General features: G+C 38.1%; 4 protein-coding genes across 7 annotated transcripts in view; 1 reads left to right on the plus strand and 3 right to left on the minus strand.

The window, feature by feature from the left end:
- Window positions 1–588, minus strand: part of MAT2B (methionine adenosyltransferase 2B) — a 19,217-nt gene extending 18,629 nt beyond the window's left edge. The window contains exon 1 of the mRNA XM_018050077.1: window positions 221–588. Within this exon, the coding sequence (XP_017905566.1) occupies window positions 221–250 (30 nt within the window). The 5' untranslated portion in view covers window positions 251–588. The remainder of the gene's footprint in view (window positions 1–220) is intronic.
- On the minus strand, window positions 14,839–46,562 carry HMMR (hyaluronan mediated motility receptor). Of its 2 annotated transcripts, none has more exons than XM_005683372.3 (18): window positions 46,309–46,562; window positions 43,191–43,289; window positions 42,624–42,703; window positions 40,204–40,251; window positions 34,476–34,664; window positions 33,348–33,434; window positions 32,750–32,850; window positions 30,435–30,509; window positions 30,126–30,304; window positions 29,343–29,491; window positions 28,484–28,698; window positions 26,157–26,273; window positions 20,989–21,135; window positions 20,582–20,734; window positions 20,395–20,494; window positions 19,398–19,574; window positions 17,122–17,284; window positions 14,839–16,154 (listed from the first exon to the last, which is right to left on the minus strand). In XM_005683372.3, exons 1-18 carry the CDS (start codon window positions 46,352–46,354, stop codon window positions 16,135–16,137), a joined length of 2,145 nt encoding a protein of 714 aa, XP_005683429.1. In that variant the 5' UTR covers window positions 46,355–46,562; the 3' UTR covers window positions 14,839–16,134. The 2 variants fall into 2 exon arrangements, with proteins under 2 accessions (XP_005683429.1, XP_005683428.1); XM_005683371.3 differs by having other exon boundaries at window positions 42,624–42,706.
- NUDCD2 (NudC domain containing 2) lies at window positions 46,660–53,467 on the plus strand. 2 transcript variants are annotated; one of them, XM_013965744.2, is made up of 4 exons: window positions 46,660–46,857; window positions 49,043–49,091; window positions 49,310–49,461; window positions 52,514–53,467. In XM_013965744.2, exons 1-4 carry the CDS (start codon window positions 46,759–46,761, stop codon window positions 52,595–52,597), a joined length of 384 nt encoding a protein of 127 aa, XP_013821198.2. In that variant the 5' UTR covers window positions 46,660–46,758; the 3' UTR covers window positions 52,598–53,467. The 2 variants fall into 2 exon arrangements, with proteins under 2 accessions (XP_013821198.2, XP_005683427.1); XM_005683370.3 differs by having other exon boundaries at window positions 46,682–47,167.
- CCNG1 (cyclin G1) lies at window positions 62,508–69,804 on the minus strand. Of its 2 annotated transcripts, none has more exons than XM_018050079.1 (7): window positions 69,571–69,804; window positions 68,105–68,368; window positions 65,940–66,193; window positions 65,305–65,380; window positions 65,126–65,224; window positions 64,714–64,908; window positions 62,508–63,741 (listed from the first exon to the last, which is right to left on the minus strand). In XM_018050079.1, exons 2-6 carry the CDS (start codon window positions 68,366–68,368, stop codon window positions 64,717–64,719), a joined length of 885 nt encoding a protein of 294 aa, XP_017905568.1. In that variant the 5' UTR covers window positions 69,571–69,804; the 3' UTR covers window positions 62,508–63,741; window positions 64,714–64,716. The 2 variants fall into 2 exon arrangements, with proteins under 2 accessions (XP_017905568.1, XP_017905569.1); XM_018050080.1 differs by having other exon boundaries at window positions 64,705–64,908; window positions 69,571–69,802.

The following is a 71,844-nucleotide window of genomic DNA, read 5'->3' on the forward strand; positions in this document are numbered from 1 at the left end:
CTGCTGTTTTGGGTTATTTTTGTCGATCGAGACTTAGCTGAGCTCTCCATACAGGGTCAATAATTAAAGCTGTTTAATTATTCCAAGTCCCAAAGTTATAAGTCTTAAAGAAATGAATGACTTTTTTTTTTAAACACACCCTTTTCGGCTTTTACGTTCCCAGACGTTCACTGGGATTCTTGTACAGAAACTCTATACAACTCCAGACTGCTTTTCTTACCTGTTCCATGTTCTCCGGCATTTCAGGCATGATTCCAAAATTATCTGAGGAAAAAGATTTGAGATGGGTTTCAGCTTCTGCCTCCTCGGACCGGGTCTTTGTTCTGCCTGCAGAGAGCGTAGGCACGCGAAAACGTGAGCCACAGCTTCACTCGACCTTTGAAATTAGCATTTTGAGTCGGATCCCAGAATCTCGTGCAGCATTCCACATCGCAATAAACTGGCAGCTGATTCCCCGTGGCAGTCTTGAAAATACCCAATGAGAAGTTTCATGTTGTACTGCCAGCCAAATAAGGTCCATTATCAAAACCATTAGGAGAACCAACTTAGAAAGAAATATAGATACAACCGCAAAAAGCTTCCTGTGAAGACTTGCAATTTTCTCTTGCGAAAGAAAAGCAAGAGCCAGCAGTTGGAAAGCACGCAGGCCATGCAATTGATTCCTATTCTGAAATAGTTTATTGAGTTATGCCTGATTACAACAGAATTCGTTTGGTAAAGTTCTCCAGCGGGTTCTAATTAATTATTTCAAAGGACCGGTAAAAGGCACTTGTGGTAACAATACGCACATGTTAAAAACCAACAGGTTATTTCCATTAATATGTCCTGTATCGTTTGAGGAAATGGTGGGTGGAGTAGCTTTAAATTTGGCTTAGCTTTAAGGACTGCTATTTCTGTGATTTCCAGACCTACCAGCACCATACATCTGTGAAACAAAATCAAGTGAAGCCTGGCAATCTTATTTTTAAAGTTTAAAGGGTATTGAATACACTCAGTTAAATTTTGAACCACTGTTCTGGATTAAGGCTTTTTAACAGTTTAACAACAACCAACAAAAAATTGCCATTCAGGTACTTCCTGGGTGGTCCAATGATTAAGACTTCAGATTTCCAATGGAGGGGTTAAGAGTTCTTAGCTACAGTTTAGCATGTAGCTAAGATCCTACATGCCTCACTGGTCAAAGGACCAAAACATAAAAACCAGAAGCAATATTGTAACAAATTCAATAAAAGCTTTTTAAAAAATTGCCATTCATGTAGAGCTTTAGAAAAAGACAACTGTTTATATTCTACTCCTATGAAGCACCTGGTAAACTGTCTGAGGCATGTAGAGGGTCTGTAAGTGAGAAAGAATATACAATTTTTAAAAACTGATGAATTAAAGTTCATCCATTATTTTGGCCACCTGATGCAAAGAGCTGACTCATTTGAAAAGACCCTGATGCTGGAAAAGATTGAGGGCAGGAGGAGAAGGGGACCACAGAGGATGAGATGGTTGGATGTCATCACCTACTCAATGGACATGAGTTTGGGCAGTCTCTGGGAGTTGGTGATGGACAAGGAGGCCTGGTGTGCTGCAGTTCATGGGGTTGCAAAGAGTCGGACACGACTGAGCGACTGAACTGAACTGAAAGTTCATCAAAATTTAAAACTTCTGTTAATCAGAAGACAATATTAAGAAAATAAGTACAACACAGACTGGGGAAAATGATCTTGATACATTTATCTAAAAGTACTTACATTCAGAATACTTAAACTCCAACTGAAAGTTTTTAAAAAATCATTTTTTAAATGGACATAAGTTTTGAACAGATGGTTTACAAAGTAAAGATAACATTTGTTTTGCAGAAAGTTTTACTTTCCTTTTAGGTTCCAAGGATTCACTGATAAAAGAAACCATTCATTACACACACAATAAATAATCTTAATATTTAATAGATTATCTGACTTAATTTCAATGAGAAGTGAAAGAAGCGCTCAGTCATATCTGACTCTTTGGACTGTAGCCCACCAAACTTCTCTGTCCATGGAATTTTCCAGGTAAGAATACTGCAATTAGTAGCCATTCCTTTCTCCCAGGGGATCATCCCAACCCAGAGATCGAACCTGGGTCTCCTTCATTGCAGCCAGAATCTTTACCTTCTGAACCACCAGGGAAGCACAGTATTCAGCTATAATACAGTCAGTATACAATCCAATATATATAATTTCAATAAATAGTTATTAAAAGAAGAGAAATAGAAACAATAGAAGTAACAGCTTACATATCACCAAATTGGGAAGACAACCTATATTCAGACTTGAACAGCACCAGGAAGTCCCCAAATAACAGCTGCAAACTATCATCAGTTTATATGCAAAAATGCAGCTCTGTGTGTTTTTTAACTTTAACAACGGTATTTGTTTCACCTTGTGAGTCATAAGACTTCTTTGTGGGGGGGCGGGGGGAAGGGGGAGGGCCATTTGGCCAAGCCCTCAGGGGCTTAAGAAATTTAAATATCTACTCCCTTTCTTATCTAAAGTGCCCCTAGACTAGCTGGTAACAATTGGTGTGCTGGAATCCAGACAGAGTCCAGGCAAGGTCAGAAATTGGTCAGAGGCCTGCTCCCTGACTTCTGAAGCCTGAACAAAACTAATTCCATTTTAATTTCCCTAACATTATACTGTAACAAGCATTTTGAGCAATTAGAACGTTCATTCATTCCTGGTGGGATACAGCATTACACAAACACTTCAGAAAACAGGCAGTTTACTATAAACTCAAATAAACACCTACCGCATGACCCCAAATTCCACATCTAGGTGCTTACCCAAGAGAAATGGAAGCACCATATTCATAAGGTCTTGCACAAGAACATTCATAGCAAGAACTTCCCTGGTGATCCGACTGTTACGACTCCATTCTTCAAGACTTCCCTGGTGGTCCAGCAGTTGGCACTTCACACCTGCATTTCAGGGGGCATGGGTTCCATCCCTAGTCAGGGAACTAAAATCCCCCATCCCTTGCTGCACAGCCGAAAAAAAACAATATTCATAGCAGCTAAATTCAAAATAACTTAAAACTGGAAACAACCGAAAAAGCCATCAGTGATGCCTGGTTAAACAAATTATGGTATATCCATACTGTGGAATATTACTCAATTATTCAAAGAAATGAACTATATGAATGCAATGAAATAAAATTTTATATTTCAAGGCAAAACAAGAAAAATTAAACATAAAATTCTGTGTCCACTTGGCCTCCTCCCCCCACCTTAATGTGCAGTGTGTGTCTGTATTACATAGTAACCAGAGCTTGTCAAAGATGGGAGTATCTGATCACTGTAAAGATCAATTTTTTCCCCCTGTCCTCTGTCAGTAGCAATACAGTTCTTTCCCAGTTCTGTAAAGGGTCTAGCAACTTATTGTTTGCTTTCTATGTGCAAACCTGGACTAGATACCTTTGGTGAACTTTATGAAACCATCAGTATGTCATTTAGTTGTATGAGCCTTTTTCTCAATTCTGACTGGCAGAACAGAGTTCTCAAAGCTTTATGAGAATCTGTTTTCCAGGTTATAATCCTCAGTTTTGCTCAAATAAAATTCCCCTTTTTTCCTTAGCTTGATTGTTAAATGAACTACTGAGAAATAAATCTCAACGTCACTATACTAACTGAAAGAAACTAGACACAATATAGTACAGTTTCATTTATATGAAATTCTAAAATAGGTGAAACTGATCTATGGTGAGAAAAAATTATCTTGCCTTAGAGGCTTCTCAGGTGGCATTAGTGGTAAAGAATCTGCCTGTCTGTGCAGGAAACTAAAGAAACTGGTGACTTCTCTTGTTGCGGACCACGGGCTCTAGGGAACACGGGCCTCAGTAGTTGTGGCCCATGGGCCCTGTTGCCCCATGGCATGTGGAATCTTCCCAGACCAACGTATGGAACCCACGTCCCCTGCACTGGCAGGCAGATTCTTAATCTCGGGACTGCTAGAGAAGTACAACAATCCTCTCTTGTCAGTAGTGTGGGACACAGACAGCTTACACAATATTCAAGGTTCAGTTCAGTCGCTCAGTCGTCTCCGACTCTTTGCGACCCCATGAATCACAGCATATCAGGTTTCCCTGTCCATCACCAACTCCCGGAGTTCACTCAAACTCATGTCCATCCAGCTGGTGATGCCATCCACTCATCTCATCCTCTGTGTTCCCCTTCTCCTCCTGGCCCCAATCCCTCCCAGCGTCAGGGTCTTTTCCAATGAGTCAACTCTTTGCAGGAGGTCGCCAAAGTATTGGGTTTCAGCTTCAGCATCAGTCCTTCCAATGAACACCCAAGACTGATCTTTAGGATGGACTCGTTGAATCTCCCTGCAGTCCAAGGGACTCTCAAGAGTCTTCTCCAACACCACACTTCCAAAGCATCAATTCTCCAGCGCTCAGCTTTCTTCACAGTCCAATTCTCTCATCCATACATAACCACTGGAAAAACCGTAGCCTTGACTAGACAGACCTTTGTTGGCAAAGTAATATCTTTGCTTTTCAATATGCTATCTAAGTTGGTCATAACTTTCCTTCCAAGGAATAAGCGTCTTTTACTTTCATGGCTGCAATCACCATCTACAGTGATTTTTGAGCCCCCCAAAATGAAGTCTGACACTGTTTCCACTGTTTCCCCATCTATCTGACATGAAGTGATGGGACCAGATGCCATGATCTTCGTTTTCTGAATGTTGAGCTTTAAGCCAACTTTTTCACTCTCCTCTTTCACTTCCATCAAGAGGCTTTTTAGTTCCTCTTCACTTTCTGCCATAAGGGTGGTGTCATCTGCATATCTGAGGTTATTGATATTTCTCCCGGGCAATCTTGATTCCAGCTTGTGCTTCTTCCAGCCCAGCGTTTCTCATAATGTACTCTGCATAGAAGTTAAATAAGCAGGGTGACAATATACAGCCTTGACGTACCCCTTTTCCTATTTGGAACCATGTCCAGTTCTAACTGTTGCTTCCTGATCTGCATATAGGTTTCTCAAGAGGCAGGTCAGGTGGTCTGGTATTCCCATCTCTTTCAGAATTTTCCACAGTTTATTGTGATCCACACAGTCCAAGGCTTTGGCAGAGTCAATAAAGCAGAAATAGATGTTTTTCTGGAACGCTCTTGCTCTTTCGATGATCCAGCGGATGTTGGCAAGTTGATCTCTGATTTCTCTGTGTTTTCTAAAACCAGCTTGAACATCTGAAAGTTCATGGTTCATGTACTGCTGAAGCCTGGCTTGGAGAATTTTGAGCATTACTTTACTAGCATGTGAGATGAGTACAATTGTGCAGTAGTTTGAGCATTCATTGGCATTGCCTTTCTTTGGGATTGGAATGAAACCTGACCTTTTCCAGTCCTGTGGCCACTGCTGTGTTTTCCAAATTTGCTGGCATATTGAGTGCAGCACTTTCACAGCATCGTCTTTCAGGATTTGAAATAGCTCAACTGGAATTCCATCACCTCCACTAGCTTTGTTCGTAGTGATGCTTTCTAAGGCCCACTTGACTTCACATTCCAGGATGTCTGGCTCTAGGTGAGTGATCACACCATCATGATTATCTGGGTCGTGAAGCTCTTTTTTGTACACTTCTTCTGTGTATTCTCGCCACCTCTTCTTAATGTCTTCTGCTTAGTCCATACCATTTCTGTCCTTTACCGAGCCCATCTTTGCATGAAATGTTCCTTTGGTATCTCTAATTTTCTTGAAGAGATCTCTAGTCTTTCCCATTCTGTTGTTTGCCTTTATTTCTTTGCATTGATTGCTAAGGAAGGCTTTCTTATCTCTTCTTGCTAGTCTTTGGAACTCTGCATTCAGATGCTTATATCTTTCCTTTTCTCCTTGGCTTTTCGCTTCTTTTCTTTTCACAGCTATTTGTAAGGCCTACTCAGACAGCCATTTTGCTTTTTTGCATTTCTTTTCCATGCTGATGGTCTTGATGTCTGTCTCCTCTACAAGGTCACGAATCTCCTGTTCATAGTTCATCAGGCACTCTATCTATCAGATCTAGTCCCTTAAATCTATTTCTCACTTCCACTGTATAATCATAAGGGATTTGATTTAGGTCATACCTGAATGGTCTAGTGGTTTTCCCTACTTTCTTCAATTTAAGTCTGAATTTGGCAATACGGAGTTCATGATCTGAGCCACAGTCAGCTCCCAGTCTTGTTCTTGCTGACTGTATAGACCTTCTCCATCTTTGGCTGCAAAGAATATAATCAATCTGATCTCAATGTTGACCATCTGGTGATGTCCATGTGTAGAGTCTTCCCTTGTGTTGTTGGAAGAGGGTGTTTGCTATGACCAGTGCGTTCTCTTGGCAAAACTCTATTAGCCTTTGCCCTGCTTCATTCTGTATACCAAGGCCAAATTTCCCTGTTACTCCAGGTGTTTCTTCCTACTTTTGCATTTCAGTCCCCTATAATGATAAGGAAATCTTTTTGGGGTGTTCATTCTAAAAGGTCTTGTAGATCTTCATAGAACCATTCAACTTCAGCTGCTTCAGTGTTACTGGTTGGGGCATAGGCTTGGATTACCATGATATTGAATGGCTTGCCTTGGAAATGAACAGAAATCATTCTGTCGTTTTTGAGATTGCATCCAAGTACTGCATTTTGGACTCTTTTGTTGATCATGATGGCTACTCCATTTCTTCTAAGGGATTCCCGCCCGCAGTAGTAGATATAATGGTCATCTGAGTTAAATTAACCCCTTCCAGTCCATTTTAGTTTGCTGATTCCTAGAATGTTGACATTCACTCTTGTCATCTCCTGTTTGACCACTTCCAATTTGCCTTGATTCATGGACCTGACATTCCAGGTTCCTATGCAATATTCCTCTTTACAGCATTGGACCTTGCTTCTATCACCAGTCATATCCACAGCTGGGTATTGTTTTTGCTTTGGCTCCATCCCTTCATTCTTTCTGGAGTTATTTCTCCACTTATCTCCAGTAGCATATTGGGCACCTACTGACCTGGGGAGTTCCTCTTTCAGTATACTATCATTTTGCCTTTGCATCCTGTTCATGGGGTTCTCAAGGCAAGAACACTGAAGTGGTTTGCCATTCCCTTCTCCAGTGGACCACATTCTTTCAGACCTCTCCACCATGACCCTCCCGTCTTGGGTGGCCCCACATGGCATGTCTTAGTTTCATTGAGTTAGACAAGGCTGTGGTCCGTGTGATCAGATTGGCTAGTTTTCTGTGATTATGGTGGGCTATTAAAGGAAAAGTGAAGTCGCTCAGTCGTGTCTTACTCTGTGACCCCATGGACTGCAGCCTTCCAGGCTCCTCCATCCATGGTATTTTCCAGGTAAGAGTACTAAAGTGGGTTACCATTTCCTTCTCGAGGATCTTCCCGACTCAGGGATCGAACCCAAGTCTCCCACATTGCAGGCAGAAGCTTTACCCTCTAAGCCACCAGGGAAGCCCTAAGGGCTATTATGGAGATACAAGGCCTGAGTGGAGGAGATAGGGCCCAAGCTTCTCAGCATTTGGATTTTTACCTGTAGTCCTCAGCACTCCCAGGCTCAGTCCTATAAGTTCCAGAGGCTAAAGCTTGGTATAACCTTGGTTAAAACCTTGAGGCAAAAGCTTAGAGGCTTAAGGAATAAGCCAAAGTATAGTCCATTCTAAAGGAGATCAGTCCTGGGTGTTCACTGGAAGGAGTGATGCTAAAGCTGAAACTCCAATACTTTGGCCACCTCACGTGAAGAGTTGACTCATTGGAAAAGACTCTGATGCTGGGGGGATTGGGGGCAGGAGGAGAAGGGGACAACAGAGGGTGAGATGGCTGGATGGCATCACTGACTCGATGGACATGAGTTTGGGTGAACTCCAGGAGTTGGTGATGGACAGGGAGGCCTGGTGTGCTGCAATTCATGGGGTCACAAAGAGTCAGACACAACTGAGCGACTGAACTGAAGTGATAGGCCATTCCTTCTAAAGAGACCTTATCCACACCTCCAATACACCCTAGCCTGGTACTCCCTGGGTATGCAAACCAATCATACCACAGCTGAATTCTAAAGGTCTAAAAATTTCCCCTTAGACAGTCTTTCCTTTGCAGAAAGCCAGGACTACTATTACAGCTGCTGCTGCTAAGTCGCTTCAGTTATGTCCGACTCTGTGCGACCCCATAGATGGCAGCCCACTAGGCTCCTCTGTCCCTGGGATTCTCCAGGCAAGAACACTGGAGTGGGTTGCCATTTCCTTTTCCAATGCATGAAAGTGAAAAGTGAAAGTGAAGTTGCTCAGTCATGCCCGACTCAGCAACCCCATGGACTGCAGCCCACCAGGCTCCTCCGCCCATGGGATTTTCCAGGCAAGAGTACTGGAGTGGGTTCTCCACTACTACGGCTACTACTGTTATTATTATTGTTATTATTATTAGCGACTCTATGAAACACTAACCTCAATGGCCACTCACCCATGTAGTTGGTGTAAACCCCTGCTGGTCTTTATACTATATTCTGTACCTGTTTATTCTTATACTATTTAAACAGTGTTCCTTTTTCTTCAGAGTAGTTAAATCAGTTTGTAATTTTACATTTATGATTGATTGTCTTTCTTGCTATAATATAACTTTGAAGTTAGGCGTTGTCTTGGTTCTTTCTATAGCCTCTAGCAGATTTTAAAAACCTTGATAGGACTTCCCTGGTGGTCCAGTGGTTAAGAATTAGCCTGGAAATGTGGGGACACAGGTTTGATGCCTGGTCCAGGAAGATTCCACATGCCTCGGGGCAGCTGGGCCCAGGCACCTCAACTACTGAGCCTGTGTGCCACAACTACTGAAGCTCTCTTGCCTGAGAGACCATGTTTCACAAGAGAAGCCATAGCAATCAGAAGCCTGTGCACCACAACTGAAGAAAATCCCACTGAGCAACAAAGATCCAGCACAGCCAAAAGAAAAAAGAAAAAAAAGTTACCTCTTAGAAATTACAGGCACTCTGGAGTGGTGTTAGCAATACCTTGGGAATATACATTGAAGCTCTTTAAATATCTATTAAAACTGCTAATAAATGGAATTTGGTATTTTATACAGTGAGATAAAGGTGATGCTAATTATTTCATACTTGAAGGATTGTATAATGCTGGAGTTGGAGGGGATTAGGTGTTGGGACTTGATATTCTCAGTCTAAAACCATCATACAAGTGGTAGCATAGATTCCTCCTAATAACTTTCCCATTGTCTTCATATTTTTGAAAGGGAAGAAATCATTAGCATTTACAAAATGTTTAATGGGCATATTTTTTCCCTTAAGGGATTTTCTTCCATTAATGATTAAAAAACAAACACATTCTGAACCCCCCAACCTTCCCCCCCAATAAAGTTCCAGATCTTCAAAGGTTGAAAACTAGTTTTCTTTGAACAAATCTAAACTAAAAATAATGCATGTAAAAATAAATAGGTCTTACACCAATAAAACTAAAAAAAAATCCCCAAAGATCCTCCAAAAAAAGTCTTCAGGTAAATAAATAAAGCCACTTAAAATCAGTAGCCCAATTTGAAAAAGGAAAAAACAAACAAACCAGTAACCCAATATTGAGAAAATAATCTCAATATAAAAACTTTAGTCTCAAAATGAACTACTTCTTTCAAAAACTAATTTTATTTATTGACTCTTGGCTGTGCTGGGTCTTCATTACTGGGAGAGCAACAAAGATATATACAATATATACTGATAAAACCATCACCATAATCAAGATAGTGAATGTATCCATCAACCACAAAAGTAATATTTTTACCTCTCTTACTCCTGATATTGGTAGTTTCAGTTCAGTTCAGTTCAGTTCAGTCGCTCAGTCGTGTCTGACTCTTTGTGACCCCATGAATCGCAGCACGCCAGGCCTCCCTGTCCATCACCATCTCCTGGAGTTCACTCAAACTCATGTCCATCAAGTCCGTGATGCCATCCAGCCATCTCATCCTGGGTCGTCCCCTTCTTCTCCTGCTCCCAATCTCTCCCAGCATCAGAGTCTTTTCCAATGAATCAACTCTTCGCATGAGGTGTCCAAAGTACTGGAGCTTCAGCTTTAGCATCATTCCTTCCAAAGAAATCCCAGGGCTGATCTCCTTCAGAATGGACTGGTTGGATCTCCTTGCAGTCCAAGGGACCCTCAAGAGTCTTCTCCAACACCACAGTTCAAACGCATCAATTCTTCGGAGCTCAGCTTTCTTCACAGTCCAACTCTCACATCCATACATGACCACAGGAAAAACCATAGCCTTGACTAGACAGACCTTAGTCGGCAAAGTAATTTCTCTGCTTTTGAATATGTTATCTAGGTTGGTCATAACTTTTCTTCCAAGGAGTAAGTGTCTTTTAATTTCATGGCTGCAGTCACCATCTGCAGTGATTTTGGAGCCCCCCAAAATAAAAGTCTGACACTGTTTCTACTACGTATTTTTATATTCTTGATTAGCAAGAGGTTTATCAGTTTTATTGGTTTTCTCAATGAAATATTTTTCATTGATCTTTATTTTTGTTTTGTAGCTTACTGATTTCTGCTCTGACTTTTATTATTCTTTTCCCCCTACTTTGGTTTTAAATTGCTCTTTTACTTATTTCTACAGTAAGAGTTCATTGATTTGAAACCTTTCTTTTTTGGAAATAAAGCCACCAGTGAGGTAATTTTGCTCTAAATCTGCTTTAGCAGCATTCTACAAGCTTTGATATATTGTGTCTTCATTTTCAATCTGTTCAAAATAGTTTTTTCCTTTCAGATTTATTCTTTGACCAGTATTTCATTTAGTAGTGTGATAATTGATTTCCAACTATTTATAGATTTTCCAGAGACTTATGTTATTGACTTCTAATTCAATTCCATTGTCAATGGACAACACCCTTGGTATGATTGGAACCCATTTAAATTTAGAGAGACTGTTTTCATGATCCAGTGTATAAATAGTCAATCTTGGCAAATTCTTGTGCTCACTTAAAAAATATTCTGCTCGTGTTAGGGGATATCTGTAAACATCAATTTGATCAAGTTGGTTCAGAATATTTTTTAAATCTTCTATATTCTTTCCAGTTTTCTATTTGTTCTACAATTTATTGAGGGAGGGTATTGATATAGCTATGTAATTAGATTTTCCTATTTCTCCTTGTAAATCTATCAATTTTTTGATTCATATATTTTGAGACTATTGTTGGCTACATAAATGTTTATTTTGGCCTCCTGATGAACTGACTCATTTATCATTATCATATGAAACATATTCTTGGTAATATTCTTTGCTCGGTAATCTATTATGTTTGATAGTAATACAGCCACTCTAGTTTCTGTTTTCAATCTGTTAGCATAATCTTGGCACATCGTCTTGTGTGTGTGTGTGTGTGTGTGTGGTAAGAATATTTAACAGGAGATTTACCCTCTAGCAAATTTTAAAGTGTAAAATACAGTATTTTAACTATAGGTATGATGTTGTAGAGCAGGTCTCTAGAACTTACCTTACACAACTGAGACTTTATGCCTGTTAACTAGCAACTCATTTCCTCATTCCCATGATGGATGCTTGGATGGCATCATTGACTCAATGGACACGAGTCTGAGCAAGCTCGGGGAGATGGTGAAGGACAGGGAAGCCTGGCATGCTGCAGTCCTTTGGGTCGCACAGAGTCGGACATGACTGAGCGACCGAACAGCAACATTTCCTCTGCCACCCAGTCCCTGGCAACCACCAGTGTACTCTTTGCTTCAGTGATTCTGAATATTTTAGATACCTCATGTTGAGTGGAATCATGCAGTTTCTGTCCTCTGGTGTTTGGTTAAGTTTACTTGGCATAATGTTCTCAAGGTTCCTCCATTGTTTGCATGTGGCAGGATCTCCTTCTTGCTAAAGGCTTAGTAATATTCCACTGCAGGTACATTGCCACATTTTGTTCATCCATTCCCACATCTTAAGGTGAGGTAAGGTAAGGTGAAGTCGCTCAGTCGTGTCCGACTCTTTGCGACCCCGTGGACTGTAACCTACTAGGCTTCTCCGTCCATGGGATTCTCCAGGCAAGAATACTGGAGTGGGTTGCCATTTCCTTCTCCAGGGGATCTTCCCGACCCAGGGATCAAACCTGGGTCTCCCGCATTGGAGGCAGACGCTTTAACCTCTGAGCCACCAGGGAAGCCTGCTATTGTGAATAACAATGCAATAAACATGGAGGTGTAGGTATCTCTTTGAGATTCCAATTTCAATTATTTGGGATAAATACATATAAGTGAGATTGCTGGACAATGGCTTCCCTGGTAGCTCAGTCGGAAAAGTCTGCCTATAAGGCAGGAGACCTGGGTTTGAGCCCTCGGTTGGGAAGATACAACCCACTCCAGTATCAAGCTCCAGAGGAGCCTGGTGGGCCATAGTCCATTGGGTCACAAAGAGTTGGACACAACTGAGTGACTTTCATGGTAGTTCCATTTTTTTTTGAGAAAGTTCCATCATACTTTCCATAGTGTTGCACCGTTTTAAATTTCCACCAACAGTGTGTAAGGGTTCTGATTTTTCCACATCCTTGCCAACACTTGTTTGTTAGGTAGAAACGTTTTTAGTTGGATGCAGTCCTATTTGTCCATTTTTGTTTTTCTTGACTGACCTTTGGTATTATAACCAAGAAATCATGGCTAAGGCCAATGTCATAGAAGTTTTTTCCATGGTTTGTTACAGTAGTTTAAGGTTTTACATTTAAGCCTTTAATCCTTTTTGAGTTGATTTTTGTGTATAGTGTAAGGTAAGGTTCCAATTTCATTCTTTTGCATTTGGATATACAATTTTCCCAACGCTATTTGTTGGAGAGACTATTGTTTCCCCATTTCCAAAGGGAATCTGTCTCTGTATTGTTGTTAAAATTAGTGTGTTTGTCAGGGGAAGGAGGGACTAGGTCTTCCTATCCCTTTAGCTTGGTGTATCTTTTAACATCCTTGTATTTTTCACCCTGTCATTATACATGACGTGTATTTTTGTAGGCAGCATATGTAATCTTGCTTTGTAATCTAATTTGATAATTTCTGCATTTTAATTGAAGTAAACAGACCATTTACATTAATATGATTGTCAATATGATTAAATTTAATAATACTATTAATTTCTTTTTGACTCATCTGTTGTTTTCCTTTTCCTCTTTTTCTGCCTTTTGAATTGACTATTTCTTTATAATTTCATCTTTGTTGACTTATTGACAAGTGTTTTATTTTAGTGATTGTATTAGGGTTTATAGTATGTATTATTAAGTTACCACAGCCTGTCTTCAAGTAACATTATTCCACTTTACATACAGTATAAAGAACTTGCAATCATATTCTTCCATTTTTCCCCTCCTAGGCTTTGAGCTATTGCTGTCATTATGTAATTTTAAAGATGTCTAAACTACAGACCATGCTCTTGCTGTTCTTTTTAACAGTCAATTATATTTTAAAGAGACTAGTCTTTTTTACGTCTGAAAATAATTTTTCATCCTTGCTTCTGAAAACTATTTTTGCCGAGATAGTTTTAGGTTGACAGTTTTTCTTTATCACTGCTTTTCAGCAATTGTGATGTTTCATATTTATTGTTCCTAGGGTTCTAGTTTTCCTATTTGGAAACATTTCCATCATTACTTCTTCAAGTGATTTTTCTGTCCCCTCCTTCCATCCTCTGGGAACTCTGATTACATATATTTTAGGCTGCTTGAAGCTGTCCCAGAGTACACTGGTGTTCTGCTCATTTTTTGAACCTCATTTCTGTTTCATTTTGGATAGTTCCTATCGCTATGTTTTCAAGTTCACTAGTCTTTCCTTTTGCAATGTCTTCTCTCGGTACTCCCATTGAGTTTTTTTTTTTCCTTACATACTGTAATTCTTATCTCTACAAGTTCAATTTTGATTTTTTAAAAATGTTAAACATCTTCACTAAGTTTTGGTATACGTGGCATATACAAAATAGCCATTGTGATGTTCTCTGATAATTCTAACCTCTATGTCAATTCTGGATTGATTGAATATTCTCTTCAGGAGATGATGTTTCCTGCCTCTCTGCATGTTTAGTGATCTTTTGATTGAATGGTAAAACTTACATTCTTGGGTGCTTGACATTTTTATAAACCTATGCAGTTTCTTGAGCTTTGTTCCAAAATTGTAATAATTATCCTAGAAAGGATCAATCCTCTTGTGTTTTCCTTTTTTAAGATTTGTTAGGTGAGACCAGAGTGCTCACTTTAGGACTAATTGTTCCCCAGTACTGAACCCTTCTGCGTATCCTAGTCAGTCTCCTATAAATCATGAGGTTTTCAAGTTAGGCTGGTGGGAACAGGCAGTGTTTCTAGCCTGTGTGAGCTTTGAGCACTGTTATTTTTAATTTCAGGGGATGGTTCTTCCCCAGGCTTCAGGCAGTTTCCTCATATGCGTTAACTAGTCAGTATGGAGGTGATTCCTTGAGGGACCCTTTGTATATCTCCACAATTCTCTCCTGCAATTTTGTCCTTTCAGTACTCTGTCCTGCAGTCTCCAGTACCTTTGGTCTCCCCAGATCTCACTTCGGGCTTTTCAACTCGGTTAGTTGGATGGGCTTTGCCTGGGTTCCCCTTGCCTGTATGTTTGCAAACTCTCTCAAGGCTGTAAACATGGATGAATTGTACGATTCACCTTGATTTTCCCCAAAAAAAAGTCTTAGGGATTTTTTTTTTACGTTTAACATCATGAAAATCATTCTTTTGTACATTTTGTCATTCTTGGATAGTTTTAGGGTGCATGTGCGTGCGTGCGTGCATGTGTGTGCACGTGTGTGTGCGCGCGCATGTGTGTGTGTGTGTGTGTGTGTGTAGGGTAGGAGGAGGAGCAATAAATCTGATCCATGTTACTTCATCTTGGCTAAAAGCAGAAATTTTGAATGATTCCATTTTATTGGGCAGTTTTTCTAATTTCTACATTTCCTTTGAACTTAACTATGTATTAAGATCTAATAAAATAATTTATTAAGAAAAGTTATCCTGATTAAAATAGTCTCTGTTGGTCCATCAATGGGGAAACATGACAAAAAGGTGGCTTATAATATACCAACTGTGTAGATCAGGTATTTTAGGTGGAGAATGACCACTTTCTAAGTAGTATACTATTAATACCATTAGTGATTCTGGAGACAATATGGGGAGAGGAGGGCAGAGACAATAAATGCACCTTAAATAGAAGAATTAATATGATTTCATAAAATACAAGTTGTATAATTAGGTCAGTGATTTAACGTGTAATTTTATTTCATGATATATAAATATTAATCAAACACCCAGGAATCAGGCAGATGTCAAGCAGCTAGACAAATTCTCTAAGGAGGTTATGAGCAGGGACTTCCCCAGCAGTCCTGTGGTTATGACTCCATGCTTCCAATGCAGGCAGCATGGGTGTGATTCTCAATCAGGAACTAAGATTCCACACTTGGTGTGTGGTGTGGCAAAAAAGAGGTTACAAGCAGAGTTTCTAAGAAAACATAAACTGCTGTTTATGAGGAAAAAAAAAAAAGGCAGATTTCCAGACCAAACCGCAGTGTAATTTAAGAGGACTGGGATGGGATCTAGAAACCTGCAAATTATTAACCAACTTAGTGGCTTTGGTAAGGGATAACTATGGAAAAAAGCTTGCCTCTATTTCTTATTTCTTATTCGAATTGGATAAATGGATGATGGGTGGGACAGAATGAACATTATTAGGAGAATTAAAGTAGTGGCAAGAACAAGCCAAGATATTTTAGCCTAGCATAAGAGGTTCGGACTAGAAAAGGTATCCCACATCAAACTAAAAAAACCCTAAGGTTTCAGAATAGGGAAATGATAGTATGAGAATGATTTTTAAGACTACTGATTTGATGGGATGAGCGAGCAAAGCTGGAAAGCGTCAGAACATTTAGAATGAGGTAATAAGGGTGACCATCAAGGAGGAAGTACTGACAATTCTAACTAGAATGTCAGAGAACACTGGTAAAAACGGTCTAACTTCCTTTCACATATGTAAGGACAGGAAGTTAGTATTAAATAAGAGATTTTAAAAATATTATAAACACAATAGCAAGCAAAATAATAATAATAAAAATAGTAAGAACAAAATAATCTTCAACAGGTTTTTCAGATGTTTACTTGCATGATTCTTGAAACTCCACTAAGAGCTCAGGAGCAGTTTGTATTGCCTGGAAGGAGTATTAAAACAGCAGTGTTAGTTTTCTAAATTAAAACTAATGCATCGGTCATTATGAACAAAAAGCAGTTTACCTTCTCTAAGAAAGATGAAGCAATACTTGCATTTTATTTATATTTCTTCATTTGCTGTTTCAGCCAATTTCAGTTTATTGTCAAAGATACAGAGATTGTAGTCAAGAAAGTGAGAAAAATGGACTTCTCCGGTAGTATAGTGGATAAGTATCCACTTGCCAGTGCAGAGGACACGGGTTCAATCCCTGGTCTACGAAGATTCCATATGCCAAGGAGCAACTAAGCCTGTGTGCCACAACTACTGAGCCTGTGCCCTAGAGCCTGTGTTCTGCAACAAAAGAAGCCACCACAATGAGAAACCCTCACACCGCAGTGAAGAGTAGCCTCCACTCGCCACAACTAGGCAAAGTCCAAGGGCGGCAACAAAGACCCAGTACAGCCAAAAATAAAGTGAATAAGTAAAATAAAAGAAAAAAGGAAAAATCTACTTCTCCAAAATTACAAATTGGATGTTTAGGTTACAAAATGTCAAGGGTGTAATAGAGGGATTAATTCTGGTAGGGAGTGGGTATGAGCAAAAAAAGACAGACAAGGGGAATTCCCTAGTGGTCTAGTGGCTAAGACTCCACACTCCCTATGCAGGGGCCCTGGGTTCAATCCCTGGTCAGGGAACTAGATTCTACATGCTGCAACTTAAGAGTTTGCATGCCACAACTAAAGATCCTGCGTGTTGCGACTAAGACTCCACATGGCCAAACAAACAAATAAGTAAATAAATATAAAAAAATTAAGAGAGAAAGAAGTACGATAAGTTTTCAAGAAAGATATAAGATATCAGAAACTGTTAACAGATTTTCACAGTTCATAAAGATAGATAACTTGCTCAGTGCTGTGAAAGCAAATCCAAAGGAAGATAACAATTCTGTATGTTTATTCATTTCTTACCTTCTTTTAATGGAGTTTTGGGAACAAAATTTTCTTTACTTTCATGAAGAAAAGCCTTTGAAGGATCAAAGTGTTTGATACCCAGAACTTTGTTCAGTTCCTCCTGAAGTTTTGCTTCACTTTGTTTTCTTTTAGTAAGCTGAGCACGGAGTTTTAACACCTCCTATTGTAAGAAAAAATACAATCAGTAAATAATTATTGAAGATCATGTGAGTGAAATGTGCTACGAATATTACTGACAATTCCACAGTTGCTCTTTTTTCAAACCTTAATGGCAAAAGCCTACTGCATACAGGCTTTCAGACTATAAATTACAAAATGAACAGCTATGACAAAGAAGATAACAAGTCATTTAAATCTTCCTGTCCCTCTATAGGTACAAAGTCGTATTTCTGATAAAAGTAAATGGCCTTAAGGTAAAATAGCAAGTGAAGAAACAATTATTCAAGCAGATCCATAAAAGCGCTTTTTGTTTTTTAAAAAAGGCAATGTCCTGTTGTGTTTGAACTAATCCTGTTCCCTCTCGCCCTAGTACTTGCTTAGCAAAACAGAGACTCCACACCAGACCTCTGCAGACTGGAGTAGAGGGTTCCCCACAACCCCCTCCCCCACGCCCCCACCCCGCGCTCCCAGTCAGAGGCTTCTCCTGAGGAGCAGGATGTCAGCATCTCTCATCTTGCCCTCAGCTCTTCCTTGATCTGAACAACAGCAAATGTGGCTGAGAGGTATGTGTGTGGGGGTCTTTTCTTTCAAGAAACCAAGGTGCAGAGTGCTGAAAATGCCCAGACCCTGATCACCCTTTACCTAGCTCATGAGACAATGGTTCCAAGCCAACAGATGCAAAGTGAGAGACCCTCAGATTGCTCATCTCCCTCTCCCCCAAGTCTACTAAACATCCAGCTACAGGGACAGAGGTGTTCATTCAGAGGAAAGCTTGCCATCATCCCCAAATCCAGATCTGAAGCCTTGTCTCAGAAATTCTGCCTAGGAGGAGAACACAGAGCTCCTAATTCATTCCCAGAGCAAGTGACTTCACTTACAACAGAGCTTAGAGAAGTTCAAGCTGAAGGATGCCCTTAAGAACAGTAGAGGCTGTGTGCTGCAAGGGAATGGGAAGTGATTAAAAACTGGGCTAAATTGTAAGCTGCCTAGTTTGTAGAAGAGAAGTGCTGAATAAGACAGGTGGGAGGAGCCCTCCTGGAGCCAGAACAAAGTCAATCACTGACCTAAAACACAGTTCCAACAAAGGAACCAGAATTAGATTGTAGTAGATTGTAGATTAATTGTACACATTAATCTGTAGAGGAATTTAAGACCTGGGGCAATGTTGAAAATAACAGAGGGATAATCCAGCAACTATGTGTGATCAGGGAGAGAGGGAGGCGGCCTTACCCAAACCAGCATCATCTCAGGGTGACTGTGTACACACCCCAAACTGAACCTCCCTCAGCAGCAACATCAGAGGCACAAACTAGTGGGGAGTGGGGAGGAGGAATAGACTGCACTAAACAAGAAAATAACAACATACCTGCAAAGGGATGGCAGTACCCAGAGGTGCTACAATATATTGTCTAAAACATCCATTTCCTAACAGAAAAATTACAAAGTACTCAAACAGGAAAGCATGATTTATATACTGGGGAAAAGCAGGCAACAACAACTGCCCAGAGAGTAACCCAATATCAGATTTATCCAAAAAAGGGTTTAAAGCCATTATAAACATTTGAAGCAGTAAAGGAACTTAAAAAAAAAGGGAGTAGACTCAAATTCCTACAATCAGAAATGAAAGAGGGGCCATTGCTACTGATATTATCAAAATGAAAAGGAATGTAAGGGAATATGGCACACAGTTGTGAACCAACATATCAGAAAACGAAATGGACATATTCCTAGAAAGACACAAACTACTGAAACTGTCTCAAGAAGAAATAGTCAATCTGAGGTATGACTGTATTGCTATAAACTTCCCTGATAGAACTGCTTTTGCTGCATCCCATAGGTTTTGAGTTGAAATAGTCAATCTAAATAGATCTATTATAACAAGTGAAGAGATTGAATTATTGATCAAAAACCATCCACAGAGAAAAGTCTAGGTCCAGTGCCTTCACCACTAAATTCCACTACACATTCAGTAAAGAATACCAATAATTCACGAAATATTCCATAAACAGAAAGGGTGAAACACTTCCCAACTCATTTTATGAAGTCAGTATTACCACGATAAAATAAAAACCACCCACCGCAATATCAATAAAAATAAACGTGACTTTACAAACCGATTTGAGATTGCTATTTTCATCTTTCAGTTTCACAACATGCTTGATTTTTTGCTTTAGATTCTGATGACCCAATAATTTAGCATATGAATCTCTTAGATTATTTAGTTGTTCCTGAGCTGCACCATGTTCATTCAACAAAGCCTGTTTCTCTGCTTCAAATGCATCCAGTTGTAGCTGAAAAAGATTTTTTTGTGAAGTTAAGACTTAAATCCTACTTGACTCATATTAACTACAAGGATAACTAAAGTGAAAGAAAGTAAAAAGACAAGACAGGATTTCCCTGGCGGTCCAGTGGCTAAGACTGCAGGCTTGCAATGCAGGGGGACCAGGTTTGATCCCTGGTTGGGGAACTAGACCTCACATGCTGTAATTAAGACCTGGTGCAGCCAAATAATAAATATCTAAACAAGAAACTCAACAACCACCACAACAAAAAGGGCAAAAAACAAAAACAGATTTATTGACTCACTCTTAGGGCTCTCCATAAATTGTCTTTTTTTTTTTTTTAATAAAAAGTTGTTTTTCATTTCAAAGATCAATGAAACAGAAAGAAAGAAACAACGAAAGACCTGTTAGCTGGGCTAATCTGTATTACCACAACACATTATAACCAATACTGTCTTCTGACTCTAAGTACCCAGATTTGCATTTATCCTTTAAGTGTTAGTTAGAGCAACATTGAGAAAGATCATAACAAAATAAGTGTCATTTACTTACGTAGATTATCAAAAGTTCATATCAGGAGAGCCTTCTAAGGTTTTAACTTTTAAGAATCTTATTAAGGGGTAATATTTAAGCCTATAAAGCCTATATTAAAAATGTATGCATAATAATGTAGTAACATCTATAACAAACCTTCTGTAATAGGAAGTTAAACTGGCACTGTAAATGCACAGCAAAATGATCTTTCAGAAGAACCATGTCACTGCTGTGACTGTGACACGGAACAATACGAATTCTCAAATACAAGTAAGTTAAGTCCTAATTGACAGACCTGAAAAGGCTTTGTTTTATTATATAATTCTTCATAGAGGAGACGCCACTTATTCATTTCCTCAGTTAATTCTGCTATTGAGTTTTCTTTTCCAGCTTTTCTGTAAGGGAAAATTACATTAAAAATCACAATATACTAAAAAAAATAACTTAAGACACATGGCATTTTAGTTTTCAGCCTAGATTACCTTGCTTCTTCCTCTTCCAGTTGTTTCTTAAAGTCTTCGCTTTGTTGCTTGAGTTGGTTCTGTAAATCAGATATTCTTTTAAGAGAAGAAACTGTAATTTCTTTCATTTCTGCTTCTTTAAGTGCTGATTTGGTCTGCAGATCTAGAAGCATCCTTGGGTTTGAGAGAGAACAGTCCATTAAGAAAGTTATAGCCATTTAAATTACCTTTTTTTAAAAAAAAGAATCTCAAAGAACTGTTGAGAATTATACATTCTAAACTGTGTAAATTTACCATCGAAGATCACCCAAAGCAAGCCATGGGACTATAGTTTTCTGCATCACTTAGTAGCTGGCTTGCAGCAACATCCAATTGTCCTAATGGTTCTAAGACCACAGGTGTGGGCAGGTTTTATTTCTCCGACATACCTTGCATATTCTTGATTACAGTTCTCAGTTGCCAATATTTGATCTCGGACATCCTCTGCACTTTGCTCAGCCTTGGCCAGTTTTTCCTTAAGTGATTCGTTCTGCACCTTAAGATCTTCTAGCTCACTTGCTGTTGATGCTTTATAGCTTATTTTTTAAAAACAAGGTTAAAGGATTTTTCTAACATATGCACAACAAATCTATAGCTGATTGGTTTATATTGTATACACTTTTAGGTAAAACAAACAAAACCTTATCGATTTTCACATTTGCACAAGTAAGAATTCAATGTTTTGAAGTCAAGTTAATACTTAATATGAACTTATATGACATACGCAGTTCCTTTAAAGAAAAGAGTCAAGTGCCTAGTATGGGCAGAATCTATGAACAAAGATGAAAAGAAATCAACTACCAAACATGGAAATTACCTCAAAACAAAAACCCACACAATCCCTCTACCTACTGTCATACTTTATTATCTTGTGGGTGAGAGAAAAAAATGCCTCTTCAGGTTGTTGTAAAATAAAAGGTAAAATAACAACATAATTAACTTTGTTCTAAGTGTTTTAAACGGAAACTACAGAACATGTTAGCTGATAAAACTGGAGAACCTACATTTTGCTTCATGATTCAGAAAAGGCTTTTCTGAGGAATTTACAGTTAAGTTGAGATGTGATGGATAAGGAGGATTTAGGGAGCCAACTGGGGAAAGTATTTCAGAGGGAAAAGATGTGTATGTGCTCGGAGGCAGGTAGAACACAATCCATTAAGAGCTGGGACTGGGGCTTGCCTGGTGGCTCAGTGGTAAAGAATCTGCCGGTCAATGCAGGAGACATGGGTTCAATCCCCAGTCTGAGGAAGACCCCACATGCTGTGGAGCAACTAAGCCTGTGCACCACAACTACTGAGCCTGTGCTGTTAACTACTGAACTCAAGTGCCCTAGAGGCCACGCTCCTCAACAAGAAAAGCTACCTCATTGATAAGCCCACACACCATAGTTAAGAGAGCAGCCCCCACTCACTGCAACTAGAGAAAAGCCCGCACAGCAACAAAAACCCAGCATAGCCAAAAATAAATAAATAAAATATTAAGCATTAGAAAAGAAAAAAAAAAGAGCTGTGACAGGAGTCTAATGAACAAGAGAGGGGAAAAAAAGAACGAGAGATGCAGGGGCAGAAGCAAGAGGCATGAATCCTTGCTGGTGGGGCACAGTGGGCTTACCTGAATGATAAAGCACATGCTTCAAAGGTCTCTTAAGTAAGTGTGTGAATTACTCCAGAGATATTCAGAGAACTGACTGAGGAGGGACAGGAATGCTGAACTGGAGGATTAACCAGAGGACAATTATTTTTCAGCCCAGGTGAGTGGTAAAGGAGGCTTGGACCAAGGAGTTGGCAAAAGAAAGATGTGAGATCTCTTTTGGAGGCAGAATGGAAAAACTCAAGAAAGAGACTGAATGTTGGGAGAAAGGGAGAGAAGATGATTACGATGACTCCAGACTTATGGAAGGAGAAACTCAGAAGATGGAGATGTCACTGACTGTGATCAACAAGAATGAGAGACGAGAGGGACAAAGGGAGACAAAGATGATCTAGAGTTGTTTTGGTGGGGTTAATAACAGACAGCGGTGAGAGATCTACTTGAAGTCAAGTAGGCAGCTGAATATCTGAGTAGGGGATGAAAGGAGGGGTCTGGTTTGAAGAAATAAATTTTAATGCTACTGGCATACTAATGGTGACTCACATCACAGAATGACTAAAGGCACTAGTTTTCAAAGTGGCAAGAAGGAAAATTTCTTTCCAGAGTTGTGAACAGCACTAAAAGTTATATATGTATACGTATATATATAGTTAGTTGTTCAGTTGCTCAGTAGTGTCTAACTGTTTGTGACCCCATGGACTGTAGCACACCAGGCTTCCCTGTCCTGCATCATTTCCTGGAGCTTGCTCAAACTCATGTCAGTGATGCCATCCAATTATCTTGTCCTCTCTTGTTCCCTTCTCCTACCCTCAATCGTTCCCACATCACAGTCTCTTCTAATGAGCCGGCTCTTCGTATCAGGTGGCCAAAGTATTGGAGCTTCAGCTTCAGCGGCAGTTCTTCCAAAGAATATTCAAGGTTGGTTTCCTTCAGGATTGACTGGTTTGATCTCCTTGCAGTCCAAGAGACTCTCAAGAGTCTTTTCCAACACCAAAGTTCAAAAGCATCAATTCTTCAGTGCTCAGTCTCATGGTCCAACTCACATATTCATACATGACTATTGGAAAAACCACAGATTTGACTACACGGATCTTTGTTGGCAAAGTAATGTCTCTGCTTTTTAATATGCTGTCTAGGTTTGTCATATGTATATTAATTATATGTATGCTAATATATAAAAATTAAAATATATAGGGACTTCCCCAGTAGGCCACTGGTTAAGACTCTGTGCTTCCACAGTAGGGGGAATGAGTTTGATCCCTGGTTGGGGAACTAAAATTCCACATGTCGTACAGCATGGCCAAAAATTCAAAACAGAACACAAAACAAAACACACACACACACACACACACACACACGTACATATATATACACACACAAACACACACACATACATATGTATACGATATGTATGTCAAAATAGATCAGATGCAGGAACACATCACTGAGATTAGAAGGTACTAGTTGATGAATGGGTATTAGGCAATTGATTATCCATATGGAAAAAGAAATATGAATTTTATCCCTTTATCACTACACATACAGAAATCAGTTCTAGGTGGAAAAATGAAAAGTGCAATTTTGAAATTTAGGAAAAAAAATAGGTGAATATCTTTATTTAAGTTCTCGGGATAGAAAGAAGTTTTTGTAGGCAAAAGTGTTCACATAAAACTCTATAAGTTTAACAACACTAAAATCAAGAATTACCATTCATCACAGGAAATCATAAAGAAAATGAAAATATAAGCCACACTCTGTAAGATATCTGCCACCCATATTGCTGATAAAAACCCTACAAATCAACCAAGAAAAGATAATCCTCTAGAGAAATGAATAAAAGTCATATATAAGCTTTTTACCGAAAGGAAAAATGAATTATCCACAAGAAGAGGTTCTTTTACATTTAGTATACTGGCAAAATTTATGAAGTCTAACAAGCTTCAGAGGGGAGGTAGATCAATGGGAACTCATATATCACTAGTGGGAGTGTAGATTTTCACCTTCCCTTTGTAAAATGATTTGGAATTAAATTTTAAAGTTGAACATTCACTTAAATGTGACTTTAGAGTAATTCTTACAGGTATGTAAGAGAAGACCACAAGAATATTCACAGTACTGTTAATAAAATGAAAGAAATGGGAACCAACCCAAAAGCCCAAAGTGAGAAAGGATAAATAGTGGTAGACTGATAAGATCAAATATTCTTTAACAGTGGATGAGATGGTTGGATGGCATCATCGACTCAATGGACATGAGTTTGAGCAAACTCCCAGAGAGAGTGAAGGACAGGGAAGGCTGGCGTGCTGCAGTCCATGAGGTCGCAAAGAGCTGGACATGACTAAGTGACTGAAGAACAATTCTATAACAGTGACCATGAACAAACTATAGACCCAGGCAATACTGAGATTCAACCCTAAAAACACACATAGTGCAGAGTGAAAAGGCAAGTCCCAGGATATGGCACATACTACTAGGACACTTTTGGTGAAGTTCTGGAAAGAGAAAAATTAGGTATTAGTCATATGGACATACATTATAAAATTATACACAGGAAAAAAGCTAGGAAGTAACTGATGTAGAGTTTGAGATGGTGTTACCTGTTGCAGGGAGGAATGAAGATGGGACAGTGGAGGATTCATATAGGTAGCAAGCTGTTGAAACTCTTTTGGTTTATAGGTTGTCTTCTATGAGCTCACACATGTTAAATTTACCTTTATGATTTAGGATTTCTGTACACATTGGATCTTTTTATTGACTATACTAAAATAGCTAAAAGAAGAGCCCTCCACCCAAAATTATATAAAGTAAATACAGTAAGTAAAAATGCTAACATTAATACACTCAGTGTGAGACTGTGATGTACTAGTGTTTGTTGTATTATCCTTTGTAATTTGTAACACCCTCCAAAATAAACTTTAAAAAAGGGAAAATAAGTAGACTGGATAGGAAGTAGATACATTATAATATCTATCAAGAAGATGGACTATGATTATATTATAAACTATAAATATAGACTACTATATATGTGAAGTCACTCACTCATGTCTGACTCTTTGCAACCCCGTGGACTGCAGCCCACCAGGCTCCTCCATCCATGGGATTCTCTAGGCAAGAATACTGGAGTGGGTTGCCGTTTCCTTTTCCAGGGGATATTCCTGACCCAGGGATTGAACCCAGGTCTCCCACATTGCAGGCAGACGCTTTACCCTCTGAGCCACCAGGGAAGCCATATACACAGGATGAATAAACAACAAAGTCCTACTGTATAGCGCAGGCAACTGTATTCAATATCTTGACATAAACCGTGGTGGAAAAGAATATGTAAAGGAATGTATTTATATGTACAGTAGAAATTAACACACTGTAAATCAATTATACTTCAATAAAATAAAGAAAAAAAGATGGGCTATAAACATGAGGAGGACTGGGGGTGACAACGGTATTGGGAAGTAAAGGTGCAGAAAGAAGTGGGGGGTGAAGGGAGATGTAAAAAGACGTGTTTTAAAGACAAAGGCACATTAACATGTTCTAATACTGACCGGAAAAATTCTAGAAGGTTGAAAATTAAGAGATAAGGGATGAACGATGGAAAGAGGTCACTAAAGGTTAAGGAATGAGATAATACCTCATCTGTAATAGGTGGGAAGAAGGTAGGGTGAGCATAGATGCAGGTACATTTATAGGTTCCATAAAGAGGAAATAAAAGCGTTTGGATTCTTCATGAGGAAAACGATGACATCAGGAGAGTCAGACAGATGTGTATGAAATCTGAAGCGGGTACTGGGCGAGGGAAATCACTATATATTCTAAGACTATAGGTACACGAAATGCCCATTTCCATGGGCATTGTGGAATTTAAAGTAATAACAATTGTTTTATCCATGTAGTTTTGCTGACAGATGTCTCTAGGTGAACATTCTTTGCCTGCTCATGTACGTTTGAGAAAGCATCTTCCCCATAAAAATACCTTTCAAATTGAGCAGTAACATCTTCCAGGTTCTGCACTGTACTGTTATGTTTTTCTTGCAAAAGCAAGGTGGCCTGAGTATGAGCAGCATTACTTTCATCCAGTTCGGCTTCTTTCCTAAGAAAAAGGGATGGTTAAAAGATAAGATGCTAACTGCATCTTAATTACCATTTAATATACCATTAGCTTAAGAAAGAGACTAGGATGTACCTTTGACACTGTGAATCATATATTCCACATTGGACAGCTTAGACCTACATTCATGATCTATATCTGCTAGCATGTTTATTTACATGCAGCTTCATTTTACCTTTCCTATTCTTATTTTACTTTTGTTTTCATCCTAATTTACTTACTTTTATTTTCATACCATATGTACTTATGTAGGTAGTTTAAACACTTTTGGGGAAGAAAGAAGATTAAAAAGACTCTAAGACAGAATCTTGGCAGCATCCAAGACTGAAGAATGTGAAGGATTATAACTTAAGAAGCTCTTGGGTTGAATAAAATTTAATTCTTTGAATTCAGATATTTAGGGAACACTAGGTACAGTTAAGGTAACTTCGTTTTAAGAGGTCTTTTGAAAAAATAATTACAAGACTATGTAGATTTATTGTGACTATACCAATAACCCACAAAATAAATTACTAATTATTTAAAGATTCAACAACTTATTTAGGAGGCTATTTTGCCTAGACAGAATGGCTTTTAAGTCATCTTTATAACTATAGACTACAAATCTATACAGATTTTAAATAAATGAATATTACATATTTCTACAATGGTGATAAACTTTATTTGACAGGCATATGAGCTTATAAGAGGTATTTTAAAGAACACATAGAACTAAAACTGTAAGAAGCATTATTTGCTTAAAGGCTAAGTTGGACACTGAAACAAGATACACAATTGTTCAAATTCATTCTAGAATGAGCAAAGGATTTTAAAAATACACACCACAGCTAAAAGCAATTAACTACTACTAAAGGATTTAAAATAAAAATACTTTTTCCTGCTCCCTAGAGGAATCCTGTCAACTTCTAAGTTCTTCTCTTAATCCTGAAATTTCCACACTGGAAAGGACCTTACAAATAATCTCATAAAACTCCTTTATTTTGTATCCAATGAAACAGAAAACAAAAGAAATTAAGACAGTCTTGCTCAGAATCACACATTTAACTAACAGATCTAGTAATAAAATCTTTATCTCCTGACCTTTGAACTGAGTTCTTTGAGTTAGAATAAATGATTATCTCATTTTTCTTTCTGAAATTGACATTATCCACTCAAGTTTCTTAATGTACCTGTTCCCTGAGGCTGGCTGCAGGATGAAAACAATCCCCCTAATTACATATTTTGTTCCCCAAAATGCAGGCATGTATAAAAAATTTGATGTTCTTTAAAATCACTAACCACTAAAAGAAAATAGAAAAGGGATTAATAAAAAAGCACCTAATAAGAGATAGATACATAGTTGTGATATAAGTGATGATTCTGTAAGGTTATGTCTAGTTCTTTGCTAGAAAATGTTTACTGCTGAGATCCCAAGAATTCAAGTATTTGTTTACAATTTGAACTCAAGAATCAACTTGGATATTGTAAATAATTGTGATGAAGGGCATATAATGTGAAAACAATATGAAATTAAACAAAGAAAAAAAAAGGCACTGGATCTCAGGCTTTCTACTTTTAATGATACATTTTTTACTTTCTGGATTTCCCCCAGTTCTGGTTCTTTCTTCCCCATTTTGGTTTTTGACTGTTATTTCTGAAGTGTCTGTGGCTCCCTCTTTGAACTTTAAATAAGAAAAGGGCATGGCTTCTCTCTTGGGCAGTCACACCTGTCTATCTGTACTTTCCGCGCATGTACTTTACCTCTCTGTGTCTCTTTCTTTTAATTTGTGGACTTCCCTGGTGGTCCAGTGGTTAAGAATCTGCCTGCTAATGTAGGAGACCATGGGTTCAGTCCCTGGTCTGGGAAGATTTCACATGCCGCAGGGCAACTAAGCCTGTGCGCCACAAGAACTGAGCCTACACTCTGGAGTCTGCCTGGCAGCTACTGAGCCCATGTGTTGTAACTACTGAAGCCTGGGTGCCCTAGGGCCCGTGAAAGTAGCCCCTGCTCACCACAACTAGAGAAAGCCTGCATGCAGCAATGAAGACCCAGCACAGACAAAAGTAAATAAAATTTAAAAAAAAAAAAAAGAAAATTCCTTATTTGTAAAATAATTCCAACTTCACCACTCACATGATTGGTGTGGGAATCCCAAGAGAATGTACTAGAAAATAACCTTTAATTATAAACATGAAGTCCTATTAATACGAACCCTTTCAGCTTTTCTTCGAGACGTTTTAGTTCTGCAGCTCTAGATTCCGCTTCCTCTTCCAGTTGCTTAAGCAGGTTTTCAGCTTGTTCCTCCTTCTGCTGTAATTTATCCAGCTCATCCAAGGCCTGCTTTAATTCTCCCTCAAAGAGAGTTCTCTCTTTAATCATTTCTTCTTGAAAAGAACAGAGCTTCTGCTGAAGACCAGAAGATAATTCCTGCATATTGATAGAAAGCCAGCAAAATCATCTGAAAGGTTTTGACAACTTAAAAAATAATTAAATTGAATAATCTGTGAGATTTTACTAAGGACAAAAGAGAAGTACAACTAATCAAGTACGGACACTAAACTCGAGAGCCTCTGAGAAACTTGAGAGATTCATATTCATTCTGTCATGGATTATATCCTACCCTTTGTTAAGATTGGGGTAAATGTTATTTCAGTCTTTTTCCTAGGCAACACACACTTCTTAGACAACAAAAATTAGATTCTACAACTGGCTTTTATCATATATTTTTCTCATATGATACTATATAAAGAGTATTATGATTTCAATGTTATATAGAAATATATAAAGTTATATAAGTAAATAAGAATAAATAAATACAAGTAAATCACCATTGCAAAAAAAATTCTAACATTATGAATAAAGGAAAAATTGCTTTTGACTACTCCCCATTCCAATCAAAATAACCACTAAATTTTAAATAAATATGCAGCAAAGACATGATTACTTCCTCAGGATAAGAATCTAAAAGTAGAACTGTTGGATCAAAGGATATATACAATTTAAAGGTTTTCTGAAACACAGGGAAATGTATGACAAAAGAAGCACTAGGCTTTTTTAATATTGTAAAATACCTTCTCTTGTTGCAGAAGTGAATCCATTTGCAATACTTTTTGTTGTAGCTCTTCATGTTCTTGTTTTCCAAGAATAGACCTCTCTTTTAAGCTTTGTATCTCAGAATTTAGATTTTCGTCCAGTTCTCTGTTCCTATTGATGAGGTCTTCTAGAAAAGGAAAAATATCAACAGTGCTGTAGTTAGATACTAATATTACTTTTGAAAAACCCAGATTTCCATGGTGGTTCAGAGCATAATGAATCTGCCCACAATGCAGGAGACCCAGGTTCAATCCCTGGGTTGGGAAGGTCCCCTGGAGAAGGGAATGGTGATCTACTCCAATATTCTTGCTTGGAGAATTCCATGGACAGAGGAGCCTGGGGAGCTACAGTCCATGGGGTCACAAAGAGTCAGACATGACTGAGTGACTAACACACACACAAACACACAGAGGTCAAGTATTTCCAAAGAGGGAAAAAAAATTCTGAAGTTCCTGTCATTACTACATATAAAACAGTATATATGTTATATAATAAAATCTTCAAACCTAGCTCTATGTGTCTACCAATTTTAAATGGCCACCCAATGAGCAGGTCAACTGCGTATGTTTCAATCAAGACAAGCAATATATTCAAATAAACAGATAACAAATAGCATAAAAGATAAAAATCCCCATGCATAAAACAAAATTTTCATTGTTGTTTATGTAATTATTTAAAGTTGCTATAACATATCAATACTTTTAAAAACTATCATAGGTAGTATTTATCTAAAGAAAATAGTACTATAAACAGTAGAATACCTTTTTCTTCTTCAAGCACCTGGCATTTAGACTTCATGTCTTCTATTTCTTTAGACAATATAGCAATATTTTCCTCAAGAGACTGCTTAAGGCTTAAAACTTCATGATTCTTCTCTTTCAGATTTTCTTCTAACTGGGCAATATCTAGCTTGTATTTTTCCACTTGATCAGATGCACAACTGCATTAAAACAAATTATGTTGAAGAGCACATCTATTTAAGCAGAGGAAACATTAAATGAAAAGAGATGAAAATGATGCATTCACCACATTTCAATAAAACAAAGTCCAAAAACTACTCTTCATATTACCTTATTTCTTCAATGTATTCTAAGAGCTTTTCTGTTTCAGATTTTTCATCAATCTTTTCCTTCTCTATTGAAACTCTAAAAAAAAAAGCATACATTAATATACACAATAATCATACTTATTCTGTACCAGAGTAAGCATCTCTGGTACAGAGTAAGCATTATTCTGTGCAGAATAAGCTTACTCTACAGAGATGCTTACTCTATGGCAGATACTGTTCTCTCAGGCAGGCTGACTCTAGGTTCTAAACTCCTAACCATTAATTTGTGAGACTGCTCATGTTGACAATTTATGCAAGTAGGAGGCTCAAGTTTGTTGTTGTTGTTGTTGTTTTAAGTGAGAAAGCTTTCCAAATATATTCTGACAAAAGGCTTATGATGATGAGAGTCTGTATACAGTTACAGATCTATAACACTGAGTGTATCAGAAATCACCTTTCCTGTAGCTTTCTTAAAATCCCCACCCATCACACATACAAAATAGAATTTTGTGTGCTTCAAAGCCTTTCTTCCAGGCTGCCTTTTATTCGGTTACTTATTGAGAAAGGGGCAAGGGGCTTTAGTAGATATCTTACGAAAGGATATATATGAATGGTCAATAAGCACATAAAAAAGATGTTTGACATTAACAGCAACAAATTGAAACCATAGATGATATACTACTTTACATCCACTAGAAAGGCTGAAATCAGACAGGCTGACAATATCAAGTATCAATGCGTATATGACAGTTAAGTCGATTCAGTCATGTCTGACTCTTTGCAACCCTATGGACTATAGCCCACCAGGCTCTGTCCACGGGATTCTCTAGGCAAGAATACTGGAGTAGGTTGCCATGCCTGCCTCCAGGACAAATACTGGTTAGGATATGGAATGAATGGAACCATCATGTATTGTAAAGTAGGAGTGTAAAACTGTATAAACACTTTGAGCTCTTAAAAAAGCATTACATGGAGACTTCCCTGGTGATCCAGTGGTTAAGACTCCATGCTCCCAATAAAGAAGGCCCAGGTTCAATCCCTGGCCCAGGACAGACCCCACAGGTCACAACTAAAGATCCTGCGTGCTGCAACTAAGACATGGCACAGCCAAATAAATAAATAGACAACGAAACAAACTACATAGAAAACATTATACGTACACAACACTATGACCTTGAAATTCCACTCCTAGATATTTACTCAGAGAAACAAAAACCTATGTCTACAAAAAGGTAAATATAGTAGTCTTATGGACAATAGCCAAAAACTGGAAACCCAAGTACTGATCAATAGGAGAGTAATGAACAAGTGGAGGTATATTCGTATAGTGGAATACTCAGAAATGAAAGAAACATATAATACACACAACAATATGGATGAATCTTGACTCTGCACTTTCAACGCAAAGCGCATGGGTTTGAGACCTGGTCAGGGAACTAAGAGCCTGCAAGATGTGCAGCATGTCCAGGAAAACAAAAAAAAGAGCCACATATACACATATATGCATGCATGTGATGATGCTGCTGCTGCTAAGTCGCTTCAGTTGTGTCCGACTCTGTGCAACGCCATAAACAGCAGCCCACCAGGCTCTGCCGTCCCTGGGATTCTCTAGGCAAGAACACTGGAGTGGGTTGCCATTTCCTTCTCCAACGCATGAAAGTGAAAAGTCAAAGTGAAGTCACTGAGTCGTGTCCAACTCTCAGCGACCCCATGGACTGCAGCCTAACAGGCTCCTCCGTCCATGGGATTTTCCAGGCAAGAGTACTGGAGTGGGGTGCCATTGCCTTCTCCAGCATGTGATGATAAATGTCCCCAAAAAGGTCAAATTAACTTATGATGATGGAAGTCAGAAAGGGGTTACCGGGGTTGGGGATAACTGCAGGGAGGAACAGGGAGCAGAACAGAGCACGAGGGGACTTTGTGAGGGAATGACAGTGTTCTCTATCTTGTTTGGGTGGTGGTAACACAGGAGTACACAACTGTCAAGTCATTGAAATGAATACTTACGATCTGTACAGTTTAGTAATTAAAAGAAGTCTAGGATTGTAAACTAATTACAGCTTCCTGTATCAGTGCTTCTCAGTTTCGGTCTCGTTACAACCTCCATAAGATTATGTGCCTTTCCTCAACACTGATACAGAAGACGTACAAACATAATACATTCATATTTCTTTTCGGCATAAAATGTTGGAGAACGATTAGGGTTCAGCTGTTACTTAGGAAGAGAAATAGGGCAAGTGGAGGCAGGCAATGAGATGAGTATGGAGTAATAACTAGCCAAGAAAGCGAAATACAAAACTGGTTACACAACATAACCTTTTTTCTTTTGTCACTCACAGTTTCCCCTCAAGTTGCACTATTTTCTCCTGAGACTCCACGAGGTTCTTCTGGGTGAGCTGCAGCTTCACCTGCATGCCTTCCTGTTTAGCCATCACGCTCTACACAGCAGAAATATCTGTTTTATTTTTTTTTTTAATTTTTTATTTTTTTTAAATTTTAAAATCTTTAATTCTTACATGCGTTCCCAAACATGAACCCCCCTCCCACCTCCCTCCCCACAACATCTCTCTGGGTCATCCCCATGCACCAGCCCCAAGCAAGCTGCACCCTACGTCAGACATGGACTGGCGATTCAATTCTTACATGACAGTATACATGTTAGAATTCCCATTCTCCCAAATCATCCCACCCTCTCCCTCTCCCTCTGAGTCCAAAAGTCTGGTATACACATCTGTGTCTTCTTTCCTGTCTTGCATACAGGGTCGTCATTGCCATCTTCCTAAATTCCATATATATGTGTTAGTATACTGTATTGGTGTTTTTCTTTCTGGCTTACTTCACTCTGTATAATTGGCTCCAGAGAAATATCTGTTTTAGGAAATGAGAACTTGTTCAGATTCCCAGTTCCAGAAACCTTACCTAAGGTATTACTCACCCTCATCTTGGTTTCCCTTTTGTTTCTCAGTTTCATCAACTCAAGGCTTAGAATTCTCAAATTCTTCTGGTTATTATCTTCAGAAAACTGAGTATAGCAAACACACAAAAAATTGAGAAGTATTTTTTTACTAAAGTTGTGTAAAAATCACTGAAGTATTGAGTATTCTATTATAGGGACTACTATTTGATTACAACATACTTTGGTAGAGAAAAGTATCCTTAACCCACACTGGGATTACTGGCTTTATACTATTTCTATTCTTGTCCCTCCATTCCCTTCATGTGACTTTCTGGTCTACTTCTGAAATCAGCTTCAGTGATTGTTTATCTGTATATGCTGAGAAGTCTACTGTGTGGCTCTAAAACAAGATTTTTGCAGAGTTTTGTCTGTAAAAATTGGTTAATTCAAGTGTGTTTGCTTAACAAACTGCATTTGCATTGTCTTGTCTACTTTGAAATATGCAGACTATAGGGTCCATCACAGGCCTAATAAATGATAATCTCCCTAAGTGAGGCTCAGGAATCTGCTGTCTTGCCTGTGCTTAATTCTTATGCATCCTTACTCCCTTTGTAAGCAAAGAGCCCAGCAAGTTACAGGCCCTGAATAATAGATTCTTATTAAGCTGAACGGTGATTTACAGCTTCCTCCCACTTCTATAAAAAGCAGGATGACCATATTAAGTCCATTAAGATCTACTAGTTTATTAATGTTGATAAACATAATTTATCTCCTGAGCATTATTTAGTCCACACATTTATTCATTTTCTACTGCATTCCCAAAGAGATTTAAGACAGAGGCCTGCTATCATGCTATTATTTATTGCAGAGAAAGATCTTTAAAGATACTTCTAGATGTAAATTCTAAAACGTTACTAGTGATCTTACTAACTAGGAGTGACTTTGAAGGAGGGTGAGAAAATGTCAGATGTTAAAACAAAAAGTAAACGATTGTTTATATTCTCTTATGTGCCATGCACCATAATTCCTATTGGGAGTGGCTTAATATTTAAAGTACATTTATTGAAGTTAAATGACTAAACTAGGCCTCAAATTCCCAAACAGCTCTATGAGGAAAAAAACATAATTGTTTTTTATTCAACTGTAAAAATTATGAGGTTCAAATACCTTAGATTTTAGGAGCTCATTAGTCTTGGTTAATTCAATAAGCTGTTTTTCCAATGAAGCATTACTTGCAGAGAGAGATGTTTTTTCCCTGACGGCAGCGTTTAGCTTTGCTTCCACCTTCTCCAACTCAGCTTCCAGATCCTGGATCCGCCTGTCCTGAGCTCCACGCTCCTGCACAAGAATGCGGATCTGGACAGGAACAAGGAGGTGAAATGAACAACTCATGTATTACTGCCAATACAGTTATGAGATGCTGTCCGGTGCTGTGCTTAGTCACTCAGCTGTGTGCAACTCTTTGTGACCAAATGGACAGTAGCCCGCCAGGCTCCTCTGTCCATGGGGATTCTCCAAGCAGGAATACTGGAGGGAGTTTCCATGTTCTCCTCCAGTACTAGGTGCTAATGATAATCAAAACATTAAAGTTCTAGAAAAACCTCTGATTGTGATATGATGTTCTTCAATAGTCTTAGCTGTTTGAGCAATCGTATTTACTTTATGACACATCTTGAAAATCTGTAAGCATTTTAAGAACTGAGAATTCAAACTGCCATAAACTTCTACGTATAATTATACTGTTTATTTACTTTTAAGGCATTGCTACCTATGAAAGTTCTTCTTTTCTCTAGTTCTAATTATAGGAATTCAAATTACAGCTTAAAATGCTAAATACCTTTATTTCTGGGAAAACAGAACAGGGCTCCTGGGTAGGGTGTGGTAGGCATTAGCAAGCCATAATACCTGATGCAACTAATGGGTAAAAACCAAAACCAAAATAAAAAACAAATATTTGTCAACAGGAAATGTGGAAGCCAGAAGATAATGAAATGTTTAAAATGTATGGGAAAATCTGCCAATATAAAATTCTATTCCCAATGAAAATAGCCTTTAAATATGAAGGTGATATACAGACATTTTTCAGAAGGAAAAAAACAAAAAAGAGCCAAGAATATCTGTCAACAGTAAAACTGCACAACAAGAAATATTAAAGAAAATTCTTCAGGCTGAAGGAAATGATCTTAGATGTTTATAAAATATGCACTTAAATATAAAGACTGATAGACTGACAATAAAGGTAATAGAAAAGGTTTACCATGTAAACATTAGATAAATGAAAGCTGGCATGGCTATGTTAATAGTATACAAAGCACACTTAAGGCAAACATTATTACTAGTAACAAAGACATTTTATAGTCAAAGGTTGTTTCAAGAGAAGACATAATCTTAAATTTTTCATGTACAACAAAGTACTATTGTAACAAATATACAAAGTCAAAACTGACGGAATTAAAAAGAGATTAATCCACAGAGCTGGAAGTCTAAAAATTTCTCAGAACTAACAAACACACAAAAATATCAGCACAAATAATAGATCTGAAGAAAACTATTAAATGACTTGAACTAAGTGATGTATATAGACCACTATAACCAACAAGTGCATTTACATTCTTTTCTAGTACACATGAAACATTTACCACAGTAGGCTTTATGGCTTCCCTGATAGCTCAGCTGGGAAAAAATCCCCCTGCACCTGCAGGAGACCCCAGTTTGATTCCTGGGTCAGGAAGATCCGATGCAGAAGGGATAGTCTACTCACTCCAGTATTCCTGGGTTTCCCTTGTGGCTCAGCTGGTAAGGAATCCACCCACAATGCGGGAGACCTGGGTTTGATCCCTGGGTTGGGAAGATCCTCTGGAGAAGGGAAAAGCTATCCACTCCAGTATTCTGGCCTAGAAAATTCCATGGGCTGAAAAGTCCATGGGGTGGCAAAGAGTCAGACACTTTCACTTCACTTCAAACTAGACTTTTTGCTTGGTATAGAAGTATCAAGAAAGCACAGCTATATTGCTGCTGCTAAGTCACTTCAGTTGTGTCCGACTCTGTGCAACCCCATAGATGGCAGCCCACCAGGCTCCCCCGTCCCTGGGATTTTCCAGGCAAGAACACTGGAGTGGGTTGCCATTCCCTTCTCCAATGCATGGAAGTGAAAAGTGAAAGTGAAGTCGCTCAGTCATGTCCGACTCTTAGCGACCCCATGGACTGCAGCATACCAGGCTCCTCCACCCATGGGATTTTCCAGGGAAGAGTACTAAAGTGGGGACAGCTATATTAAGTCACATAAAAAGCAGTCTCTATTCTTACTGGCTTTGTATTCAAACTTATCTCAGTATTCTAAGCCAATAATAATTAACTAAAAATATATCAAGCACCACTTACATATATGGCTGTGAACTAGATGCTAGGAACTGAACGAGATTTAAGATTTCCAACTGTAAGATCCTTTATTCTTACATTATTGGTTTACAATCAATGCTCACAGCATAATACTATAAAGCAGAAAAAAGAACATTTAAGACTATCTACATCACACTTTTTCAGTTAAAGAAGTATAAAGAAGGGTTTGTAAACTCAAATGCCTACATGACCAAGTAGACAATATAAAAAGAGCCAGGTGAGGACTGACAGCAAATGCGACGCCTAAAGAAGGCAACCCAGGTAGATGCAATCTATTACTTTTAGAATGGATAAGCAACAATGTCCTATTGTATGGCACAGGGAACTGTATGATCTCCTGGGATTAAACCACACTGGAAAAGAATATTTTTTTAAAAAGTGAAAAAAAAAAAAAGAACATTTATATGTGTAAAACTGAGTCACTTTGCTGTACTGCAGAAATCTGTACAACATTAAGTCAATTATACGTCAATTAAAAAATATAATTTTTTAAAAAAAGAAGGCAACCCTGCACAAGCCTAGCAGATTGTTGCCCTGGAGGGGAATGCAGAAATTGTCCTGTCAGATCTTTTTATTCTGCAACAGTAGTCAGAAATCTGAGTTTGTTTTCCATGAAATTTTACTTTTAAATTAAATATTGATATGTAATTCAAATTAGCCAAACAAACAACAAATACTTGGGGGGGGGGGGTTAAATAATATACAGCAGTATTTCTAAAAAATTTTTATTCTAGAAGATTAAGCAACTGATACAAATGACTAGTTCTAACTCTGGAACTGCCACTCCCTCATCAGCTATCTCCAGAGACACTTAGTTATTAAATCTCTAAGTATTTACTCCTATATCACAGGCATGCATCCTCAATAAAATGATAGCTAATGTTATTAAAATAGAGGGAGAGGGAGAGGGTGGGATGATTTGGGAGAATGGCATTCTAACATGTATACTATCATGTAAGAAGTGAATTGCCAGTCTATGTCTGATGCAGGATATAGCATGCTTGGGGCTGGTGCATGGGGATGACCCAGAGACATGTTATGGGGAGGGAAGTGGGAGGGGGGTTCATGTTTGGGAACGCATGTAAGAATTAAAGATTTTAAAATTTAAAAAATAAAAAACTGGAAAAAAAATAAAGCAATGATTAATACAAAAAAAAAAAAAAGGATCAGAGAAACAAGGGCAGAGATTTTCAAAGTTATCTTGACATATTCCTGGCCTAAGCCAACATTTCTTCGGGATTGGAATGAAAAGTAATGCTCAAAATTCTGCAAACCAGGCTTCAGCAATACGTGAACCGTGAACTTCCAGATGTTCAAGCTGGTTTTAGAAAAGGCAGAGGAATCAGAGATCAAATTGCCAACATCTGCTGGATTACAGAAAAAGCAAGAGAGTTCCAGAAAAACATCTATTTCTGCTTTATTGACTATGCCAAAGCCTTTGACTCTGTGGATCACAATAAACTGGAAAATTCTTCAAGAGATGGGAATACCAGACCACCTGACCTGCCTCTTGAGAAACCTGTATGCAGGTCAGGAAGCAACGTTAGAACTGGACATGGAACAACAGACTGGTTCCAAATAGGAAAAGGAGCATGTCAAGGCTGTATATTGTCACCCTGCTTCTTTAACTTATATGCAGAGTACATTATGAGAAACGCTGGGCTGGAAGAAGCACAAACTGGAATCAAGATTGTCGGGAGAAATATCAATAACCTCAGATATGCAGATGACACTACCCTTATGGCAGAAAGTGAAAAGGAACTAAAAAGCCTCTTAATGAAAGTGAAAGACGAGAGTGGAAAAGTTGGCTTAAAGCTCAACATTCATAAAATGAAGATCATGGCATCCGGTCCCATCACTTCATGGCAAATAGATGGGGAAAGAGTAGAAACAGTGTCAGACTTTTATTTTTGGGGGCTCCAAAATCACTGCAGATGGTGACTGCAGCCATGAAATTAAAAGATGCTTACTCCTTGGAAGGAAAGTGATGACCAACCTAGATAGCATATTGAAAAGCAGAGACATTATTTTGCCAACAAAGGTCCATCTAGCCAAGGCTATGGTTTTTCCTGTGGTCATGTATGGATGTGAGAGTTGGACTGTGAAGAAAGCTGAGCGCCGAAGAACTGATGCTTTTGAACTGTGGTGTTGGAGAAGACTCTTGAGAGCTCCTTGGACTACAAGGAGATCCAACGAGTCCATTCTGAAGGAGATCAGCCCTGGGTATTCTTTGGAAGGAATGATGCTAAAGCTGAAACTCCAGTACTTTGGCCACCTCATGCGAAGAGTTGACTCCTTGGAAAAGACTCTGATGCTGGGAGGGATTGGGGGCAGGAGGAAAAGGGGACGACAGAGGATGAGATGGCTGGATGGCATCACTGACTCTCTGGACGTGAGCCTGAGTGAACTCCGGGAGATGGTGACGGACAGGGAGGCCTGGTGTGCTGCGATTCATGGGGTTGCAAAGAGTTGGACACGACTGAGCAACTGAAGTGAACTGAACTGAAAGCCAACATTAAATTGTAATCAATGGAAAGTTTAATATGTCTACCAGAAAGAGTTGGTCAGTAGTGGAAACGTAGAAAAAAGACTGCCAGAAAAGCAAAGCTGGCAGTGACCTGCCTTGCCCTGCTTACAAAAGTAAACAGATTTTTTATAAATAGCTAATGTGAAGCTGCTGTATAGCAGAGAGTTCAGCTCAGTGCTCTGTGATGACCTAGAGAGGTAGGATGGGAGGGAACCTCAAGAGGCAGGGGACATGTGTATATATAACTGATTCACTCTGTTGTATAGAAGAAGCTAACACAACATTGTAAAGCAATTACACTCATCCATATACATACACACACATATACGTACACATCAAAAAAAAAAAAAAAGTAAACAGGTTTTTTAGGTTAGTTTTGCTCAAAAAAGATTTCTTCTACGGTGGAAATGCACCATTCAGTGTGGTAGCCACTCTCTACAAGTGCCTACTGAGCAGGTGAAGTGCGACTAGTGGAACTGAATTCTTATTTAAATAGTCACGTGTGGTGAATGGCTACCGTATCGGACAGTACACACACAGTTGGTCATTTTATCCTTGAGAAAGGATATACTTTAGTGCAGAGATGCATTAAGTTAGCACAACTCCATTGCAATTCAACTAACCTGCTAGGATTTCATGCTTACCAAGCAATTCTCTAGGTAGTTACTGTCTTAACACTGAGATTAGCATAGTGTATGCTATGAGGAAAGGTAAATATTTGACCCACATACAAACTAAAATACTGAGTTTTACTTATCAGTTTTACATGACATAGATGATCTTATATCTCTCCCTTAGTATGCTACATTGACAATCAAGGTCTACAATATGGTATCCAAGCCAACGACTGGTTACCCTGTAGGTACCAGTCTGGATGGTACGTATGTTTCATTATCTGACTCCTCAAACAGCAACAGAATCCTTGTCTCTTGACTCTATGTTTTTCAGTAACTTAAATGTATTGCTCACCTCTTTTTCCAACATCTTCAAATCTTTATCATTCTTCTGAGATTCCTTCTATTTAAAAATCAAAGAACAGTGACAATCAGCTTTAAGTACCACAAATATAGCCAATTTTGATATTTAGTTATCAGGAAAGATTAAGGGTTCCAAAAGATTAATTTCTATTTTAAACATTTCATTAAGCCTAGTAAGTATTTTGTAGGTGAATTATCTAGCCAATGAAAGAAAAGTTTCTTCAAATCTTAAAATAGTTCAGGTTTGAATGTTTTTAGCTCAATAGATTAGACTTTTGCTAACAAGTTCAGTGAAAATAACAGGTCTTCTTTTCTAATGTTAAATAATACATTTTGAGTATTTAATTATACTGTCTCAGAAGAAAAAAAAGTCTTAAAAAGAGATATCAACTTAAACCTAGATCCCCAAAACAAAAAATAGTACAAATGCAAAGACATGAAGAAAAACTGAAATAGTACAAACTGATTCTAATCTACTCATTGCCTTTATTCTCAGTAAGATATGTTTTTTACATATATTTTTATATTCATCAGTCTTTGTAAGATAATGGCCAAAAACAGAATATCTATCTTTTCCATCTACAGATGGAAGAAAAGTCATAAACATCTTGAACAAAATGTATTTTATATATTTCTAACATGGCGGATGGCCTGTCACATGTTTAATTTTCCACCTGATGGCATTTTCTAGGAAGGTCAAGAAAACGAAATAGGCCTGAAGGCCTATCATGTAGGAGTTTTACACAAACTTGTATGTAATTTAGTTTTGGTTTGTGAATTCTATAATTAATTTAAAATTTCAGAACTGTTTTTCCAAGAAATTCAAGTCAAGAAATTTACATCAATTTCCAAGAAAAGGATGCTTATATCAGTGCGGCCCATAAAGATATAATGCAAGCCATGCACATATTTTCAAATTTTCTGACAGCCATATATAAAAGTAAAAGTTTTAATAACATATTTCACTTTACCCAAAATATCAAAAGTATATTTCACCATGCCATTAATATAAAATTATTAGCAAGATATTTTATGGTACTAAGATATTTTTGGTACTAAGTCTTCAAAATTTGCTGTACATTTTATACTTATATTGTTGTTTAGGGGCTAATAGTGTCCTTAAGCAGTCTTTTGCAATTCCATGAACTGTAGTCTGCCAGGCTCCTCTGTCCGTGGGATTTCCCAGGAAAGAATACTGGAGTGGGTTGCATTTCCTTCTCCAGGGGATCTTACTGATCCAGGAATTGAACCTGTGTCTTTACCACGAAGCTAACAGGAAAGCCCACTTTATACTTATAGTACATCTCAATTCAACTGCTATATTTTCAATAGAAATATCTAACTATATTTATTTATTTAAAAAATATTTACTTTAATTGGCTGTGCCAAGTCTTAGTTGTGGCACTCAGGGTCTTTAGTGGTGGCTAATTTTATTATTATTTCATTTTAATTAATTGTGTAGTTAGAAACCAATACTTGATTCTGTTGATATTTCTAATAACTATATTTAGACTTCACAAAACATAGAGATGAAAAAGTAGATCCACATGTCCAAGTTATTCCAAAAACACATAAGGAGTACAACATTTGAATTATCAGTTTTTAATGACACATTAATTAAAATTAAATAATGCTAAAAATCTAATTTTTCATTTTCCAGTGCTGAGTAGCTACATGTGGTTTACCACTTTCATACTGGACAACCACAGTTTTGTTTTTGTTTTTTTATAGAATAAGAGATTTAGGTAATTGCCAAATGAATGAACAAGAATAAGCTTAACTTATAGCTTTGGTTTTCTAACCAAAGAGCTTGGGAACTCTTTCCCAACTCTGAATCTTTTTCACGTTAAAATACCAAGTTGTACAACTCCTTAAGAAAGTACAGCTTGCTTTATGAACTAACGGAAACAGTAATAGTACACCCAGGCACAAGTCCTAACAGAAAGATATTAAGGATTTAATCTCCCACTCCGTGGCAGTTTCTGAGTGGCAAATCCCTTGTAGACATTAGAATGGTTTTTTCTTTTCCTTCATCAATGTTTACCCTCCCCTTACTTTGTAAAGTCAAATGATGACAACTCAAAAAATCAAAGCATTACATACTTTTTAAGGGCTCACTAGGTATTATAAAGCTTATCCATCTATAGAAATGATTGAGAAGTGGAGACCACTTTGTAATTCTGAACTAAGGGTACATTTAAACACACAATATATTTATTAATGACATAGGCTGATAAGTAAAACTTACTAGAGTTCCAATGATAATGTTTTACTCATTTACGGATTTATTGATTACCTTAATTTATAAACTGAACTCATTCTAGTCAAATATAATACCTTTCAGAAATGTTTTTATGATACAGTTGATGAGCCAGCTAGAAATGAACCAGCTAGAATATAAGGGCATCTCACCTTTAATCCTGAAGTCTTGACTTTTCTTGCTGAAACAGGCAAGGTAGTATCTTTGTCAACGTTAAGATTTTGTTGTGATTCTGCTATAAAATGAATTGTACAGATCATGTTTGGTGCTTACATGTTTGAAGCACAGACAAAATATCAATTACCAAATTCCTTACAGAAACTATTAGTGAAGCAATATAAAATTATTCTTTTCTTGACTGTACATTTTCAAGTAATTAGTTGCACAAATGACACATTTCTTTACACATTTTAACATTTTCTTGATTTTCCTAATATTCCCTCTAATATTCTCTGAGAAGATTAATGTAATTACCAAAAGGAAAACTGCATGTCTATGTGAGTGTCTTGCTTAATTTTTCTGGTTATATGACAGTGTAGTGATGAAAGTGTTATTCAGAAGTCGACCCTTTTGTAAATCTATCAATTAATAAAATTTAAATATAGTTGTAGCGTCACATTTTTAGAAATGTTATAGCATCTTTAAATTTAAATAATGTTATCCTTAACTTCAAAATTTACAAGATCATATAACCATTATTCTATTTTGGGATCCATTACCTTTTTGCTTTTTAAACCTTTGTGACTTCTGAAAGGATACTGGTCCTTTCAATACTTCTGAAGTTTTAACATCATAAGCACCTGGGGATGGTGCACATCCTAGAAGAAAAATAAAACATTAAAATCTTATCTAATGTGACTTACATGTTAACATGTTTTATATACATCATATAAAATCATTTATATGTGGAATCTAAAAATTAATACAGAATGAATCCATATGCAAAGCAGAAGCAGATTCACAGACACAAAAACAAACTTACAGTTACAAAAGGGCAGGAGGGAGAGGGATAAATTATAAGCATGGGATTAATACATACAAACTACTAGACATAAAACAGATAAACAACAAGAATTTACTGTACAGTACAGGGAATTATATTCACTAACTTATAATAACCTATAATAAAAAATAATCCAGAAAAATATAATTGAGTCACTTTTCTGTACACGTAAAACACAATATTGTAAATCAACTATACTTCAATTAAAAAAAGTAATAGTAAAGTGAGTAACATAAATGTAAAAATACCATTAATAAATTTCTTTTCTAATTAAAAAAATGACATAAAGTAACTTACTCACAAAACAGAAACAAATTTCAAAAACAAACATGTACCAAAGGGGAAATGTGGACAGGAGGGATAAATTAGAAGCTTGGGATTAACATACACATACTGCTATATATAAAACAGATCTCCAACAAAGACGGATTATATAGCACAGGAAACTCTACTCAATATTCTGTAATAATCTATATAGGAAAAGAATCTGAAAGCCTACGAATATATGTTTAATTGAATCACTATGCTGTACACCTGAAACTAACACAACATTGTAAATCAATTATTCTCTAATACATTTTTTTAAATGCTTCATTTTCAAATGTAAAATTAGCACATTTGATATTATAAAGTAGGCCTCTCTGTGAAGAACAGTATCATTATCTTCCCAATGATCTTTATTTCAGTTGGGTCAAAGGAACACAGACAACTTAGCAAAACAACAAAGACAGTCTTGGGATGGACATGTCCAGTCTTGAGATGAACATGTCAGAACAAGCAACACAGCTGTTAGTAAGAACTGAATTAAGAAATAGAATATTTGGAATCAAATCTACTCAAAGAGAGTCACTGAGATTTTAGAAATGATGCTACTAAAAATGTCTAGCCCTGAAGATTTAGTTTGGAATAAAAATTTAGTGATGATCCATCTGTGTCTAATATCAGTACATTAGGAAATCTATAAAGCCATGTTATGCAAAGCACAAACTACACAGACTGTACTTCTATGTTCCAGCAATATATAACCTCATGTAACTAGAGTCTCAAATCAAAGGTATTTCCATGTACTTATGCAAAGATGATTTGAGATCTGGCTCTTAATTACTTTAGATCTCAGTCTGGATGTCACCTCTTCCATTTTCTCCAAATGCCTACATCAAGCTAGAATCTCCATTCCACAGCAGCTTGCGTGTACTGCTCCTATTGCAGAACTTCCTGCAGGTTTGTAATGGCCTATACTAATGTACTTATCCAACTCCCACCTTAGACACAACTGCTTGAAGTTAGGGACAGTCTCAGTCACGTCCCTACCCTCAGTTATTTAGCTCAGGGTAGAGTTTGGTAGTGTGGCAGAGAAAACAGAAAGTCACTGGGGATGTAGGATTGGGAACAGAGTTTTGTATAGTAATCAGTTAGATTAGGGTTCAAATCTAGATTTGTCTGCCAATCAATAGATAGTAGTATGGGCCAGGTACTTTGTAGCCATAGGGAGATGATGATGGATAAGAACATTATACTCTCTCCTTTTCCAATCTAACTTTAAGACCCTTAGAAAGTTATTTCTATTTGAGACTGTTCTTCATTCATGAAATAGGGCTAAAAAAATACTATCTACCTCATACTTTGGTTGTTTGGATTACTGGAGTAACATAAAAATCACTGCAGTGCCTCATACACATACTAAGCATCAAATAAATGGTCACTTATTATTAATAAAGCTGTGAGCCTAAAGTTTTACGTAATTGTCAAAACCAGTTCAATATATTATAAAGCAAACAAATCTCCTAAAAGGACACAATGACAGAACTCAGAGTAGTTCTTTGAATGTCTGAGAAATTATATGGTCCTTAAGTCTTTAGTTAAAAAATAAGCTTGTGTTGATCCAATTCTTCACTGGCCTTCCTTTGTGAGCAGGGTGATGCTCATTTCCCTTTGTATGTTATTTGACAGAAATTAAGATGTAATGAGAGACTTAAAAAGTGTACATTATAATGGATAAATCATGAGCTGTGATGTTAAGTTCTGTCACTTGCAGGCTGCTCAGTAGTTACAACCCCCCTTAGTTTTCTCATCTGTAAAATGAGAACAATTGTACGTGCCTCCCCTGGCTGTTGGAAAGAATAAACCATACCTAGTAGGGAAGACCTTAGCACAGTCCCTGAATACAGTTAGCATCCACTAACTGTGCTCAGGAACACAGGATGGATTCGTGCAGGCCTGGTTTCAGGCCCCTGTTCTGCCAGTTCGATTGTATAACAGTGAGCAAATATAAGTCTCCATTCTTTTATGGATAAAATAATAAATATTACAGATTTGGGGGAATTTCTCCCTTTACTTCATCTATAGTGTTTTCAATAAGTGCTACTGCCATAATTTTATACCTATAAACTGCCTTTACCAATCTTTCTTCTTTTACGCCTGAATGGGACATTCAAAAGAAATTCCAAGTCCACACCAAAAGCAATAGTAAAATACATGTATGTGTATATACACACACATGTACAAGTGAGGACTCCGGACTTGATCAACAGCTACCAATGCTTCCTAATTCCTATTCCCTTTCCTTGGCTTTAGCTTCTCCACAGCACTAATTGTATATTGGCTGCATTCTCCAACTGAATTAAACTCCACGGAACAGAGACTGCTTCGCTCACTGTTATATCCTTAACGTCAGTAGTAAAAGCTTAGCATGTGTTTCAGGAAAATGGATCAATTTAACGAGCCCCATCCCAGCCGTAAAAATAGCCTCCTATTTGCCTCTGATGAAGGGAACCCAAGAAGGACAAGGGGCGTGAGAGCATATCCTGTCCCCCAGCACCTTTCCCCGTACGCACCAGAAGGGTCATTGAATCGTTTCAGGGGCGCCTTGGGGAAGGACATGCTGACGAAAAGCTCCGCAAAACCGAAGGTCTCTACTGGTCTGCGGCTACTATCCTGCGGGTTGTTTAGGCCTGTTGGCTTCAAATTCAAATCGCCCCGCTTAACCCCCGCCCACCGACGTCAGCCAATCGGAACGCCAAAGATCAAAGAGCTTGCATCCTCGGCTCTCGCTGCGTTCAATTACGTGACCTGTTTAGGCCACCATCCAATAGGAGGCTACTACTGTCTCCTCTCGCTCACTGGCCCAATCAGTCCTGGCGTTACTCAATTGTAACTACGTATTAGCCGCGTTTGCGCAAGCGCAGTTTACACCAGCGAGTTTCCCGTCGCTTCTGACGTCATATTGGTGGCAGTGTAATGAATTCTAACTTCTCTGGGTCCACCCCTCTTCCATCGTTCCTTGGATGCGAACTTTTCTGAATTTCAGTTCCTTAAACCTGGGTCCTGCCAGCCTCGTCAATGGCCAACTGAAAGGGAAACGCGCACACAAGCGGAGACCGCAGGTTACATTTCTGCGCATGTTCAGTGACCCGAGCAGAGACAGCCGGGGTGTGGCCCAAGGCGGGGATTCCGGGCGTGAACTCTGCTTGCTCGCTGCCACCGCTTCTGGGAGGCGACTGGAGTATGTCAGCCCCGTTTGAGGAGCGCAGTGGGGTGGTTCCGTGCGGAACGCCGTGGGGCCAGTGGTACCAGACCTTGGAGGAGGTGTTCATTGAAGTTCAGGTGCCACCAGGCACTCGCGCCCAGGATATCCAGTGCGGCCTGCAGAGCCGGCATGTGGCGCTGGCCGTGGGTGGCCGCGAGATCCTCAAGGTAGCGGCTAGGTCGGGGCTTGTGCTCAGTTTCTTCCCGGCCTCCCCAAATTCCCGAGTCCTCAGGTTCATGGTTTCCGTGGAAAGATTGCTGGAAGGCCGTTCGGCCTCTCTGCCTGGCCGAAGGATGAATAAGATTGCCCTGATTTGGGCCTGACCTCAGGGCCATTCGGTGTTTGAGATTGGAATGAGTAGCCCATTTACCTTGCTTTGTTTGTAAGCCAAATGAAACTTCTCTGCGGGTCTTCACTGAGAACTGCCTAACTAGATCGTTGAAGGAAAACAAATATTTTTGACATCTGTACCTCCAGGCACTGATCTTGGTGCTGGGAGGACCGTGGTGAACGAGCCAGATACTGTTCCCTTACGCAGGGAGGCATAATTAAATTAATAAATATATAGGAGGTTATAGGAAATGAAAAACAAAAATAAAGATGGTGGGTTGAGGATTCGGAGGTGATATCCGTTGATTTATTTTCTCATCTAAAATTGGAAAAATTCTGTAAGTTTGTGGAGTGTTTAAGCAGGTGGTCAAGAAGTTGTGAAGAAAGTAATGGATATCCCTTTTATTCTTATCAGTACCCTTTGGGTCTGGGACCCATTTCTTCCTTGTTAAAATGTATAGTTAATTCAGTTAACTTGAAGTTAGATTTCTTCTTCAGATTAGAAGCCCAAGATATTTGATGGCAATGTTGTGTAATGGTGAAGGGAGACTGCTTGAGAGTATACGTGGCTTGGCCGTTTTCCTAGTTGTAACCTTGGGCGAGAGATTATTCATTGTCTAAGCCTTCATCCCCAAAGTGGGATAATTATAGTACCTTTCTCATAGGATTGTTTTAAAGGTAGCATGGTATCTATGAATGAAGAGCTTGGAGTAGGTAATAACTAATATATAATAAGCTTGCACTACATGTTTTTATTATTATCTTAATATGAAAGTGTTTTGAGTGTCTCAGAAAAGGAAGATTTATGTGAAAGACACTGATTGATGTCAGCTTGGCCCTTAATGACCTTTCTGAATAGTTGTGCTGTTCGTAATTTACTCAATGGTGATTTCAAATTACATTTCAAATTTACTTTAGTAATTGCAGTAACCTAGGGATTTGGCAATAACTACGTCTCTAGGATTTTAGGTACATTTATATTAAGTAGTATTCACACACCCTCCCACCCCCTGTATTGACATATGAAAAGACTGTTTTCTTTTTTTAATGTGACATGTTACATTCCCTAAAGCTAAAACTTGGTAAGTAGCAACAAATCAAATTGGCTTTGAGCAGGTGCAATCTCTTTTAAACTTATGTTTTAGTTAGTTCTTTCTTAAAACAAGAGTTTCTGAAAAGTCAGTCACAACTCATCTGACATCATATGTATATACGGATGTGTGTGCTTTAATTTTTTTTTTCTTTTAGTGCTAAACTGCCTTACAAAGAGATTGAACCAGTTTTTTTTTTTAAGTTTATATTAAGATATCATTTTTCCTTAATATCTGTAGGAGAGCTTTTTTTGTAGTTTATTATAATTGGTAAAGTTACCACACTTCAGATGTTAACATCACATTTGACCAATCAGTAGTATTTTTTCATCTTCTAAAAATTAAGGAGCCCTGATCTTTTTGTAGAGCGCTCTGTGTTCTTTATTGTAGTATATACTCCCATTGTGTAAACTAGGTTCTGTTTGACTCGAGAGGCAGGAACTTAGTGTTGGCCACCTATCAATATGTTGAAATTGTAGAAAATTTGTTCTCCCTACTCTAAACAAATTAAGTAGTTATATGTAGATTAGGTAGGAAATAAGGGAAGTCTTAAATCATGAAAACTTTATGAAAATTAATGAAATTTCTTTATTTTTAGTACCTCATATGTTTATTTTTCAGGGCAAACTCTTTGACTCTACAATAGCTGATGAGGGAACATGGACTCTGGGTAAGGTTAATCTATTACATTTCTTAGAATCTCTTTAAAAGTTAATTTTGTCTTGGAAATTAGTATGTTTCCTCCTGCTGTAGATTTGCAACTTTGTAAGCTATAGTAAAAGGAATGTATTGAAAACAATTGTATGTCAACATTTCCTAATTAGGTTTCTGAAAGTATAAATTAATGATGAACTTTGATTTCTTTGTGATTTTTGTTTGTTTGTTTAGAGGATAGAAAAATGGTCCGTATTGTTCTTACAAAGACGAAGAGAGATGCAGCAAATTGTTGGACTTCTCTTCTAGAATCTGATTATGCAGCTGACCCTTGGGTGCAAGACCAAATGCAGAGAAAACTTACATTAGAGAGATTCCAGAAAGAAGTAAGTCAGATCAGCTGATGAATATGTGTAGTTAAACATCTTAAACTCATAGAATAATTATTCCTTGAAATCAAAACTCAAATGTCATTGTAAAAAATTACTAACATTCTTCGGAAAAATTTTTTCAGTTTAATGGTTAGAAAACTGACTGGCCTTTCAATATAGGGATTTAACCCTCACCACTCCACCCCTGCTGCCCCAGAGGAATTTATCTGTACCACTGTGATATCTAAGTTTAAATTTATTTAGTTTGCATCAGTGTAGTTCATGAATAAACTGATAAAAATTCTCTCAGTACATACGTCGTGTAAAAAAGTGAAAGGCCCTTTAGTATCTCCCATTCTGTATTTCTGACTCATTCTCATCTCAATACATTGAATGTATTGTTTTGTTTTCTTAATGTAAGTGGAGGATCACACAGTATGTATCATCATGTTGCTTTTTCATTTAAGAATATGTCTTAGGTCTCTTTCCCTACTAGTACATGTGGATAAAATTCATTCCTTTTAATTGCTTTAGAGTGTTTCCTAGTTTGAGTGTATTGTTTTTGCTTAGCTGTTCCTCTTCGATGAGATTTAGATTTCTCTGTTTGTGTCTATTTCAAACAAAGTTTGTGCTTTCATCTCTGAAAATACTCAAATTTTCTTTTAAGATAGCTATTTGGGAGAATTATTGGATCGAGGCACTGTTAAAGTTTTGATAGATAATTTCTATATAAATGATGATGATTCCCAAATGTATGTCTCTTGCCTAGACTTTTTACCGAATGTTGAAACTGCGTATCCAGCTGTTTACTTAACATCTTGGCTGTTTAACAGACATATCCAACTCAACATATCCAAGTGAACTTCCTAATTTCCCTCACACATTTGTTGTATCTCTGGCCTTCTCATCTCACCTGATAGAAGGTGGTTGTTTAGATGGAAAAACACTGGGGAATCATCCTCCACTCTTCTCTTTGTCCCACACCCTGCTTGTCAGGAACCTTACTGTCATAGCCTTCTAGGTATGTTTAGAATTTGACTGCACGTCACCACCATTCTGCCACCACTCTCACCTGGACCACCTCTAAAGTCTTGCTTAGGTTAGTCTAATGACCTTCCCCCCACCCCATTTTTTTTAGCTTGAGCTGGGTCTTCATTGCTGCACAGCCGCGTTCTTTAGTTTCAGAAAGCAGGGGCTATTCTCTGGTTGCACTGCACTGGCTTCTCATTGCGGTGGCTGCTCTTGTTGCAGAGCACAGGCTCTAGATGCGCACAGTTCAGTTGTTGCAGCACAGGAGCTCATTAGTGGTGACTTGCAGGCCATAGAGTGTGTGGGCTTCAGTAGCTGTGTTCCATGGGCTCAGTAGTTGCGTCTTCCTGGCTCTAGAGCATGGGCTTAGCTGCTCCTTGGCACGTGGAATCTTCTCGGACCTGGGATTGAACTCGTGAACCCTGCATTGGCAGGCAGATTTTATCCACAGTGCCACCAGGAAAGTGCTTCTTAATGACCTTTCAATTGTTCTCGTTACTTCTACCCTTGCCAAGCTGCAGGCTTGTGAAAATAGCAGCTAGACCAGTCCTTTTAAAATGTCAATCAGACAATATTACTTCTCAGAACTCTTTCATTCAAGTAAAAGACAAAAGTCTTTTACAAGGCCCAGACTGATCTGGTCCTCCCTCACGTCTCTGATCTCCTGTCCTGCTGCGGCCCCTCTCATTCATTCTGCTCTAGCCATGCTGGCATTTTTGCCTTTTATTAGACATGCCTGACCATTCGTTCTCTGTCCTTTTGACTGCAATGCTCTTCTCCCAAATTTGACCTGATTTCTTCACTGTTTTCCAGCAATTTCTCAATGAAGCATATTTTGATGATCCTATTTAAATATTCCAATTTCCTCATTTTCCTTACTTTACCCTGCATCTTTTTTCTTTTCTATAACACTTACCGACTTTTAATACACTGTATCTTGGGGCTGACAAACTATAGCCAGGAGTCAAATCCAGCCCCCTGCCTGCTTTTGAAGGAAATGTTTTACTGGAACACAGCTATGCTCATTTGTTTGTGTATTGTCTTTATATAGCAGCAGCAGAATTAAGTCTCAGCCATGCCCAAGACTACATGGCCTTCAATGCCTAAAGTATTGATATTTACTACTTGGCTCTTTACAAAAAAGTGTGCTGGCCCCTGCACCAGGTAGCTTAGGGTTTATTATTTGCCCTCCTGTTAGAATATCCACCAGAACAGGGATCTTTGTCTATTTCATTCACTCTTAAATTCTGTATGCCTTTCATGGTGTCTTCTAAACAGTAGCAGCTTAATATATGTTTGTTGAATAAATGAAATGCCTCTAAAACGACTGAAGCCAGAGGTAGTACTTACTCTATAAGACTGTTATGATAATTGAATATTGTAGTGTATATATACCTCTTAGACGGAGAAGGCAATGGCACCCCACTCCAGTACTCTTGCCTGGAAAATCCCATGGATGGAGGAGCCAGGTAGGCTGTAGTCCATGGGGTCGCTGAGGGTCGGACACGATTGAGCGACTGCACTTTCACTTTTCACTTTCATGCATTGGAGAAGGAAATGGCAACCCACTCCAGTGTTCTTGACTGGAGAATCCTAGGAACAGGGGAGCCTGGTGAGCTGCCGTCTATGGGGTCGCACAGAGTCGGACACAACTGAAGCGACTTAGCAGCAGCAGCAGCAGCATACCTCTTAGAACCCTGCCTGGCCTATAATAAAGCTCTCAAAAAATGCTAGTTATTAAAATCTGTTTATACACTGAGGGTAAAGAATATGTTTGCCCATACACTTGTGAACATTATAATATGCATACTAATCTTCTAAATATTTGTAAATATGAAAATGGAAAAAAGTCTCATAGTTGTAGGTTCTGTTTTGGCAATTACAGTGAAATTGGATATCTTTTCATGTTTATTGGCCATTTATTAATATATTTCCTTTTTTGTCAGTTGCCAGTTTATGTCTTTTTACCATTTTCTTTTTGGCTTATTTATCTTTTTCCTTTTAATTTTATCTGAATTTTTTTTTCCATGTCTTTTAGAATCCTGGTTTTGACTTCAGTGGAGCAGAAATCTCAGGAAACTACACTAAGGGTGGACCAGATTTCTCGAATCTTGAGAAATAACTGACTTTCTTGCTGCATTTTGTGGATCCTAGCAGATGCTGCCAACTTAATCAGAGGAACAGATTATGTGGTAGAAGAAAAATGTGGAGACCTAGTTAACAAATTGCAAAATACATTTAAATATGGTTCTAAAAATTGCATTCAAATATGATTTACATAGGAAACATCTTAAATACTGTGGGAACTATTCTACTGATACATGGTAACTTTTCTTTTGGACTTGTTTTTGCTCAGCATGATGTTTTATATGCTGCACTTTACTAATTTCATATTTAGCCTGTATTTTTAATACAAAAAGTTTTAGAGTATAGATCATGTAAAATGACAGGGTGCCTTCAGGGAAAATTAAGTTTTTCTTTCAATAACTGTGATGTAGGAATAACGTTCAATAAATTTTTCTAAATAGGAATTGTGTACCCCTTTGTCTAAGTGTACCAGTTCACCGAGGAAATTGTATTACTGAAGAAAATTTTCAGAAAGGAAAAAATAATTCATGAATATATTCTGAGTAAGTTAATTTTAAGAGTTACTGACAGTTTTTGAATTAGTATATTATTCTTTGAGAGATGCCTTTATGTCAAGAAATTGAAAAGTAGCTAAAAATGTATCAACAAGAATAGACTAATGCAAAAGAGAAGCACTGAAGCAAATTTGGTTATTGGTGAATCCTTTGTTAGGGACAAGAAACACAGTCAATGAGTATAACTCAGTGATATCATTTTGATCTTCCTTGATCCAGGCATATAGGTAACAATTGTCTTGAAATTTTCTTTGATCCTTTTTATGTCCTTTCTAACTTTAAATATTTTGAATAGTCTTGAATGTATAGAGAAGTTACAAGTAAAGCACACAGAATTGTTTTCTTCCTGATTCTTCAGGTTTCTGTGTAAGTTGATAACATGATGCCCCATCACCTCTGAGTACTTCAGTGTGTATTTCCTTCAAAGGACATGCTCCTACATAGCTTCAAATACAACCATTAAAATCAGGAAATTAGCACTGACACCAGTTCAGTTCAGTTCAGTCGCTCAGTCGTGTCCGACTCTTAGCGACCCCATGAATTGCAGCACGCCAGGCCTCCCTGTCCATCACCATCCCGGAGATCACTCAGACTCATGTCCATCGAGTCCGTGATGCCACCCAGCCATCTCATCCTCGGTCGTCCCCTTCTCCTACTGCCCCCAACCCCTCCCAGCATCAGAGTCTTTTCCAAGGAGTCAGTCTTCGCATGATGTGGCCAAAGTATTGGAGTTTCAGCTTCAGCATCATTCCTTCCAAAGAAATCCCAGGGTTGATCTTCAGAATGGACTGGTTGGATCTCCTTGGAGTCCAAGGGACTCTCAAGAGTCTTCTCCAACACCACAGTTCAAAAGCATCAATTCTTCAGCGCTCAGCTTTTTTCTCAGTCCAACTCACATCCATACATGACCACTGGAAAAACCATAGCCTTGACTGATGGACCTTAGTCGGCAAAGTAATGTCCCTGCTTTTGAATATGCTGTCTAGGTTGGTCATAACTTTTCTTCCAAGGAGTAAGCGTCTTTTAATTTCATGGCTGCAGTCACCATCTGCAGTGATTTTGGAGCCCCAAAAAATAAAGTCTGACACTGTTTCCACTGTTTCCCTGTCTATTTCCCATGAAGTGATGGGACCGGATGCCATGATCTTCGTTTTCTGAATGTTGAGCTTTAAGCCAACTTTTTCACTCTTTCACTTTCATCAAGAGGCTTTTTAGCTCCTCTTCACTTTCTGCCATAAGGGTGGTGTCATCTGCATATCTGAGGTTATTGATATTTCTCTGAGCAATCTTGATTCGAGCTTGTGTTTCTTCCAGTCCAGCATTTCTCATGATGTACTCTGCGTAGAAGTTAAATAAGCAGGGTGACAATATGCAGCCTTGACATACACCTTTTCCTATTTGGAACCAGTCTGTTGTTCCATGTCCAGTTCTAACGGTTGCTTCCTGACCTGCATACAGGTTTCTCAAGAGGCAGGTCAGGTGGTCTGGTATTCCCATCTCTTGAAGAATTTTCCACAGTTTATTGTGATCCACACTGTCAAAGGCTTTGGCATAGTCAATAAAGCAGAAATAGATGTTTTTCTGGAACTCTCTTGCTTTTTCCATGATCCAGCGGATGTTGGCAATTTGATCTCTGGTTCTTCTGCCTTTTCTAAAACCAGCTTGACCATCTGGAAGTTCACGGTTCACGTATTGCTGAAGCCTGGCTTGGAGAATTTTGAGCATTACTAGCATGTGAGATGAGTGCAATTGTGCGGTAGTTTGAGCATTCTTTGGCGTTGCCTTTCTTTGGGATTGGAATGAGAACTGACCTTTTCCAGTCCTGTGGCCACTGCTGAGTTTTCCAAATTTGTTGGCCTATTGAGTGCAGCACTTTCACAGCATCATCTTTGAAGATTTGAAATAGCTCAACTGGAATTCCATCACCTCCACTAGCTTTGTTTGTAATGACGCTTTCTAAGGCCCACTTGACTTCACATTCCAGGATTTCTGGCTCTAGATGAGTGATCACATCATCATCATTATCTGGGTCGTGAAGATCTTTTTTGTACAGTTCTTCTGTGTATTCTTGCCACCTCTTCTTAATATCTTCTGCTTCTGTTAGGTCCATACCATTTCTGTCCTTTATCGAGCCCATCTTTGCATGAAATGTTCCCTTGGTATCTCTAATTTTCTTGAAGAGATCTCTAGTCTTTCCCATTCTATTGTTTTCCTTGATTTCTTTGCATTGATCGCTGAAGAAGGCTTTCTTATCTCTTCTTGCTATTCTTTGGAACTCTGCAATCAGATGCTTTTATCTTTCCTTTTCTCCTTTGCTTTTTGCCTCTCTCCTTTTCACAGCTATTTGCAAAATGACCACCTAATTCTGGATGTTTATTCCATTCAAGTTTGTTTATTCCATTCAAGTTTGCTTATTGTCCCAGTAATGTTCTTTATAGCAAAAGGATCCAGTCAGAATCATGCCTTACTTTTATTTTTGTGGTTGTGCTGCACCACTTGTGGGATCTTAGTTCCCTGACTAGGGATTGAACCCAGGCTCCCAGCAGTGAAAGTAATGAATCCTAACCACTGGACTGCCATGGAATTCCCCATTTCTCACCTTTGGATAACAGGGGTCTTTAGTATGCTTCAGACTGGAAAAAGTCTTCATATTAACGTTGACTTTTATAGCCGTGACACTGTAGAAGATCACAGGCTAGTTTTGTACAACATCTATTATCGTGTGTTTTGTCAGATATTTCTACACGATGAGAATCAGGTTATGAATCTTTGACAGACCATTGCAGAAGAGAAGTGATACTGTGTTCTTACTGCATCCTATCACAAGTTACTGGTTACAGTTCACCCTTTTTCTGGTAGTGTTTACTGTTGGCCTGCCATATTGGTGGTTTTCAAACTCTCAACCAACCAAGGATAGGAAATAGTAAAAAAAAAAAAAAAAAAAAAGTGCAGAAGCTTCCAAATAGCAAAACTTGGATTTGCCTTGCAACAAAAAACTAGTTTCATAGCATTTATGTTGTGTTTATAACTATTTACATAGTATTTACATTGTATTTTATTAGGTTTTATAACTCTAGAGGTGATTTACAGTATCAGGGAGGATGTGGGTAGATTATATGCAGGTTATATGCAAACATTATGTCATATTATTGAGCATCTGTGGATTTTGATGTCTGAGGGGATTGCTGGCTCCAATGCCCTGTGGAAGCTGAGGGACAGCTATACTTAGATCATTGATGAAGTGGTGTCTGTCCATCTTCTCCACTACAAAGCCATTCTTTCATGCTTATGACTATATAATTTGTGTGATGTAGTTTCAGAATACTACCTTGTTTCTCACCAAGCTTTAAATGTATATGTCATATAATACACACTCAGTATTTCCACTTTATTCATTGGGTAAAAATCTATTATTCCTATTACTTTGATCCTCAAATTTTTTCTAGATTTGGCCAGTGGAAATTTCTTGTAGATGGCTTTTATGTTCTTTTGACATGTTCCCATTATTTGAGCAATTTCTTATTCTCTGGCATAAGATATTCCAGGCTTATTATGCTTTCCCTATCCTTGGCCAAGAATCAGCCATTTTTCTGGAGTCCTGGTTCTCTAGTGAAGAATGGTGTTTAGAAACCAGGATCTGTTAGCAGTTGCTGTTTGTGTGTTTATTATGCATATGTTTACATCTATATATTTATGTCTACATATATATTGAAAACCATGATTTCACACTTAAACATTGATTTCTGATCCCATGGTGTTCATTTTGCTCTCTCCCATTGTACAAAACTTCCAACAGTGAGATACCTGATTCTTGTTATCCTTAATATATTTGGTTCCCCATTCTAGGTCATCTTCCCATCTGAATGCCTTTCTCAATCTGCTCAGCCTCCGACACCCTATGCTAAGCAGAGGTACCTGTCTCACTTGCTTGGTTTCTGATGCCCCACTTGTCCACTGCAGCCCAGGCACACCCTTTGGCAAGATACCTGTGTTGTTCATTTTGCCCAATAACGTAAAGGATGAATGGGGAAGAGATTTTTTTTTTAATTGGTTTATCTTTTTGACATTAAAACTTTTTTTAATATATTTTAAATAAACATAAGTAAAATAAACTTGTTTGTAGTTTTGTGAATTTTAACTTATATAGATATATGCGTGTGAAAGTGAAGTCGTTCAGTCATGTCCGACTCTTCGCGACCCCGTGGACTGTAGCCCACGAGGCTCCTCCGTTTATGGGATTTTCCAGGCAAGAGTACTGGAGTGGTCTGCCATTTCCTTCTCCAGGAGATCTTCCCAACCCAGGGATTAAACCCAGGTCTCCCGCAATGTAGGCAGATGTTTTACTGTCTGAGCTGCCAGGGAAGTCTAGATATATGTGTGAACACCTCCAAAATCAGGAAACTGAACAGTTCAATCACCACAAAATCTTCATGTTCTCTTTATAGTCACACCCTACTCCTAGCCTCAAACCCCGGAGTCCACTGATGTTAGTCTCTGCCTCTGTATTTTGTTTTTTTCAAGAATTTCATTGAATAGAATTATATGTAATCCTTTTTAAAAGATAGCTTTGAGAGATAATTCACATCCCATATACTTTATTCATATAAAGTATATAATTTCTCAGTGGTTTTTAGTATAGTCATGTATTCAACTATCACCATAGTCAACTTTGATTTTCATCACCTCAAAAAAACCAAACCCATACTTTTTTCTCTTATATTTTGGCTGTGCTGTCTTCATTGTGGTGGCCCTGTGGGCATGTGATTTCATAGTTCCCTGCCTGGGATTGAACCCAGGCCCCCTGCGCTGGAAGGCAGATTCTTAACCACTGGACCACCAGGGAAGTCCCTGAAACCTGTATTTTCTTAACTATCACCCTCCACACATATACCCAACCCCCTCAAGCAATCACTAGTTATTTTTCACCTCAGATTTCTGTTATGGATATTTCATATACATGGAGTCATAATGTGGTCTTTAGTTTCTGGTTTCTTTAACTTACATAAGGTTTTCGAAGTTCACCCATGTTCTAGAATGTCAGAGCTTCATTCTTTTTGTCTGGCTGGATGATATTCCATTGTAAGATTACCACATATTTACCCATTTGTCAGTTGATGGACATCTGGGAGGTTTCTACCGTTTGGCTACTGTGAATATGCTATAAACATTCAACTACAAATTTTTATGGACATCTATATTTCCTTACAGAGGAGTGTAATCTCATGTTTTTTTTAAAAAACTTTACGTTTAATCATTTGAGGAGGATTGTTTTCCAATCATGTTTGATTGTTTTCCAAAGCGGCTACACCATTTTACATTCCCACCAGCAGTATGAGTTTCAGCTTCTCCACGTCTTTGCTAATACTTGTTATGTTTTTTTGATCTTGGCCATCCTAGTGAATGTGAGGTGGTATCACACTGTGGTTTTCATTTGCATTTCTCTGATGGCTAATTATTGTTGAACATCTTATCTAGTACTTATTGACCATTTGTGTATCTTTCTTGAAAAATTTGTCTATTCAGATCCTTTGCCCATTTTTAATGGGTTATCTGCCTCTTTAATATTGACGTGTAAGAGTTCTTATATATATTCTGGAGACAAGTCCTTTATCATATGATTTGCATATATTTTCTTTTTGTATGATTTTCACTTTCTCAGCAGTGCCTTTTGAAGCCTGAATGCTCTGTTTTGATGTAGTCTAATTCATCATGCTTCTGGTATCATGTCTAAGAATTTTGAAATCCCAGGATACGAGGATTTTCTTTCCAATGTTTTCTTCTAAAAATTTTATATTTTTATTTTATATTTAGATCTCTGACCTATTTTTTTTTTTTGGAGAAGCAGTGAAGTATAGGTGGAGTTTCATTTTTTAGCATACAGATGTCCAGTTGTTTCAAAATCATTTGTAGAAAAGGGTATTCATTCTCCATTAAATTGTTTTTACATTTTTCACAAAAATCAATTGTTATTTATATGGGTCTGTTTTTGGTCTCTGTTCTATTCCATGGATCTGTGTGTCTTTCCCTTCACCAATACAACACTGCCTTGACAATGGTACCTTTAAATTAAGTCTTAAAATTGGGTAGCATGATTCCTTCAGCTTTTTCAGAATTGGTTTGGCTGTGTTAATTTTCTTTGCTTTTTCATGTAGAATCAGCTAGTCTATCTACAACAAAAAGTCCTGAAATCTCCACTGGAGTAGCAGGTCTTCTGATCCATGAACATGGGGCATCTCTTCATTTAGCCCCTCTGATTTAGACCATCAACATTTTATGGTTTTCCGCTTCTAGAACCTTTACATCTTGTATTCATTCGTAAGTGTTCATTTTCTGGAGATGTTATAAGTTATTTCCTTTTGAAACTTTTTGATCCTGTGACTTCCATAGTTGTCTCCTTGGAAATTTTTGCATAAACCACAAACAGGAAAGTTTTTGCCTGCTCTAGTTTGTAGGTCTTGTTTCCTTTTCTTGTTTCATTGCACTTGCTAGAAAAAAAGAGGTGGTGGAAATGGCCATTCCTGTCTTATTCCAGATGTTAGTTTTGAAAGCATTCTATTATGTTAACTGTATGCTTTCATTGATGACCTTTATCAGATTGAGGAAATTCTCATCTATTGTTAGGTGATTTTTCTCATGAGTTGACTGGAATTCTCTCAAATGCTTTTTTCTGTATCAGTTGATCCTCTTTTTTTTCCTTTAGACTCTTAGTATGATGGATTATATTTTCTAATTTTGAACCAGCTTCTCTCGTCCATCAAATCTGGTCATGTTGTATTGTTCAGTTTTATATATCTGGACTCATTTGTTAAGGTTTTTTTGGGAGGGGATATTGTTGAGGTATTCATTTGGGATATTGGTCAATAGCTTTTATAAAATTAAAAAAAGTATTATCTTTATCTTGGTTTGGTATCAAGTTATTGCTGGTCTTATAAAATGAATTGGGAAGTGATTCTTCTCCTTCTGGGAGAGATTTATAGAATTTGCATTATGTATTCCTTAAATGATTTGGGATTTGCTAGTAATATTTTAAACAATGGACTCAGTTTTTTAAAATAATAGAACTTACTCAGGTTATGTAACAATTTAGTTTTCATAGTTCATGCCTTTCAAGGAATTGATTCATCTACTCTGTGCCTAGAGATGTTTGTGGTATTAAAAAATATAGTTTCCTTTTCCTTTTCTTTCCTAAAATTTCTTGTCAGTCTTGCTAGAAATTTACCTGTTGCTCTTTTCAAACCCCAATTTTTAAATTTTAATTAGCCCTACTGTTTCAGTTTCATACTTTTTTTTTTACACATCCTTCTTCAGACTTTCTTCCTTCTGCTTGCTTTGTGTTTATTTTGCTCTTTTTCTAGTTTCTTAAAATAGAAATTTACTGGTTTTGAGACCTTTTTTAACAAAAGTGATTGATACTATGATTACTAACCACTGCTTTAGCTGCATTCCATGTATTTTGATATTTTCATTCAGAAAGTTCAAAATACATTCTTTTTAGACTTTCCCTTACAGGCATGGATTATTCATAGATGTTTCTTATTTAACTTCCAAGTGTGTGGAGATTGTCCTGTTAACTGTTTTCTAGTTTTATGGTCAGGGAACACATTTTGTATGATTTTAGTTCATTTCTTAGTTTGTTTATGACCCAGGATATATTCTCTCTTGGTGACTATGCCACGTTCACTTGAAAAGAATGCTTATTCTATTTGGGGATGAATTTTAAATAAAGTAGATTCATATGGTTGTTGGTATTTTTCAGTCCTTCTACATCCTTGTTGTTTTCTAGTACTGTACATTACTGAGTGCAATCTTTTAAGTCTGCAACTGAAGCTCTGTCCATATGACCTTTCACTGCTGTTAGTTTTTATTACTTCTTGTATTTTTAAGCTCTGATGTTAGGTGCATACATATTTAAGACTCATATCTTGGTGAATTGATTCTTTTATCATTTTTTAATATCCTTTATTCCTATTAACTTTGATACAATTTCACATAAGTCCATTTCATCTATTTTGGGAAGTAATGCGCAGAGTGTTTAGGAACATAGCCTGAGTGACAGTTGCCCGGATTTGAATCTCACATCCAAGTACAGGTATGTGACCTTGGGCTTATCTCTTACCTGCTCTGTTGTTCTGGTTTATTTGTAAATGGGATAACCTCATTCAGTTTGGAGAAAACAATGAAATGATTCATCTAAAATATCTGACAATAGTACCTGACAGTAAAAACTATCACTGCTAACCACAAATGTTAGACCAGAAATATCTAGTTTTTAAAAATTATGCCACATAATTTAAAATGCATAGAAGGTTAAAGTGCCTATTTTAAAAAACAGCACTTATGAAAACAGGGATGATTCAATATATCTAACCTGAGTTAAATACAAAAGGAACCTTCTAAGTTTTTCTTTATTCAGTAATTCCTTACAGTATCTACTTTTTAGCTTGTTAGTTACATGAACAGTTCAAAATCTTATATTAATAATTAACAAGCAGTCTAACCAGGCTAATACAATACTTGGCGGTTGCCTGTCATTACCAACCACCTGCTGGAATCCTGTTTACTTAGGTAAGAGGGTCACCCAGAACTACAGATGGGCTGAATCTGAGGGTGATTTAGTATTAAGAACAGTCTTAACAGTGATGGGGAAGTCCATGTGGTGATGGTGGTACAGAACCCACCTGCCAGTGCAGGAGACATAAGATTATGACACAGATTGGATCCCTGGGTCGGGAAGATGCCCTGGAGGAAGGCACGGAAACCCACTCCCGTGTTCTTGCCTGAGGAATTTCATGGACAGAGGAGCCTGGCAGGCTACAGTCCATAGGGTCACAGAGTCAGACATGACTGAAGTGACTTAGCACGCCCATACAATGGAACCTAAATAATAAAAGTGACCAACAATGCATAAGCAAGTTTTTAATGCATATTAAGCATATTTAATAGTCATCATCTTGTGTTTATCTTTAAAAAACCACTAGAAAGCAAAGTGTCAGTTAGGTAATAGCTATACTATCATAATTTTTTTTCCTTACCATGCATCTTGTTGTTCTTCAGTCTCTAAGTTATGTCTCACTCTTTGTGACCTCATGGACTGTAGTCCACCAGGCTCCTTTGTCCATGGGATTTCCCAGGCAAGAATACAATTTCCCAAGTTGCCATTTCCTTCTCTAGGGCATATTCCCAGACCAGGGATCAAACCTATGTCTCCTGCATTGGCAGAAGGATTCTTCACCAGTTAGCCACCAGGGAAGCCCACCATGCATCTTACTTTAGTGTTAAATTTAAATAAAGTGAGTGGAGACAGCTTTTTATTGTGGTGCTATTATCACATTGCCAAAATAGTGAATTACATTAGAAGAGAAACAAATAGAAAACCACCTGGCAAAGGAATGCGTTTCAGTAACTTTATTGAAAGGTATATCCCTTAATACCAAAACATAATGGGAATTGGTTAGGTTATCTCTGTCAACTCAAAATTAACACTGATGTATTCAAAATATTGAAATTTATCAGTATTTTGGGAAAACTGTAAAGTTATCCATAAAACATGGTTTACCAAAGTATAAGATACACTGTGGTTCTTTGGTTCATTTTCTAATGCCTCTATAACCATAAAATGATGTCAATTGGGTACAGCCATCCTGGATGGGTTCAGGCTACACACTGCACTGAGTAACTCTCTGCAACACTTTAACCTCATAGATCTCCAAACACTACACCTCAGCAACCCTGTAATTATCAAGATGCCTACTTACCTTTCTTAATACTTCTTTTTGGCACACAATAGGGGCAATTAATGTAAGTATAGTCTCTTCCTTTAAGCAAAATTCTAAGTTAGAACCAAGTTTTATAAAAACAGTCCTCAGTAAAAAGTGATGGAGTGTTAAAAAGTTTTTAGAGTGACGCTAATTTGTTTTGAGTTACTAGTACAGTAAAAACTAATTTTCTTGATGGAACGAGACTGAGGCAGTAAATTTTGTATAAAACTTTTAAAATCATGGATACAAACATCACTTGTTTTCTAGAAAATATTAAAGATAACACGCCAAAATTAACAAGTTGGTAGTTTTGCTTTACATAAATGCCCTCAAATTTAAATGTGATTTCTATGTAGCAGTAAGGTCCACACCTCTGGGTTAATAATTACTTGCATCATAGGTGCCAAGAAACTAACTATTCTCACTGTCTAGAATAGTGACCCTTATTGTGCATTAAAAAGTGCATTTGTGAAATGGTGGTTTTGATGTAAACCTCATAATTTAAAGTTTAAATTTAAGTAGGTTACCCTTTTTAAACACCACCTAAATACAATATATTGACCCAATATAGAAACTTGGATCAATGTTAGCAATGAAGATTCACAGTTTACCTTTCCAGGCTTGTCATTTGCATTTCACATTCATACTGTTACTTTGATTTGTATGTTTCATAGGTGATTTCACATTTGAGTAATTCCACTATAGGGTAATGTTAATTAGGCAGTTTTCCCAAACCTGAGAACACCAATGCTAATCTAGTTGTGATGTTTTGAGGCTTCACAGCTTAAATCCGTTATAATATTATGGAATCCACAGCTCAGGATTGTGGAGAAAGGCTTCAGAAGTTTTTTGTTGCTGTAATCATCCTATTTGACAAACAAAAAAAAATCAAATTATCAGAAGTCTGCCAAACACAAATTTTACTACCTGTTAAAATATCTAAGATTCATAATCATGTCTTATGTAGATGTGTTCTATGTTCACATTTACTTTTGAGTAGTAAGAAAGTTAAATCACCACCATGAGTTAAATTTAGATGGTAAGAAAGTCTACCATATATTCCTGAGGAGGTTTACATTTTTTTTGCATGTAAATACTTTCCACTGTTCAGCTCTTAGAGCAATGATACACAACTACAGTGCTGAGACACCCTGGCAGTTTCCAAAGACCCAGTGTAGAAACCACCTGTCCTAACTTATTTTTCTTTAAGTATAACACACAAGTTCATACTGATTTTACTAATAAGCTAATAGTCTCAAGTTAGTTCAATGTATGGTTCAAAATTTTGGTCCTGTTCCTTTACTCAGGCTTGTATAACTTTAAATGAACTAAACCTAGAGTCTACATATAGCAAAATGATGTGCAATTAGAAAAAAACAAAACACTGTTTTAGTGCTACTTTTAAAGTTTACATTATTAAGGAGGACGTGGCTTTGTAAGCTGATAATTTAATGAAATGGCTAATGTATATATCAAAGTTTAGATAATTCCTTATTCATGGGATGTTGTATTAATACCTTGAATGTAGTGTGCTCAGTCACTAATTTGGGTCAAACTCTTTGTGACCCCATGGACTGTAGCCCACCAGGCTCCTATGTCCATGGGATTTTCCTGGCAAGAAGACTGGGGTGGATTGCCATTTCCTTCTCCACAAATGCAGTAAATGCCCTCAAATATTAGCTGACTAGATCAGCGAAGTCATTTTCCCCTTTGCTATTCCAACTCCATTTCGTTTATTTTGAAAATAATTCAGATTTATATTCTTGAATTGCATAAGAAAATTATATAGCATTAGAAAATTTTCTCTAACATGGAGGATAACTACGAACCAAATTTACCAATTAAGGGACCATTTCGGGAATTGTTGGAAGGTGGGTTATCCTGTAGTAACTATGCCTTAGTTGCCGTGCAGTACGCCCAGAAACAATCCATTTCAACTTCTGAACATTTGGTTTGGCACACTTGTTCGATGAATATTCAGCTAAACACTTGGATACAAGCTCTTGCCAGAAAGTCAAATCTCTGCCACTGATCTGTACATAAATTAAAAAAACATGTTATCAGTCCTATAGTTTTCATTATAGTAATGATTACAATCTTATTAACATGTCTTTCCTTGTCAAAAAAATTTAAGGGTAAGTTACTTAAGTTTCAAGCAAACACATGACATCTTACTTTACTTTAGGAACAAGCGGTTTAGTTTTGTTTTTTACAGCTGTGAACAGGATTTAGGCTATGACCTTGACATACCTTGGAATGTTTCTGAAGACGTTCTACTCCTTCTGTTAACTCTATATACTTCTGTGCTTGGATCTCCAATGCGATGATAGACAATGCCAACACAGATGGCTAGAAGAGATAAATTTTAAAGTAAATGATGAATATGAAAATAGGTATGTAAACAGATTTAATCTTTATAAAATATTTACCTTTGCTTTAGAAAATATGATCCTGCAGTAGCATGCCTTAAGTTGGGCTTCTAGTCTTTCAAAATTAAGGCTACTCCTTTAAAGAGAAAATGAAATTTTATGTAGGTAATTTTACATTGAGTCAAAAGAAATTTTTAGAAAAATAAGTCAATTTTAAAGTGAAGTTTATGCACACTTATCATAGAAAAATGAATTATCTGAAGAATTTTCCTTCCTCCAGAGACATTAACTTCTTAAGGATATCATAGATGAATTTTAAATAATTTGGGCCAAAAAAGAAAAATTTATTCTACAACTACCAAGGTTTCTTTTCATTTTAATAAACCTATTTTTGAATTGAAAGTCTCTTTTTCCATAAATTCGTGTTAGATGCTTGCCTATTAGGTTCTGTAAGTTAACTAGCCTATAAATGGAAAATGTAATGTTAAAAAATTTACCATCTTAAGAATTCAATGACTCCAAGAAGCTACTTTTGACTGAATGTCTCCTCACTTTTGCTGGAGAGTGAAGTGAAACTCAAGGGGCTTAGCTGTCATTTTACTTGATTGAAATTCTCCCAGCATACTGATTTTATGTAACATCCAGACAATATTCTGGTTTCTACATCTCCTTTGTTGAAAACAAAGCTGACATACCTTTCATGTGGCACGTTCTCTTGAAGGAGTGAATAATAGAGCTGTAGAAACTGAAAGGCAGTAGTAGCTTTGACTTTCCAACACACCTTCTCCAATACAATCTTCTCCATTCTCATCAAGTCTGAAACCGTGAACCTGTACTGGCTTATTCGGATCAAGTCAGTTGCCAGTGGGACATTCCTTTCCTCTTCTGTTGATTTTACAGCCAAATAGAAGCAGCTTAGTCCAACACACCCAAGGTGCTTGGGCTGTACCTAAAAAGACAATAAGTCCATCTCTACTTTATTTCAATTAAAAAAAACCCATAAAGTATAATCTAGAACTCAGACCCATCACTTTGAAAAATGTATTTCTGAGGTGAATTTCTCAGTGGCAAAGGACTTAGCAAGATTCACTGATGCCTCAACTGCAGGCTGTTAACCATATGCACCCACTTGGAACCAATTTCTGAGTAAATGGAGTAAGTTTCAGTGTACTGTTTGGCTTCAGCACGTAAAAATTCTTAGTTCTTTTGGTTTTTTAAAATCACGGAAGAACGATAAGCAGTAAGTTACTTGGTCAAAAACTTATATGAGGATTGAAATATCTTACAGCTTATACACAAAGTTTCTTTTCAGAATGTTGTGTTTTTCCGAGCTGTTTTCTCTGTAGTAATACTTGTGAAATGTTTTTAAACTGTGACACATACTGTTTACTCTACCTATGAAGCTCTATCCACTACCAAGTTTTTAAATTTATCCATCATTTTCTTAATGTCCACAATCAAAATTCTATCCAGTTCATTTAGAAAACTTAATTTTGGCTGTGCTGGGCCTTCCTTGCTGTGCGGGCTCTCTCTAGCTGTGGAGAATGGGGCCTGTTCTTCATTGTGGTGTGTGGGCTTCCCCTTGTGGTGGCTTCTCTTGTTGCGGTGCATGGGCTCCAGGGTGTGCGGCTTCTGGGGTCTAGACCACAGGCTCAGCAGCTCTGGCACATGAGCTTGGTTGTCTGGCCACGTGTGAGATCTTACCAGACCAGGCGTTGAACCCCAATCTCCTGCATTGGCAGGCGGATTTTTTACCACTGAGCCACCACGTAAGCCCTCTATCCACTTTAAGTTGTAGCTTAACTGAAGCTTTTAAAAGCTTTTACCAATATTTGGGCTCTCCTCTTCTTAGAACCCCTTCAGCAATATATTTATATTTCTTTTGAAGTATAATGTAATTCTTTTCTTATTATTCCTTGTACTAATGATAGTTATAAGTGCAAACATTACTCCTACTAAGATTATAATATACTTAAGTAACAGATGCATGTCATTCACCTGTGACACATTTAGAATTAAAGGTAGTGCCTACACATGGTGTCTAAAAGAGTTATTTAATTAGACTGTTGAACAAGTTTCTTGAACCATTCAACAAACATTGAGTTCTTTCCGTATATGTTGCATTCTGTTAGGTACTTTGAATAAAACATGAGTTTCGTTTTAAGTGTCACATTATCTACCAACAATCATGGACACAGAAGTCAGATATATTTTTAATAATTAAACTCTGAAAGCTACACAGATGTCCTGCTTAGCCAATACAGGGCAACAACTGTATATCTCCTCCTTCAGAAGATACTCTCTACTATATGCAAATGTAGGCTGGAAATGCCAAGCATAGGCATGACTTGGGTAAATGTAAGGCTAAACCAGTTGGAACTTTATTATATATGAACAAAGATCAAGAAATATACTCTATTGACCAGGTGGTAGACAGCATGAACAGAAAGGAAAAAAAAAAAAAAAAAAACCCTCTAATTTTTAACCTACAATCTAGCATTCTGCCTTTAACACATTTCTTTAAAAACAACAGTAAACAAATGAAAATACCCAAACTATCAAACAAGACTTTTAAAAACAGCCAGCTCTCCTACTGGGAGGCTTTGCAATGATTTGATATTAGACTATTATTCAATGTCAGAAGTTAAGTTTAATAGCTGATGCATTACTCTTGATTAAAAGGAAGAATATTCATCATGCTATAGTACACAGAATTACCACAACGTTTTGGTTACTTGCTGGAAACAAACCAAAAAAAAATGGTCAAGTTATAAATACCAGCCCAAAGCTGGCAATACCATCTTGAAAACACATTGAGCAAAATCACTAAATACTCAGGGTAATGCAGCTTTAAACATACCTTCATTTTAGACAGGAATCTGTCCAGTAAATTCACAGCTAGAGAAAATGTCTCCGTGTCAAAGCCAAAGAACTGAGTTAGACTAAGAAGATCTTTTACTTCAAAGTCCCTCAGTCTCGCAGTCATTCTAAGGCCATTATCATGTGCAGATTCAATTAGTCTCAAGCCGCAGACCTTTGGCTGACATCTCAACTCCTGTTCCAACAGGGCATTCAGCTGGTGTAGCAGTTTCTGAGAGTCAGTTGTTGTCAGTACCTCTATCATCTATATATAGAACAAAGCCCAGAAAGGAGTGAAAGAACAGCCCTTCCTGTCCTGCCAGGTGCCTTATAACACAAGCCTCCCCTCTCTCAATGCTGTTAGTGAATCTCAGTCATTGCCAAGGGCCATCTGTTATTCTCCCCCTCCCCAACCAGTTGGTTACATCCATCCTAAATTGTGACTTCCTACACGGCCTTTTCCAAAAAAAAAAAAAAAAAAAAGCTAATCTTCATGCCCAAACTTTGAAATTAGAGGGCAGTATGTATTCTGTCGCTTAGTAACAATGTTGGCTATTCAAGTTAGTCAATTTTTCTTAGTCCTCAGTTCCTAATATGTCAATAGGTTATTAGCCATTTCATAGACTTATGTAAAATAAAGGTAAAGAATCTGCTTGCTATGCAAGAGAAACGAGTTCGATCCCTGGGTTGGGAAGATCCTGTGGAGAAGGGTATGGCTACCCACTCCAGTATTCTTGCCTGGCGAATTCCATAGGGTCGCAAAGAATCGGACACAACTGAGTGACTAACAGGTTCAGTTTCAGGTACACAGGTATCTAGCACATATAATAGGTGCCTAATAAACACCTGGACAATATTAATAAGCTTATTTATAGTCCGTAAAACGAGGCAATATCTGCTTCTTTAAATGGCTGTTAAGATTAAACGAGATGATTCAACTAACGAGTTTAGTATAGTGCTAGGCACTTGTTAACTTTTATTGATGTTATGAAAGGAAACTCAGGTGTTAAGAGCACACGCAGTGGGGACAGGAGGCTAATCCATCCTGCAAGAGGAACCTGGGAGTTTCATTAATTTAGGGCAATACTGAACGCCTACTATGCCCCAGGCACAGGATACATGGACAGTCCCAGCCCCCAACAACCGAAAGGCAAGAAGCAGAGCATCTCCAGGGTTGAGCGACGGAAGAGGTGGACAGATGTGGAATCACAATCTCCATGGAACCAACTTTTTCGCCCCCGGGCTGGTGCCTGGGACCACGCCAACTTGACATTAAGACGCCTAGGGAGGTCTAATCTGGCCCCGCCCCTCCAGGCTCGGACTAGCCTGAACTTGTTGCTCGGTCTAGAGTTAACCAAGGAAAAGGGCGCGAGACGAACCCTCCACCCCGGCCCCTTACCCCCACCCCGCGCCCCCAACCCTGCTCCGTAGCTGCACCCTGCAGTCAACCCCGAAATCCCAGCTCACCTTGATCGCGACTGCAGCTCCTCAGCGGTAACCACCCTCCCCGGGCCTGCTCTCACCTCACCCCACGATATTAGATCCGAGAGGCCTACGAGGCGAGAGGACTCGCGGGCAAGAGGGGACAGGCCCGGGGAGGGGGAGCCGTCTTGGGTGGGGGGGTCTCTGCAGCGCCGCCGAGACGACACTGCCCTTCTCTGGGTCAGTTCGGAGCCGAAGGGGCCGCGCCAGGCCTTCCGAGTAATATATTGGAGGGCGGGGCATTCTCGCTGCGATGGGCGGGGGGAAGTGGGAAGTATTTCCCCGCTAATTGGTCTAAGTCTTTTGATGGATGGCTCCCGCTGTCCAAAGAGGGCTGGTCAGTAGAAGGAAGATGTCCGGCCAATCAGCACACGTTTTTCATTATCCCCTGGAGTCAAATTCTCCGCCCCTTGAGACCACGCCCCTGCCTCTAATCGTCTCTCATTGGAGGATTTTCCCAAGTGTTTTCGATGAAGAGGGGGAGTTAACCGCTGCGTTCACTAACCCAGGCCCGGGTAAGGCCTCCGCTGGCGAAAGGATTGGCCAGAATATCGTTCCAGAATGTACTGGGAGTTTTCATTCAGTTCCGTTTAGTAGAGTGGTTCTGCTGTCTTTCTAAAAACACAGTGGCTAGTTCTAACAAAGAAGTGAAACCCCTATTTTTCATTACAGGTGGAGAGGTGGTGGGTTTTCTGTGGTGGGGTTTATAAAGTTTCTAGAAGTTTCCCCATGTGCGCTTTGAAAATCACTGGTTCCTTGCCTTATTTTGCTTTTTGTAAAATTTAATCAAAGAGTGGAGTTGGGCTACATAGATTCTTGGTCTTCCTGAATTTCCTGAATTTGAATTGTGAACGAATTAGAAAAGTTGGTAGTTCTTTAGTGGCTTAAAACGAAAGGTATGTGGTTGACCCTTAAGAGGAATGAGCAGACCAAAATGATTGTAGTGATTAAAAATCTGAGTCCACAGATCCCGTGTGTGAAGCGATATTATTCTTTTTATTTGCTGACCATGAACCTAATCTCTGCTTGTGAGCCTCTGCCGGATAAGTGGGAAAATAATTAGTTTGAAGCGTTCTTGGACTCCTTCCCTCCTTTTTCCCCTATTCTCACAAATGCGAAGGATCTGCATTAAAAAGGGGTTGAGGATTGGAGAAGGAGGAGTTGGTTATTTCTCACGGACTGTATGTATGATGTCTCTGTTCTCATGGCCTCTTCCTGGTTAGTGGCTACCTGGGTTTTGAAAAAATGAGAATCTGAAAGGACCTCTCTGTTTTTTGCCCTGCAAGGTGCTGCCCCGAGGCAAAAGACAAGTAAATGACGAAGAAACAAGCCTTGAAACGGGGCAGAGTTATGAGGAGAAAAGGGTAGCGAAAACCGGGGAGAAACAGTTAATGCCTCAAAAATATTATCGCTAAAGCATCACTGGGTCCGTTTGTCAAAGGTCCGACCAAGGAAGGGTCCTTGGTCCTCCTTGAAAATGAACTCATGAAATTAGTATAAAAGGGCAATTTAAAGCATTTTAAAAATTCTTTTTACAGTAATGCGTGAGTTTACAAATGTACATATTTCTCCTTTAGTAACAAAGGAACCAATTAGGAACCAAATTAGGAATATAAGTATATACATATGCACTCTTTCACTGTTTATTGAAGACATATTGTATGCCAGTGGAGGATGGTGTATACTAGTTCCTGTCCTTGTGGGAAGTGTAGTTTTGTGGATAATATAAACCGATTTGTTTTGAAGTCACAGATTACTAACTAGGTTTTAGACTTTTAGCAGCTTTTTAATTACATTGAGTTTCCATCGTCGTTTCTTAAAAAAATAGGAACTAAATACACTTTATTCATAGTGTTATCGGGAGGATTAAATAATACAAAGTACATAAAGAGGTAGGCATTATGCCCAGAGCACAGTAAGTACTTGATAAATAGTATCCTTTATTGCTAACATTTTTTTTTTTTTGCTTAAAGATGTATTTAATTCTGTTTTATCTATTTTAGACTTAGTCTTCTAGAATCAGAGTGTTAGAATTATTTGTTAGTGTTGTTGTTTAGTCGCTAAGTCATGTCTGACTCTTTGCAAATCCTGGACTGTAGCCCACCAGGCTCCTCTGTCCATGGGATTCTTTTGGCAAGAATACTGGAGTGGGTTGCCATTTCCAGTAGAATTGTTTACTTAACACTAATGAAAGGATCTCAAGTGCATGTATTAATTTCTGTGCCTTTTATACTTAAAATTTTCACATCAGCTTTAGGT

This window comes from Capra hircus, chromosome 7 (assembly GCF_001704415.2).
Source record: "Capra hircus breed San Clemente chromosome 7, ASM170441v1, whole genome shotgun sequence".
NCBI classification, from domain to species: domain Eukaryota; kingdom Metazoa; phylum Chordata; class Mammalia; order Artiodactyla; family Bovidae; genus Capra; species Capra hircus.

Coding starts and splice junctions, on each gene's coding strand:
- HMMR (XM_005683371.3), bottom strand. CDS start 46,354: ATGTCCTTCCCCAAGGCGCCCCTGAAACGATTCAATGACCCTTCTG. Junction 28,699..29,342: donor CACTTCTGCAACAAGAGAAG/GTATTTTACAAT, acceptor ATCAATATGCAG/GAATTATCTTCTGGTCTTCA. Junction 16,155..17,121: donor CAAAACTCCATTAAAAGAAG/GTAAGAAATGAA, acceptor TACTCCTTCCAG/GCAATACAAACTGCTCCTGA.
- NUDCD2 (XM_005683370.3), top strand. CDS start 46,979: ATGTCAGCCCCGTTTGAGGAGCGCAGTGGGGTGGTTCCGTGCGGAACG. Junction 47,168..49,042: donor GTGGCCGCGAGATCCTCAAG/GTAGCGGCTAGG, acceptor TTTATTTTTCAG/GGCAAACTCTTTGACTCTAC. Junction 49,462..52,513: donor TAGAGAGATTCCAGAAAGAA/GTAAGTCAGATC, acceptor CATGTCTTTTAG/AATCCTGGTTTTGACTTCAG.
- CCNG1 (XM_018050079.1), bottom strand. CDS start 68,368: ATGATAGAGGTACTGACAACAACTGACTCTCAGAAACTGCTACACCAG. Junction 65,225..65,304: donor TCATATTTTCTAAAGCAAAG/GTAAATATTTTA, acceptor TATCTCTTCTAG/CCATCTGTGTTGGCATTGTC. Junction 64,909..65,125: donor GTCTTCAGAAACATTCCAAG/GTATGTCAAGGT, acceptor ATTTATGTACAG/ATCAGTGGCAGAGATTTGAC.